This window comes from Tubulanus polymorphus, chromosome 4 (genome assembly GCF_964204645.1).
Source record: "Tubulanus polymorphus chromosome 4, tnTubPoly1.2, whole genome shotgun sequence".
Taxonomy (NCBI): domain Eukaryota; kingdom Metazoa; phylum Nemertea; class Palaeonemertea; order Tubulaniformes; family Tubulanidae; genus Tubulanus; species Tubulanus polymorphus.
In genome coordinates this window covers 20,041,948-20,114,036 of record NC_134028.1, presented here as the reverse complement: position 1 = coordinate 20,114,036, position 72,089 = coordinate 20,041,948, and the positions used below count along the sequence as shown (strand labels likewise).

At 37.8% G+C, this 72,089-nt stretch overlaps 5 protein-coding genes across 5 annotated transcripts in view; 4 read left to right on the top strand and 1 right to left on the bottom strand.

Annotated features, from left to right (window-relative positions):
* Positions 1-1,716, top strand: part of LOC141904161 (polycystin-2-like) — a 4,688-nt gene extending 2,972 nt beyond the window's left edge. Inside the window, exons 8-9 of the mRNA XM_074792697.1 lie at positions 251-517; positions 1,057-1,716. Coding sequence (XP_074648798.1) covers positions 251-517; positions 1,057-1,235 — 446 coding nt within the window. The 3' untranslated portion in view covers positions 1,236-1,716. The remainder of the gene's footprint in view (positions 1-250; positions 518-1,056) is intronic.
* Positions 1,717-19,098: 17,382 nt separating this feature from the next.
* On the bottom strand, positions 19,099-21,132 carry LOC141904196 (S-methylmethionine--homocysteine S-methyltransferase BHMT2-like). The gene is made up of 8 exons (XM_074792746.1): positions 20,957-21,132; positions 20,604-20,716; positions 20,281-20,472; positions 20,005-20,152; positions 19,693-19,881; positions 19,491-19,621; positions 19,306-19,403; positions 19,099-19,209 (listed from the first exon to the last, which is right to left on the bottom strand). The coding sequence occupies exons 1-8, from the start codon at positions 21,099-21,101 to the stop codon at positions 19,116-19,118; spliced, it is 1,110 nt and encodes a 369-aa protein (XP_074648847.1). The 5' UTR covers positions 21,102-21,132; the 3' UTR covers positions 19,099-19,115.
* A 17,677-nt stretch (positions 21,133-38,809) lies between these two features.
* LOC141904392 (uncharacterized) lies at positions 38,810-56,713 on the top strand. Its single transcript, XM_074792977.1, has 32 exons — positions 38,810-38,879; positions 39,280-40,035; positions 40,212-42,491; positions 42,766-42,964; positions 43,660-43,758; positions 44,410-44,627; positions 45,146-45,343; positions 45,641-45,771; positions 46,155-46,332; positions 46,583-46,671; positions 46,950-47,075; positions 47,424-47,541; positions 47,856-48,028; positions 48,454-48,610; positions 48,681-48,787; positions 48,894-49,079; positions 49,169-49,682; positions 49,937-50,129; positions 50,281-50,330; positions 50,419-50,537; positions 50,938-51,159; positions 51,416-51,503; positions 51,610-51,766; positions 51,947-52,079; positions 52,429-52,924; positions 53,009-53,331; positions 53,578-53,792; positions 54,230-54,422; positions 55,157-55,328; positions 55,480-55,596; positions 55,861-56,139; positions 56,520-56,713. Exons 1-32 carry the CDS (start codon positions 38,810-38,812, stop codon positions 56,711-56,713), a joined length of 8,550 nt encoding a protein of 2,849 aa, XP_074649078.1.
* A 546-nt stretch (positions 56,714-57,259) lies between these two features.
* Positions 57,260-59,687, top strand: LOC141904612 (polycystin-2-like). Its single transcript, XM_074793226.1, has 4 exons — positions 57,260-57,372; positions 57,482-57,737; positions 58,201-58,467; positions 59,304-59,687. The coding sequence occupies exons 1-4, from the start codon at positions 57,274-57,276 to the stop codon at positions 59,480-59,482; spliced, it is 801 nt and encodes a 266-aa protein (XP_074649327.1). The 5' UTR covers positions 57,260-57,273; the 3' UTR covers positions 59,483-59,687.
* A 3,664-nt stretch (positions 59,688-63,351) lies between these two features.
* Positions 63,352-65,388, top strand: LOC141904622 (uncharacterized). The gene is made up of 4 exons (XM_074793243.1): positions 63,352-63,599; positions 63,865-63,960; positions 64,154-64,275; positions 64,364-65,388. Exons 1-4 carry the CDS (start codon positions 63,482-63,484, stop codon positions 64,559-64,561), a joined length of 534 nt encoding a protein of 177 aa, XP_074649344.1. The 5' UTR covers positions 63,352-63,481; the 3' UTR covers positions 64,562-65,388.
* Positions 65,389-72,089: the final 6,701 nt, after the last annotated feature.

The window sequence follows — 72,089 nt, the reverse complement described above, 5'->3', positions numbered from 1 at the left end:
GGGAAAAGATGTTTCCGAGGTCAAACGTGTTTTCGTTTGTCGTATGTATTGGGCTTGAAACACAAAAGGGAAATACAACAGAGAAACACGGGAAACACGTGCTTCCTGTTTCTGTGTTTCACCGCATCGTGTACGTTGCGCTTAAGTGACGGGGAGGGGGGTCCATTTTGAGGTTTCAGAATCGACCATTCTCACGCCCAAATTATTTAAGTTGTATAACGTTTCAATCTATTATATACCTCCATTCTAGATAAATTCAATTTCCGACGAATGCAGGCAGTCAGTCCCGTGATGGCTCCGCTAATGTTCGTGGCATTCGTTATCATCGTAAATTTCATGATGGTTAACTTCATGGTTGCGATCATTTTGGAGGGCTACACGTACGCGATGGATTGCATAGCTGGACAAGCGAACGAGTATGAAATTGTTGATTTTATGATGCAGTCACTCAAAAAAGCCATCGGTATGACTAGAATAGAAGGGAATCCCACAGAATGCCGGTTGGAATATTTGGAAGGTAAACTAATCTATTTATTTCTTGGATACATTTATCTACATAATGCTAGCTTGATATATGGTAATCTTTATAGCATATCATCAACATTAATTGAACTATAACAATCAAACGATAAACCCAAATTTTTCACGTTCCCCGGCTGTTTGCGAAATTGGGTTTGTTATTTTGTGTTTGTAAGACAGGATTTAAGTTCTACAGTACATTTGCAGATTGGCTTTATTCGAAACTAGTTTCACAGTTCTTGAACTAATTACTAGTTAAGCTAACTAGTTACTACTCGTCTCGTTATTTATACCAAAAGTAGTATAATGACCAATTCTACAAATTTCAGTTTATAATCTAATTTTCAACGCAACTTATCCTCATGAACTGAATGTTTATACATTTCCCTGACAGATTCCTTGCATAGTATTTTCAGAACATCCTTTGAATTTGATAAACAGTTTCTGCTGTTTTTCAACCTCAAACAACATCCAAATATCCGTTGATCTTCCTCCTTACACTGAGGTATATGTGGATTTGATGTGTTCGGTTTACAGGAGCCCAAGACAGCGCGGATGAGAAGTGCCGTGAGCTTTCGAACCGAGTCGATTTGATCATCGACAGGCTGGAGAACTACATTAAAAAACAAGCCGACAGCAAAGACGTAATGGCCGAACTGGAGGAAATGAAGAAGTCGTCGGAAAAATCTAAAAAACGAAATATCATCATCAGTTAAACGCTGAAAGATTTAAGACATTTCTTAAAGTCTCGTTTGAATTACTGCACATTATGTTGATAATTATTCTATTTGCATTGCTCAAAAACGATGAAGTGAAGTTGACCTGATATATCCAATAACTCGACTGATCCTCGGCTCAGTCACTCGCTACAGGATGGTAGTGTGAAGGGATCCGTTGAGAAGGCTCCGACTCGACCGTTATACTCAGTCAGTCACTACAACGGACAGTAGTGTAAGAGGCCCGAATCATTTACAAAACATACTTTACCTTCCATTAACATTATATTTGCATTGAACTTGAGTGTTTTTTTTGCTCTAAGTGGACCGGTATAAGTCCATATCCGTTAAAAATCTGTTTTGATTATTGATCGCTCTTGAGTCGTGTAAATATTTTCATAATTTATGCAATCTACAATTCTCAATGACTAATTTTTCATTGCAATGTATTCTTAAAATTTGCTTCTTCTCGAAATAAATGCATGAAATTTAATATGTTGGAATTTGATTTTCCACGTTAGAATCGGGCTAAATCGATCAATATTCGTCCGACGATACAACAACTGAATTATATCATTGTTTTTGCCTCTTATGAATAGTTCATAAAGATTCATGTATCCACAATTGAATACCAGGTCGAATTTTAATTTACCATGGATGATGAGATAATTTAACCATTTTCAAAGAATATATCATCGAATTTTTTGTTCTATCGAGTAGGGTTTATATAAAGCAATTGAGTATTTTTATTTGTAATCGTCCAACAAACACAAGGCAAGGTTCGCCCCGGCTAACTGGTTGAGCGATATCGAGTAAGAAGGAGCCTAGTCAGTAACCTGACTGTGGTTTAGTTTCACGATCGGATATTTTCACAAGGGAGGTGGGAGTGAACTCCCACCTCCCTGTTTTCACAAACCACAGTCAGGAATGGGAAGGTCATTTTTCAATGAAATTTTTTTGGGTAATTTGCCCGGCATTTCATTGTCTCTTAAGATATCCGTCTAATTTTTGTTGTAATCAACGCACAACAGATTCGTAGTTTGTTTGATACCTATAACACCTCACCCGACGATCTTAATCCATGTGAAAATCGGCCGTAAAGTGAGAGTAAACGATTCGACGGCGGCCATTTTGAAAACGTATGGAGGGTGCTGGCACCTGTGTACTGAGGCCAGCACAATAACACAAACTAACGAAATGAAACGACGAAATTGAAAAAATTAAGAAATGAACACAAATTCAAATTTTTTCAACCAGAATTTATTTTTTCATTATCTATTATGGAAAACACGAAGATTTGAAATATAAGTTGGAAAACTAACAAAAATAAAAATTGTCGTAGCGTTTGAAAGTTTTATATAAATCCTTGTAGGTCACCTAGTCTATCATGCCACATGTATGCAATACAGAGAAATGGCGGCCAATGGCGAAATTTGTGGAGAAATTAATTAATTTCTCGAAATAATGTTGATTAATCGCTCGAAACATACATAATATTGGAGTATTTCAAAAGGTACCTGTGTTAGTTTATGATTTAAGCCATTAATTGTGGACTGAACTCAATAGAAAGTATATTTTGGAAGTGTTACTTTTTTCAAACGTGTTTTGACCCTTGTCATCCATAACGTTGGTATAAGCCCATCCGATTGTAAAAAGCTTACCACCAACGATTAGGTAACTAACTAGAAGGAGCCTATCGAAGTTGAAAAATAGCATATAAATATAACCCATTAGACATCTCTGATATTTGGGTAGAATTTCATATCACCCATTATAGGCACTCGCGTATTATGCGATTCATGTGTCAAGACTACGTGGACCGTTGTTGCATTAGTTTAGTGTTAAAATCTGATAAACATCTTGAGGATTTAATTAGTAATATCTCCAATAGCTTTGATTCATGAAGTCTTTTAGGTTAAAAACTGACCACAGTTATCACACAGAGCCCTAGCAATGAAATAAACAACATAACGCCTTATGACATCTAGTTTCTAGGGATTCTACGAGATTTTATTCGAGGTTTTTTAACTGTAATTAAATAAAATGTATATTAAGAATATACGTAACAACCTACAGACATCTCCGTGAATAGTTTATACATTGAAAACCAATCTAACAATTATGATAAGTGAAAAACTAGAATTGAATTGAGACATCCGACTAAGTACACAGGGAATTGAATGAATATGTTTTTCATCTAGTGTGAAAACGCTTCAACCGTCTACACGGGGTACTTTTCATACAAACTAATAGCTGTTTGTACCGCGTCTAGTGCGCACCATCACATATTGACAGGTTGGATGTGCCCACCATGGCAGGGTTTCGATCCGGGGCAGAGTTTCAATTCATCACTGTAAGGATTTGTTCGATACATCCTTTAGGTCAGGAGTATACCACTGATTAGGGGGTCTTAACCCCTAAATATCACCATAAGATACAAAATAGATTTCATAAATATACACTATTCCCATTTGTATTCTGCTCCGCACCGATTATGATAAGAATACATTCCCCGGAATGCTGTTTATCATTGATTGTGAGTTTTTAAGCGTTCGTGACTCCCTCCTGCACCGTAAGCGCAATTAACAATGACCAAGCAACTTTTTACCAGGCCAGATAGTCCATGGACATAAAGAGAACATAAAAATGCCATCCCCTCTCTCCACACCTGAACAGTTTGGGCTATTCGACGTGATTGATAAGCCCCTGATCACTAAAGAATAATGGGACACTGGCACTAACAGATGGCGCATAAAAACATTGGGTCATTTGTAGTGAAAATCAGTTCATTTTCAATGAAAGTTAGTTGATTTTTAGGCTTCCGTGCCCGACATTTATCAAACGAGGCATCGAATAGATATACGATTCCCTTTCTCACTCAGTGTATGTTACAGATTTCACTGAATATTAAGTTAATATTCGGAAAAACTTGCTCGAATTTTGTCTCCAGCGACTTCAGGGTCCGATCTAAGCACTTGTCCGATTGCCCGGGACAAGTATATTCTCACCAGGGCAAGAAGGTAATCTTTATCACTTGTCCGCCGTGCTAGTGCAATCTTATGTCACAAAGCTTTTTTCCACTCGATACTCGGATGATAGTGACACCAATCGTCGGACTCCCCGTGAAGGGCAAATATTTTTTGTAGGGGCCACACTGCTACGTTTTCTTCGTCAATTTATTTCCTCTGCTGAATTATTCGAAAACAAATGGAATCAATGCTTTAATTTTGAAGTCAACATAGGCACAGAACACACTCGTGTTCAGATCTCTACAGTTGTTGGTCAATAATATTTATATCTATGGAGATCTTTTCACAGTCCGTAATTTTCTTATTGAAGTTCTGCATAGTTTCTTTTGAACACTTATCTTACTTTTTTCATTCAGTTTATTTCCCTATTTGCACTCCTACAGTTAGTTTACTGACTCAACGAAATCAAATTAAATCTTGCACGACGTTTGAATGCAATATATATATATTCATTTCAACGATTAAATCTTTGTAGAAAAATGGAATTATCCTGTTGTGCAAAGAAGAAAATATTCAAGATCATCAAATTACATATAGATTTCAATTTGACGAATGGTAAAAATCTATATCTTCAAAGGTTAATTTTCAAGAATATCTTCAAGGAGTCCTATCAATTTTTTTTTTCAGTCGAACGAAAAGAAAATCGTTTTAACTTTTTCATGTATTACAGATTTTTGCCTTTTAATCAGCGGGGATATTTTATTCTAAATTTCAATAAGGAGTAGTGCAGTTTATGGAATTTTCTCTTTAAATCTAAAATTGCTTTGGTAAATTAAACTTTTATTGTTCTCGCTACAATTGATCTCAAATTGTTACCAAAAAAGATAATGATAACAAATCTGAAATTTCATTTATTTCTAAATGACCAATTTCAAAGAATAAAGAAACATATTTCAAAGAAACATATTTTGCGAAGCCCAAATGGTGTCCGGGGGAAGAGAGCGCCATAAAACAGCGCAAACCCATGTTGACAGACGACAGCAGGTCTACAAGTGACAGACGACAGACGGAACATAGCAGGATGAATCAGTTACAGATTATGTTTACGGTCGCGACAGCTTTACTGGTTCTGTTTGCTCAGGGTGAGTTTGTATTTTAGCCAGCCCCACAATATACTGTCCACTTCAAATGCAGCTTAATTCGTAAAAACTCATTTCATCTCAATTGTTTTTTTTTATTTCATCTCATATCATCTTCGTTTTCGACAACAGTTGTTTAAAGTCTGACATGCCACTCTCGTGTGTATAAAAGCCGTTATAAGGCAGAATATAATACAATGAAACAGTTCGCTATTGACGGTAAGTATTTCATCTAATTTTTTCTAAATCTCAGTTATCCTTATTTTCAGTGACAGCAACTGTAATGAGATGCTACGATTGTGAATATCATAAAGACGGTTATAAGGCAGTATATGATGCGATGAAACAATTTGCTATTGACAGTAGTAAGTTTATCTTTATTCGCATTTTTTAATCGAAATCAATATAGATGTAGACATTTTCAATGCAGTATTGTGACGCATCTTCCTAACAAGCGGAGACAAAATAACGACGCCCAACTTAAAAACAAACTTACTGGCGTCATTCGTGCCTAATCTGTTGAGCCCCCCGACAGTTAATTTGTTTCATCTGTTTCAGTTCTTTTGAAAAGAAACATCACAAACGACATCGGAAAACGGTCATATTTTACCGACGGCTGTGAAACCAGCGATGATGTTCATAGCACAACGTGTCCCCTCAGCCGCGGTTATCAGTGCGGGGTAAGTAATGATTTACAGTAATCACCCCGGTGAATTTCGTTGATACGTTCATCGGTTTCAGAATTCGTTACTGTTCGTTTCATTTCAGAAATTGCAATACGAAAGTTCAGTGTTTATTCGGGGCTGTTTCAAAAATTGTAAAAGCGAATATCCTCTACCAAACAGCACTAAGTCTGTTGAACCGAAATGCTGCACCACCGACGAATGCAATAGCGCTCCCATCTATAGTATAGATATGATAATATTCGTTATGGTTGTTTCCGGTGTTTGGTTGTTTTCTAGATAAGTGAAATTCGAGACTGAAAGTTAGGTTGCTTTTTAGGCTGACTATTTATTTTCAAACCTGGTTCATCATCACTCGATAACGTTTATAGTTGACTACCACAATAGCAATCAGAATACAGAGGGTGCAGAGTTTGCAACATTTTAAACGGATTTTTCTGAAATCAATTTTCTTCATGGATGCGATCAAACTAAGACATCGAAATAACGACGGATGTAAATGGCGCGGGTCCATTTCATAGTTAATCGTCCTTCAAAAGAGCTGTGTTTCTCAGTGAAAAGAATAGGAAATTATAGTACCCGACGAAGAGCAAAGCTATACCCGCAAAATTACAAAACACTTTCGGATAGATGTGTATTGAGAACGCTGATCTCGTGTTACCATCCAAACTTCGGATGCGACAGCGAAACAAAATGCAAGACGCAGTTTCGCTTAGAGTTACAAACAGTTACTGTCAAAGTATCGTAATCGCTTATTCTATTGTAAGGCGTAGATACCGACCAATTAGCATGTGCCGCTAATAATCACAACCAACCCAGTCAGTTTACCTCTCGTAGACTAAAAGAACCAACTGAACACAGATCTAGTTATAATGTACATGTGATAGGATTCATGAATTACTGACACACGAAATCAATCAATAGATCTTTTAGTTGCACCAAAACACTTATATATCATCAATCGGTTAATTACCAGTATTTGGTTGATGCTTTCCAATTATAATGTATTTCATATAATCGATCTGTAAATTACCAGTATTTGGTTGATGTTCTTCAAAATACAAATGTATTTCATTTGTAAAATTTTCATTTGAAATGCTGATTATATAATCTGTACTCAATAAAGTAAATGCCTGTAGCGCATAGTGAGTAAACTGTGTAACATCAGAGATCTGACTCAATTCATTAATTTTCACCACATTTCACGCCATACCTGACTGGTCACTGGTCAACATTCTTCTTGCCTTTTGGTGGAACGACGGCGAAGATGATAAAGGTGGCGCCAGGAGCTGGTCAATTATCGGCGGCTACAAGTCCGGGACACAAAAGATGGCGGCTTTTGACAAAGTTGACTCCTGGAACAGATTGGGGGAAATTCTACCTATTTTAAATGGCATTTTCAATTATCACTCTATCTACTTTGCTAGTACGCCTATTATCATATTGTAAAAATGAAATGTATATCTGCAAAATAGTTAAGCCGTTAATTTTGATTGGCCGAGGGTATGGGATTGATAACAAAAATGGTTAAAGAATAATTCTAAAACCCATAAAATCCCGAGGAAAACTATTTACATGGGATGGACAGAACTTGGAAAGTTGTTGTAGGAAGTCTATATTCGGGATTGGAAACTTCCGAGGAATCCTCAGATGATTGGATTCGAACCGTTTACGGTATGTTCCATTGCGCATGTCTATTGCACGCGACAGAACAATAATCTCCCGTTCGATATGGCTTCGATGTTTGACGTGAAAGATGAAACTAGGAAAAGATTTTCATATTTGAGTGTTTTGCGAGTTGATATCGATATTGTTTATAGGTAATTCGATTTTCAGACTTATTTCCCGTTCGCATTGCTTTGTGGGAGATTTTATAACAGTTGATTTACAGTCGGGCTCAGTTAAACCTCGTCTCAAAAGAGAAACCACTGTCACAGTATTTAATACCGGCCGGACGCCTTCAGGTTTAATTCACTCGTCTGTCAGAAATATCTCAGCGAACAAGAATGTAAAAAATGGCGTTCGTTGCCGTACAGCCAGACACAGCTGTTAGCGACAGCTGGAAGACACGCCCACACATCGGCCACACCTACAGGTATCAGCTCTCTTACTGAACATGTCAAGTTGAAAGTTATATCTTTTTTCTGGCGTTTCTAAACTGTTTAATTTGTTTTTTCTTATCCAGATGAACCGAATTACTTGTTATTGTTGGGATTGGGGTCTCATGCAGTTGTTTGAGTGGAGGACTGGGAACCAAGAGATCCCTAGATCGAAACCACATCTGGCGTTGGCTGTCGAGACACATGCATGGACTCAGCTCTGGTAACTCTGTCAGGTTGTGAGCCTTATCAACCTATAAAAAGGCCTTGGCCGTCTCTTAAGAACCACTAGGGTTACAGTGGTACTAGCTGCTGGGACGAAAAACTCTTCTTATTACATGCTAGGTAGCGTTACGGCAATATAAACTTGTCCTATGTATTGGACACCGTCTGAAACAACTGGAAGCTCGTAAGTATCACCTGCTAAGAGGTTCCCGGGTACTTGTAAGTAATATCCGCACACCCCTTTCTGGAGAACTGTAAACTGCGAATCGTCAATGAAATCAATACATCACTAAATTCATTTCTAATGCCAAAAGAATTATTTATTTGTATTTTCAAGCACTGATACAAATTTGAATCGTATAGAACAAGGAAACGCGAAACCTACAGAATTAGAACATACATCTTCTAGTATAATGCGATGCCGGTCAAATTATCCATCATTTCTAAATACTTTTTCTAGTTTTCTTTATTTTTTTTCAATGCATTTTTCAGAGATTTCAAATTGTTTCTTAGATCTTTGGCATTTTTTCTTACGTAATCGATAATCAGCGATTTGCCTTGTTTTGACTGAAATACTTTCGCCAAAACGCTAGGTAGTTGTGAACCTTTTAACTTTAGATCGTCCAAGATCTTGCTGTTGACGATAGTTTCGCAATCTAATTTGCTCAGTGGTCCCGATATGGCCTTGCCGTAATGTTCGACAGCAAGAGATGATACCTGTCGATGAAACCAAACACATAATTGAAACTGCTATTTCCCGGAAAGCCCTTTAAATACAATACTGAGATTATAAGAATATTAAGAGGTTATAGTGAGTGTAGCTGCGATGGATTAACACACGTGATAGGATTGAAAAACGCTTTTTGACTATACGGCGTTTTCTCTTTATAGACAGATATTTACCTTGCGACATGTGCTTTCATCAATGGCATCGGTTGAAACCCAGAAAACCGCCAGAAAAACCACAAAAAAACTGATCAATTTCATGTTGTCTCCGTAAAACTGTAATCAGATCATAGAAATAGAGACTGGTTTCCGGCAGTGTCAGAACTGGAGACTGGTCCCCGGCTGTTTCAGAACTACAGATATCATGAGTGATCTTACCTGTTTAATGTTTGTTTGAGATTTAACGTGATATCAAAGCGACTGACGAATGTTTCAGTTGTCGATTGAATCATGCGAGTTTTATACATATTTTGGGCTGAATAATATTTGATCAGAAGTTGCTGAACGGCTTCACATTAAACATCCCACTCAGTAGATCTAATACCAACTATTTACAGGATCGAGATTCGATTATTTCTGCTTTGTTTAATCTGTCTGCATCTGTTTTTCTACTGTATATTGCTGGAAATTTGAAGGACGATGGAGGTTTTACATTTTCAATCCACAATTCCACAAAAGAGTCAAACTTATTGATAATAAACTCATTTTAACTAAACCCATAAAAGATAAACTCATTTTAACTCTTGAGTCAAATTCAACTGAACTTAGGTACTTTGTCCAGGACAGTGTAAATGGATCCTAGAAACAAGTCTAGAAGTGTGGAACTTGGTCAAAAACTGTAGAAGTAGGTCCAGAACTGGATCTATTATGCGGCTTTCATGAATTATATTTATGGGCTTTCAGGAATATTATTGAGCTTCAGTTATTTCAGTGGTTAAACTATAGCAACAAGTAATGTACGGAAACTGGAGTTCATGGCCAGTGTCGCTATTATCAGACAACCTGCGTTTATGCTTGCGTCACACGTAAAACAATAACAGTAAGAAGATTTTAACAGAAACCCGATACTGGAGAAATGACACAACCGCAACACTGGTTAACATTAGCAACCATACCAGATCCACAACACTGTCGAAGTAGGCCTAGAAATGTGGACCTGGGTCCACAACTATGAAGTAGATCCACAACTGTGAAACTGGGCCCACAACTGCAGAAGTAGGTTTAGAAGACAGTGTGGAACTGGGTAATCATGTCGAAGAAGGTCCAGATTACTGTGGACTGTAGAAGTATGTCCAGAAGTGTGGAACTGGGTCCACATATAGAAGTGGGTCTAGAAGTGTGGAATTGGGTCCACAACTGTCGAATAGGTCCAGCACTGTATAACTGGATCGAAAACTGTAGAAGCAGGTCCAAAATCGTGTAACTGGATCCACAACTGTAGAAATAAATCGACGAGAAGTCTTTCGATTTGAAGAATGAAAGTTTTACATATTTGATGGGCGCTGTGATAACATATGGATTAGGGAGTCTAAAATTCAGTTCAAAGATTGAAAATGAACTTATTTTGACAGCGGAAACCTACTGCTCGTCAGGCCATCTGGTGGGATAGCAACTTTGTATGTACCTCAGTTATATATATTGTACCTAGGTTATATTCAAATCCACCATTAATTATTCGTATCAATTAGATGACAATAATAGGTTTAATCAAATCCCCTCCCTATAGGAAACAATACAAGTCATGTCTAGAAGTTTCTGCCACATTTTGAATTTGCCGAAAATCTGCATGATTAAAAATTGCAAAAACGGGAGGGACTGAGGCAGTCTAGGGGTACCGTCTGACTAAGCCCCGGACGGTGTTGAGACAAAATTATGTTTAAACGCTGATATTTGAGTTCACACAGTTCACTTGTCCCTAACGCTAGCACGGTATATACCCCACGAGCAAACAAGCGATCATTTAGACAAACGTCATATTGTGTTACAAGATTATTTCGTTAATCTTTTTCATTCGAACGAAATGTTTTCGTGGGAACGGCATTTTTTTCGTTCTAACGAAAAGTTCCTCGTGGGAACGACACGTTTTTCGTTCGAGCGAAATGCTTGTTTTTTGATGGTAGCCAATTTCCCCTAACCCCTTAATCTATGGACGAGGTGGTTATACAGATTATCAAGGAGATCAGCGCCATTTGTCAGTCAAAGACCGATTCCGTGACTACCTAATATCCATTAAATCCTCCAAATATATGTTACTAATCCTTTATGTATAGAAAGTAGCCGAAATATTGTATGATTCTCATTTTGTTTCAATGATTACGTTGATTATAATGGAATGTTACCTGAATCGAGCATAAGATTAACTACTTGTGGATCGATCACGCATTTGGAATTATAATCTAACACCCCAATGAAGTACCCCCCTTTAAAATCACGTGAGCACCGCCCTTTACGTTCATGTCATGTATATGACATTCCGGTCGAAAACTCCGGTCGAGAATTCCTTCTTGTAAGAATAAATAAGGATAATAATATAAAATCCCATTAAAATATTCAAAAGACACGACGTTTCGATCTCACCCTAGAGATCATCGTCAGGTGTGACGATGATCACACCTGACGATGATCTCTAGGGTGAGATCGAAACGTCGTGTCTTTTAAATATTTTAGATTTAATAAATAAATTCTGGTTTTTAAATTCTTTTAATCAGTAAATAGTGGGATTTTATATTATTATCCGTTCAACACGTTTGAGTGTGGTCATCGTTCTATCAAATAAGGATATTTTTTCATCGTGTCACCTCCGGGGGCAAGGCAGAGCATACTGTTGATATTACAACCAAACCCGAAATAAACCGCAATCTTTAAAATCACCTTCATTTCACCTTGAAAAACTGCATTATACAATCGCATTTCAACAGTTCCTGCATTTGCGCAGATTCTTTTACAGCAATATTGTTATTCAGAAAATCTAGACTATATTGCAGATCGAATTCGATCAGGCGCAAGATTGAATTCTACACTAGCTCTCAATCGAATAATTGTGTAATACAATGTGTAATCAGTTGTTATGACTTGCAACAGAATATGACGTTTGTCTAAATGATCGTGTGTTTGATCACGGGATATATACCGTACATACCGTGTAAGCGTTAGGGGACACGTGAACTGTGTAAACTAAAATACCAGTGTTAAAACATCACCTGCTAACAGGTTCGCGGGTACTTATCATCTGCCCACCGGTTTCTGGGGGAACTGTAAACTGCGAACCGTCAATGAAATCAATACATCACTACATTCATTTCTAATGCCGATTAAGAATTATTTTTTCGCATTTTCAAACATTGACACAAATTGTAATCGCATAGAACAAGGAAACGCGAAAACTATAGAATTAGAACATAAATTTTCTAGTATGATAGAATGTTGCTCGAATTATCCATCATTTCCATGGCATTTTCTGGTTTTCTAGTTTCCCAGTTGTTTCAAGGCTGTTATCAAAGATTTCAAATTTTTTCTTTGATCTTTCACATTGTTTCTTGCGAAATCGATGAAGTTACAACAGTGTAAATCATGATTATAAGAATACTAACATGTTATAAATAATTGGCACTATTTCCAGTCTTGAATATAATTGCGTAAAATATAGATGCGTAACAATATAGATCTTAAACAACAGTTATTATTTGATTCTAACGTTTCGGGTTGAATACTTAAACCCATCTTCAGAGATTTGTTTCAGATACTGAGAGGTATTTCCGTTAATTCGACTTTCCATGAGGAATATCAACTGCACGTTGGACCAAGGATGTTTGCAGACTTTAGGTTCATGAATGTAGCTGCGATGGATTAACTCTTCATATGACATACGATTGAAGAAACGCTTTGACGATACAGCGTTTCCTCTTTATAGGCAGATATTTATTTTCCTCGCTACATGTACTTTCATCAATGGCATCGGTTGAAACCCAGAAAACCGCCAGAAAAACTAACAAAAAACTGATCAATTTCATGTTGTCTCTGGAAAACTGCAATCAGATCATAGAAATAGAGACTGGTGTCCGGCAGTGTCAGAACTGGAGACTGGTCCCCGGCTGTTTCAGAACTACAGATATTACCTGTATGATGTGTTGAGATTTAACGTGCTGTTGAAGTGACTGACGAATGTCTCATTTTGTCGATTGAATTCTGCCAGTTTTATACATATTTTGGGATGAATAATATTTGATCAGAAGTTGCTGAACGATTTCACATTATATATCCCACTCAGTAGATTCAATTCCAACTATTTACAGGATAGATTCGATTATTTTTGCTTTGTTTAATCTGTCTGCCCCTGTTTTTCTACTGTATATTGCTGGGAATTTGAAGGACGATGGAGGTTTTACATTTTTCATCCTCACATGAATAAAATCTTGTAAAAGGCTTGTTTATGAACTGTATATTCAAATATTAACCAAATTGCATCCGGTTCCACAGTTCCACAATTCCACAGTAAATCTAGTAATTGAAAATGAACTCATTTCAACTCTTGACTCAAGTAAAACCAAACTTAAGAACTTTGTTCAGGGCTGTGGAACTGGTTCCTAAGTAAGCAAGTCCTGAAGTGTGAAAAACTGTAGAATAAAATATAGGTCCAAAACACGGTGTATCTGGATCAACAACTGTAGAACAACAACAACTGTGTGGAACTTGGTACACAACTGTAAAAGTAGGTACAGAACAATGGAACTGCGTCGACAACTGAAGAAAGTAGGTCCAGAATTGTGGAACTTGCTCTACAACTGTAGAAACATGTCCAAAACTGTGGAACTGGATCCAAAACCGTAGAATGGGCCCAGTACGGAACTAGGTCGACAAGTAAGGAAGGTGCATTCCTGTGGAACTCGTTCCAAAAATTAGGTCTACACCAAGACTGTGGAACCGGGACAACTGTACTAAGAAAGTTTTCAGAACTTGGTCCAAAACTGTGGAAATGGATCCAAAACTGTGGAAATGGATCTAGTTTTATGGAACTTGGCCCAGGAGTATCGAACTGAAAACTGTGAAAAACTGCGGGATTGGCTCTCTTGGAAAAGTTCGAAGTTTTGACATAAGAATCTATTCTATATCGTGTGTTTTCTGTATATGCAGTTGAAATTTACGCGATCTTGTTCAATTCAATTTGGGGAAAATCGGCGAAAAAACTAATTACGCCAAACGTTTAAACAGTCGTAAATATCAATAAAATCATTGATTGTATTGATCACGAGTTAGGTTCTATTCAAACCGACTATTGATTATTCGTAGATGATGGCTTTGATCAGATACCCTCTATAGGAATCATCCAAGTCATGTGTAAAAGTTTCTGCGACATTTTGATTTGCCCGAAAGAATCTGCATGATAAAAATTTTTAACTTGAGAAAATCTAAAGAATTTTTAACTGTATGACAGTCTAGGGGTACCGTCTGACTACGCCGCGGACGGTGTTAAGACGAAATAATCTTCTGACGCTGAAATTTGAATTTACACAGTTCACAAAATAAAGAATAATAAAAATGAAAAAAATAATAATAACTTGTCCGTAGCCCGAACAGACAGAGCATCATCAAACACACGACCATTCAAACTTATTGTATTGCAAGGCCGCACTTATTACACATGTTTTCGATTATACTATGACCCCGAGAGCTGGTGTAGAATTCGACCTTGTTCCTGATTGCGCTCGATCAGTAAAAATAGTCTATATTTTCTGAATCACAAAATTTGTATTTAAAAATGCGGAAAGGCGATTGTATAATGCAATTTTTCAAGGTGAAATGAAGTTGATTTTAAAGATTGCGGTTTATGTCGGGTTAGGTTGTGGTTTTTTTTAAACTTTTGTCCGATCGAAATGTTTTGCGACGTAGAAACTAAATAATTTTTTCGTGGAAACCAAAATGTGTGACATGGTGGAAAATATTGTAACAAACTAAACACTGTGTTTCTAACTAAACACTGTGGGTTAGGATCAGAAGAAGAGGTTTGGGGTGTCTTGCCCATTACTCGCACTCCTAATTAAGGCACAGACACTCCACCGTTGCACGGATAGCGGGAAGCTCGTAACTAGTTACAATCATGTGTGTGATTAGCGAATTAGTAGATCTTATTCAAATCCTAACATAACGCTCAAAGCGATATTAGCCCCAACTCAAGTGTTCTTACCCCCAAGCCTTCTAAAAAGCCTTCGCAAAATTACCCCTCAGACAATAACCCTTCGCAAAATGAGCCCCAAAAATAACACCTCACCTTCGAATTGCCCCAGAATAACAACCCCCAGGCAACTCATGGAGATTGCCAACCCCCTTACTCCAGTAGGCGGGGGGATTTTTATTCTTACAATGAGGAATGCTACAATTTTTGACTCGAATGATATATGTATGAACGTTAAGGGCTATGGTCATGTGATTTTCGAGGGGTATTCCTGATTGGGGTGTTAAACTTAATACTATAATTCCAAATTCGTAATCGACCCACTAGTAGTTGATGCTGGGTTCAGGTAACATTCTGTTATAACCAACTTATTAAATATGACGAAATGAGAATCATACAATTATTCTGCTACTTTCTATACATAAAGGGTTAGTAACATATATTAGGAGGATAAATGGATATTAGGTTGTCACGGAATTGGTCTTTTACTGACAAATGGCACTGATCTCTTTTATAATCTGTTTGACCCCCCTCCATGGAGTCAGGGGTCAGGCGGAATGCCTCCTATTAAAACATGTTTCGTTAGAACGAAAAAAGTGTCGTCCCCACGAAAACATTTTGTTCGAATGAAAAGAATGAAAAGATTAACGATATGATCTTGCAATACAACGTGTCGTTTAGTCTGAATGGTCGTTTGTTTGTTCATGGGATATACACTGCGTTAGCGTTAGGGACAAGTGAACTGTGTGAACTCAAATATCAACGTTATTAAAATATAATTTTGTCTCAACACCAGTTGTCTCAACAATTGGCGTAATTAGTTTTTTCACCAAATTGAGCAAGTTCTCGTCGATTTAACTGCGAATACAGAAAATGCACAATATCGAATAGCTTTTTAATTCAAAACTTCGAGCTTTTTCAGGTTGAGACCCAATTCTGCAGTCACATAGTTCCGCATTCCTTGACCAAGTTCCATAAAACTAGATCCAGTTCCACAGTATACCGCTCCACAGTTCTGGGTCCATTTTCACAGTTGTTGACCAAGTTCCATAGTTCTGCATGGAACTTGCAATTGTAGACCAAGTTACCCTGTTCTGAGACCTACGTCCATAGTTGTGGTCCCAGTTCCACAGTTGTGGACGTACCTTTACAGTTGTGAACCCAGTTCCACAGTTCTGGGCCTACTTCACTTGTGGATCCAGTCCCAGTTCTGGACCTACTCCTACAGTTTTGGATCCAGTTCCACAGTTTTGGACCTGCTTATACAGTTGAAGAACCAGTTCCACATTGTGGACCTAATTCTATAGTTGCAGAGCTAATTCCTCAGTTCGGGTCCTACATCTACAGTTATGGACCCAGTTCAAAACTTCTGGATCTACATCTACAGTTGTGGACCCAGTTCAAAACTTCTGGACCTACTTTACAGTGTGTGGACCTTGTTACACAGTCCAGGTCCTACTTCTTGAATTGTGGACACAGTTCCAAACTCATAGACCTACTTATTCAGAAAGTTGTGAATCAAGATCTAAGTGTGCTGGGCATACTTCGGCAGCTTCGGACCCAGTTCAACACTTCTGGACTTGCTTATCTAGGGTCTAATTCCACAGTCCTGGACAAAGTTCGGTTGAATTTGATTCAAGTGTTACAATGGATTCATTTTCGTCAAGTTGACTCTTCAGAAGAATTGTGGAACCGGGCGAAGTTTGGTTAATATTTGAATCTACAGTTCATATTAAGTCTTTTACAGGATTTTATTTCATTGTGTGGATGAAAAATGTACAACCTCCATCGTACTTCAAATTTCCAGCAACGACTGTAAACAAATCACACAGATTAAACATGGCAAAAATAATCGAATCGATCCTGTAAATAGTTGGAATCAAATCTATAGTACAGTGAAGTGCTAATTCCGAGGCCGTTCAGCAACTTCTGTTTAAATATCATTCAGCCCAATGTATGTACAAAACTCGCAAGATTTAATCGACAAAATGAAACATTCGTCGGTCGCTTCAACAGCACGTTAAATCTCAACACACATCATACAGGTAAGATCATTTACGCAAAATATCCATGTTCTGGCAAAGTCGGGAACCAGTCTCTTGTTCTGGCTTAGCCGGGAACCAGTCTCTATTTCAATGATCTGATTGCAGTTTTTGGAAACAACATGAAATTGATAAGTTTTTTGGTGATTTTTTTGGCGGTTTTCTGGGTTTCAACCGATGCCATTATATGAAAGTACACGTAGCAAGGTAAATATATGTCCATGATGAGGAAACGCCGTTTGTTAATCGTCGAAGCATTTCGTCAATAATGATCCAATAATCCATCGTAGCTTAACTTATGAACCTAAAGTCTACAAACCTCATTGGTCCTATGTGCAGTTGATATTCCTCATGGAAAGACGAATTAACAGAAATAACTCTCGGTATCTGAAACAAATCTCTGAATATGGGTTGAAGTATCCCACCCCAAACGTTAGAATGAAATAGTAGCTGTTGTTTTGGATCTATATTGTGGGTTTTTACGCAATTCAAGACTGGAAAAAGTCGCAATTATTTATAACCTCTTAGTATTCTTATAATAGTGATTATCAGTGTTGTATTTGAAAGGTTCACCAAAGAAAAAGCATTTTCAATTGTGTTTGTTTGATTGGCAGGCATCATCTCGTCCTTTCGAGTGTTACGACAAGGCCATATCGGGACCACTGAGCAAATTGAATTGCAAGTCTATCGTCAAACGCGATATCAAGCACCTACCAGGTCGACAAGGTGACTCTTCGCCGAGGGTCTTCAATTCTAGAAAGGGCAGCTCGCTGACTAATGATTTCGCAAGAAACAATGTGAAAGATCTAAGAAAAAATTTTAGATCTTCGAGAACAGGCTTGAAACAAATGAGAAACTAGAAAACTAGAAAATGCCACGGAAATGATGGATAATTCGAGTAACATTCTATCATACTAGAAGATCTATGTTCTAATTCTAATTCAGTTCTAGGTTTCGGGTTTCCTTGTTCTATACGATTCAAATTTGTGTCAATTATTTGTTTATAAATGCAAATAGATAATTCGAGTCGGCATTATAAATGAATGTAGTGATGTATTGATTTCATTGACGGTTCGCAGTTTGCAGTGCCCCCGGAAACCGGTGGGCAGATGAAACGAGTTCCCAGTTGTTCCAGACGGTGTCCAATGACCGGGAAAGGTTTTTTCAAGGGAAGCATTACGGGTAAGGGAGTTAGTGGGTCGATATCCTATACCAAAATTGACTAGACCAACCAATAAAAGTAAATGGGAGATTTTGAATGAAGCCTGAGGATAATTCCACCAAATCTATATCTGAATTTCCGTCACGAAGTATAGCTGTTTAATATTAACTTAGTTTGATTTCATTCTCTAAATTGCGAGGGATACCTGCCAATGATTACATACGTAAGTATTTGGACCAGGGCGACATTGAGAATCTTCAACTTTTGACAACACATGAGGACAGCTAATGGCTTAGTTCGGCATACTCAGATATTAAACCAGATCACCAAAGTGATACTGATGGGACTTGTTTCCTTGTACCTATCGTTTCGACTCTTAATCATCAGGCCTTTCCTGAATGTAATGAACTTTCTCCAAATATCCCTATCAGAGAAGGAAAAAGTTATCATCGGGAAAACTAGGCGTTCGCACGATCACTATCGTTATTTGGGAGATGAAGGCATAGGTTGTACATTAATTTAGTTATTCATCGTGTCAGTTCATACTAAGAAGAAAGATACTCACAGGATAAAGAAATTGAAAGAAAAAACAAAAATGTTACATGATTACAAATGGACCAATACTATAATCACACAATCGATACAAAAAACATAATGGGTTTGTTGTTACAAATGAATGAGTTCCTTTTTTGAGTTGTAAGCAGCGCTGTTTGGACGACCGGTTTTAGGGATTAGATTCATCCAATAATCTCTACCGTGTCTGCAATAAATAAAAGAGCATGATATATACAGAGACGCTTCCGCGCAATGTGGATACTGGTATAAAAACGTCAGGATTATCCGGCTATCAGTTTACTTTTGACGATCATGTTCATATACACTCTGTCCATATCCAGCCGCGAATGGTAAATTATGATCTTTTCCGGGTGGTCTGAATCCTCGTTCCTCGGACAACTGTAATTATAATGTGAATTATCATGCGAATGGATTTCGCAATGTGATTTTGATATCGAAATGCAATGCAACATTTCGTGTACAAACCTCTTCGGCCATTTCACGAATATGATAACTCTCGAATCCGCAACATCCTCCGATGTACCTCACTCCAAGTTCATAAGCTTTACGGGCATAGTCTCTACATTCCCAACGAGTAAGAATGCGTGGTTCCATCGCTGAAAATGAAAAAGCATCTAAATATTACTTATTTCAATATCGAGACGATCCAATTGTTATTTCAGCTCACCTAACAAGTACTCGGGTAGTTGAGAATATCCTTCAACTAGATACTCAGTTTCAGGAGAAAGGAATCCGATTGGCTGCATCATCAGAAATGGAGATAAACCAGCTTCATTCAGGGCATCTTTCATCAATTTCATCGTTTTCAGTTGCGCGTTATAATCAAACTGGCAATTTAAACCCACAATATCGGCCCCTGGGTGATTGAAAACAAACACCTACGATTATGATTTACTAAACTTTGCACGACATTGAAACATGTTTGAAAAATAACGTATATTAAGAGGGATGTATCTAGAGTGAGGGCATGATTTTACACCTCGTTTAGCCATTCTAACTGCACATTCTCCTGCACTGATTCCATCCATACACCCAACTGGGCCTATTCTCATCGTACACGCTATAGGTTTGTTGTATTTCTTCATGACATCAATCGCCCACTCAATCTCTTCGATTGAACAGAAAAACTGGATTCGAAAAATACATGTATACATTCGACACTACAGTGTTATGCAAATGTTCGATTTGTTGATAGTGAAATTCCAATGTAAAATACCAATGAATACCATCTTTGTCTTGAATAGTAGAATTTTACCTCCGCTATAAAGAAATCGACATCCTTTTCTTTGAACACTTGGCATTGCTTTTCGAATTCTGCTTGAACTGCTGCCTTCCCTTTTCCAGCTGTATATGTCGGTGTAGGCGACAAACCTCCGCAAACTAGTAGATTGTATGATGTGGCAACATTACGTGCAAGATCGCACGCCGCACGGTTTATTTCAGATGTCTAAGATAAATTATAGATATGTACATCAATACCTTAGCACTAACCATTCAGTACAATTTGTATGACTGAATAGTTGAATAGAAATACTGAATAGTTGAATAAGAGTGAGATAGATAAAGACCACAACCTACGTTATAATTTTTGGCCGACTCACTACATTGAAGCATTCCATCCGTCGCATGAAAAGTGAATGCTTGCATTACATCAGCTCCAGCTCGAGCAAATTCTTTATGTAAACCACTGACTGAAAAATGGCAAATTAATGATTTTTCTTTTATCGGCTAATCCGTTTTGACTTGAAGATAACCCAACGGTTATTTTAAAGGACGTTTTTTCTGGCAGATGCCTCGTAGTTCGTCATTGTTTTAATTCAAAATGATGCCCACAAAACTATAGATTTTGTTGCAGACAGGAAGGTGTGCTAAAATTGATCGGGTAAAGTTGGGATGTGGGTAGAAATAAGTCAGAAACATGTAAAACCTACCGGCGTCAGGATGTTCTAGAACGCATTCAGGAGTATACAGCCCAGCAGTCACATATCCTCTTTTTTCGAATGTATTCATGTAACTACCGTCGCCAATGATTATGCGTTTTGCTAATATCTCCAGTATATTCGGTTTAGCTGCCATATCTAGTATCTTGCAAATAAAGCCACCTTGAATCGTTTGACGTTTGACAAAAATTTCCAAACTGGTCTATGAATTCTACAGAAAACACATTCTACTATTAGGTCAACCATCGTTGTCCCATTGGATGGTTATAGAAATTGATTTCCTTGATATACATGTCACTCGTATATTCTGTTGTTGTTGTTCTATGAGGTTCCGTCTAGGCAACTTGAATGAGAGTTTTTATGTATATTAAATCATTTACTAGACCGTTGCCATTGGGAAAAAGATTTCCCCCAAAGGTTGCACCAGTTCACGGTGACGAATATCCGCGATATCAAAAGCAGCATGAGATGCTGCCCTTTCTGATGATATCGACGAACACTATCATGTCCATTCAATTTGACCATGTATGAAGGTGTTTAAGGTTTTTATGGGTTCATACGAAATTCCTGGATGCTTCGGGGACCTGCTGTTTGAGGGATGAAGTCACAAGGATTCTAGATTTTGACAATATGGGCAAAAGCCTTCTTGAGTTGATGATTAGATGATGTGTTTTTGTGATACAAATTGGTGCCATTGTATCTATGCTAATTTAGAACTAATTACTGGGGTAATTAATCTATATATCACTGTTAATTCGTTGCTGATTTTAATTTGTCGATCAGATCTTAATCGACTTTCAATTACAATGATTAGAACATTAAATTAGTTTACCTTCACAGAAGTCGAAAATATGTTATTAAATTATCAGATCAAATAATCGACTGACTTTATCTATCTATGTAATGCGTACGTCCTGAATTTTCTAATTTCATTCAGCCACGTTGTGTGAATGGAATTTGAATCCACTTTCAAACGTTAGTGTACAAATATCTGATATTAGATTTCAATAATTTTCTGCGAATGTAGTTCTGATCGATATCAAACACTAAGCTGAAAACATGGGTAGATGTCTGCTGTATAGCATTGGGCATGCATTTTTGCAGAGGATAATATATACTCTTAATTTATCGTAAATTGAAATAATTGACTCGAAATAATTGAATAGTATACACATCAGTAACATGCGAAATAATTCTCAGGTCAACCAAATATCAAGTTAAAGAGATTATGTTTCATCAAGTTGCCAAAGAACTAAAGACTGCATGAATTTGGTCCGACCACATAGAGGGAGTAGATAGTTTAAATATGCCTCACACACGAATGCCTATCAACACCATTAATCAATTCGTTCTGGTGCTATGTACTAGATGTGGTGAAAAATAACAAAGCGATGTTGACGTATTGTTGATAGTCCGAAGTGTTTAACGATTTTTCTTTGGTGTCGACTTAAATTCTAGCTGCGGATCAATTCAGTATACTCACTATATTCAAAAATTTCATTGCAATTTTGTGCTTATTAAAATAACTGCTGTACATTGTAAGTGTAGATGAGGCTACACTGTTTTATGTCGAAACGTCCTGCTACAATAGATTTTGCAATGGTCATTATCTTAATGAAACAGCTAAAAGTTCCTATGTTTGTGCTCAAATCTTTTTATCAATATTGTTATACAACTCATAGAATGTTGACAGATTACCTGTCATTGTGCCTATATGCAATGTAAACTTTTCGTTAAAAACTTTCGTCAAAAACATTAAATATAGCAATAAAAAGATTTTCAATAATTAGTTTCAATAAGTTATTCAATTGCCATATTCTTCAACTCTGAGGGGTGTTTGCTGTGGCTGTTCAGAAGGTTCGAGCGGTTTATTAGCCCTGAAAAAAATAATCTTTGGACTGTTTTCTTTTATTTGCTGTCTAGGCCGCAAATATTTAGTATAGTGCCCTTCTCCCCGGAAAAACAAACGCATGCTGGTAAAATCGGTTACGTCTCTTTTAAGTTACTGCGGTCGTATACCGATAGAAATTATTTTACACATTTGGTCACTGTGTTCTTTAAGTCAGAATGGAAAAAGGTATTTTTCCAAGAATGGTGATGTCACCTGGTTATACATTCTATGCATAACATTATAACCGACACTTCAACGCCCATGGACCTCTTGTTTGAATTACAATCGAAAGTTTGTAGAATTTGTCGACTGTAACCGTACTGTAAAACCTTTCATCCTGATAGTAGAGGAGCTTATGTTTTGAATTCTGGGTTGTTATGCATGGCATGTTACAGCTTGGCATCGCATGTGGGGCTATTCGGAAGACTTAAACATTTTGCCTGAAAAGAGAATGATACGAATATAAATGCCTTTTCAATCTTTTGCAAACAAAATGGCTGCCATGGCAATGACGGCGATAGTGTTTGATTGGTTCCAGTCACTATCTTAGGTAGGTCCACTTGCCACTGGTGCTAGTGTAACACGATTCATTCTTGATATGAGAAAGTTACTTTGAGAGAGGAACTCTGTTTCCATAAAAAAAAACTTTCTAAACATGGTAACTCCAGACTCTTCGTTTCCCGTGTTTAAGAGAGGATATTTTGGTATCGTACGGGTGATTTAAATTTAGGTTATATTCAAAATACACCAAATTATGTGAAGAAGATGTTATAGAAAAATTGTTTAAACCTGTGAGGCAAATCAAATATGTAACTATATTTGCCGAAAAGACACACACAAAATGAGAAAATCAAAGATTTTGCAGTCGCCATGGCAATAAATCTCAACAAATGCAGATTTTTCCGAGAAAATCTGATACCGTGTAAAGTTTACTTCAATTTCCGACAATAAGATACCACACATATATCATGTGAATTCCAAAATCTAGCCCCAATGACCATATGGTCACTTTTTTGGAATATGGACATAAAACAGTTGCCATGGCAGTGACGGTAACAATGAATATTGGGCATCGGTCATTCTCGTGTCCAGGGAAGTCTACTTAACAGCCCCACGTGCCAGGCTGTAACATGCTATGCATAACAATTTACACAAGCTCCTCTTCTTTGATTAAGAATAGGACATATCTAACATCTTTTGTAGCCACAAGGTGTTGACTCAACATTCTCACTGTCACTTGTACTAAATGATGAATGGACTAAAGGAGCATCTCAAAATTTTAATCGTTGCGTCAATTAGAATAACTTTATTAAATCTCTCTTACCCCACCCTTTGATTAGACACGTGCCGAAGTTGGAACTATTGATTTTCTAATTGAGAGGCCACAGACAAAGTTAAGTTCTCGTGGCTGTATTTTGATCGCAACTGTCATTGAAAATACAATAGGAAAATTACATATGAACCCTATTAATCTAATAGGTTTTAACAAATAGGCCTCGTAACGAGCGCATGGTTTCTCGAACTAACATCTTTTTGATTAATGTCGTACGAATCCTAGATTATTATATATATATAAAAAAAAAAAAAATATATATATATATATATATATATATATATATATATATATATATATATATATATATATATATATATATATATATATATATATATATATATATATATATATATATATATATATATATATATATATATATATATATCAGCAATGTGTCGCATGACAAGATGTGAAATGAAATGTAGATACTGGTGCGTATCAGTGGGTTTAGTGTATAGGTCAGTACCAATTTTCCAATTTGATTTGTAGCCTCTAACATCTAGATGATTAGCTTCTAAAAAGGTATATTCATGGGTAAATCTGACGTTCAGTAAATTTAGTTAAACACTCATCAAGACCCTGTTCCCACAAACCAAACTTATGTATCATCTACGAATCTCTTCCACAATTTAGGTTTATGGGTAGATTTGTCGAAGTCTTCCGATTCTAAAATATATGTGCATGAATACGTTTACCAATAGCCGTTCCCGACATTAGCACAAAATGCATGTTGTAAAAAATTTACAGATATTATTACTAAGAACTACTATCGATAGCTTCACAAATAATATGCCCATGTATCTAACAGAGATGCATGTGTAGAAACTCATTAACAGCTCTATTAACATCTTCGATAGGTATACTGGGGTATAGAGCCACAACATCAGTGAATAGTATTGTATTGCTGCTATCTACTGCAGTATTTTTCATAATAAGTAGGAAATCTAACGTGTCCTCAATGTGTATGATGGAACAAATTTTTCAATTAGAACGTCTCTCAGTCGGCGTACTACAGCCCCGAAACTACCGGTCTACCCGACACGCCTGGCATCGTGTGAAACTACGGAATCTATCATCGGTAGAAATAAGGATGAAAAAATTACCGACTGAATTGAAAACCGTTGTAGTGAGAGCGAATTGATAAAACATTACTCGCAATCTATAATCGCGTATTACAAAACCGTTTATTTCAAAAAGTCGCGGCATTGTGGCCGGGATTTCGCAAATTAGAAAAAAAGCGACGAGCGCAACGACATTTCTGAGAGCGCGGATATCGATGACATTGTTGCGGGCGACGGAATCACTTCGACGAAGAGACCGTCGAGCTGTGGTCGCACGATATAAAACAAACATTAACAGAAAATTGACAACTATCAAAAAACAAGTAGGGAATATTGACGTTATGAACATGTAAACATAATTGGTGCAATTTGTGATGAGTTTTGTGAGAAAATCAGTATATTTGAAGAGTGTATAACCACTGTACTGGGTATGAACACGGATATCTAATCTAAGACAAGGCCAGTGATAAAGTCCTGGGAATGAGCCTTGTATAATATAATGCCAGTTTGCCAACGCGCTTAAGGTAACCACACAAATCATAATTGATAGTAGTTTTCTTAATGTCCAAAATCGCACCGCTCGCAACGGAAATGAAATAACCACTAGCCGATCAACACTGAGCAAAACAACCGACCAATTCCTCGATGTCTGTAACCAGAGAAACATATATGAAAATATGAACAAAATCCAACCCCCGAATTTGAGCGCGTAAAAACGAAACATGACGTCACCCATAATCGCGTAAACGTACAACGCCCGAATCGGGTACAAAAACGCGAACGAAACGAGAAACGATAAATCAAAACAAGCTACGAATTTGCATACGTAGTCTGATTTTCGTTTCAAACGTTCGATCGTAACGATAGTGAGTACGTTCGATGCGATTCCGACCAGCGATAGCGCGCCGTATACAATCCCATAGACGTAAAACGTATCGATGTACATTTATCGTATTGGTAAAGTTTTTACGCACGACCCGTCAGATGAATTCGTAACAGACGTCATCGCTGAGTAAAGGACCCGAGGTTTATCAGCTGGAGGGAATTCGAGATATATTATATTGGCACGAGCATTAACTCTTATATATTCTATCATTGAATTACAGGTTCTAGATGAGATATTTGATACTCTATTGATAGCACAAGCTTTTTAAATTGTATATTCGATACTCTAAGATTTCGAGTTTTAAATTCATGAAACGTAACACATGTTGACTCGGTATTGAGTTATTAAGTTACCAATTAGTTCGAGGTGAATTCTAAAAAAAAAAATCTCCTGGATGCAAAATATCCCATGCTAGCAAATTGTGTCTATTCAAAACCGAAGGATTTAAATTGAAGGCAATTCCTTTTAGAATACGCCAAATGTAACCACGGTTGTGCCGATGATTTGGCTGTATTTGTGGACATTTCGGTTAGATACACCAATCACCAATATCAGACATTGGTAGAAAACAACACCATCACTTGGAATATCTTTCACCGACTTATCTTTATTACGTACTACCATTGACTGAGTCCATGGTACTACGCAATAGTGTTGTAACACGGTCATTATAAGTTGGGTCATGATAAGTTTACAATGTTAACAATACTTTCTTCTAAAACTCTTGATAACGATGTATGACTTTATTTTCTTCAAACAAGCTTGTCACAAATGTCTGATGAAACCAACACTATCCGCATTGATTGGCCACTGTTACTTGACCGACTGATACACGCCCCAAACCGTAGCGGCGCGGAGTTAAAATCTCTAACGGTACTAAATCCTAGTAAATGAGGGCAGATGCAGTCAATAATAGGTCCGATACGAATGGGAAAGCCTAGGTCGATTCCACCTGCGGGGAGGACATAATAAGGGGCCAACAACGGCATTAGACTATAGTGATAATCAGTTTAAATTCGATTTTCGGATTTTCAAATACAAACGAAAGACGAACATAAATATGTTTTTGAATCTTTCGGTAAGAAATCGATCTAGAGGGAGCAGTATCTTGACATAAACCTTTGTGGTGCATACATTTTTAGACCGTTTTTACGGTAACTGCCTCAAAGTATTTAATATATGCACCTTACAGAAGAGTACTTGACAACTGTTGATAGTGTTATATATCACTCTTGTTGAAAATCTAGAGCCTATCACAGTGCGGTACACAAAATGGCGGCTCTTTCAATCGCCAAAATTATGGTTTAGAACCCTAACGTAAGGGAAGGTTTTTTTCAATATAGATTGATGACAATAACTCCTTTCGGTCTAAAATACGACATGTTCGATTCTGAAAACGAAGGTCCGAGACATCGCAAAACCGTGTAGTAACTGTAAGCTTTCAGTAGCATCGGATATTTAGTTTTCACCTGTCACCACTTCAATGCTAAATGTGTTGCTACGTTGTCGTGTCATCGCGACAGTTCAAGTCAAGTATGGAACAGTACAAGGTTACATTATGAAAAATAGATGAAGTATGCAATTCAGCTCCGCACATTGAAGTTTCTGTGCGGACAGACCGACAAACTGACGATACCGCCAAATACAGAAATACCCATATGTACCCATACAGTTCCTTATTGTCCTTCAATTAACATGCGCATACATTTAATACCTAATCCAGGGCCTCCCGATCGCCTGTGGATGGGTTTACTAGCCATCTACCGAGAACACGTCGTTCAAATAAGATTTCACCAACTTCACAAACCGATTTCCTTAAATGGTCTATATTTTCTTCGGACACCACCCTTTACACTGGCCCTTCTAAAATGCACCTAAGTTTTATCTCAAATTCTAAAGATCTTTGGAAAATGTCTCTCAAGTATTGCAACAATCAATAAGCCACGGTTATTGTTCGAATTATGGCCTAAGTATTATGATGGCGCGATGTACAGGTTGGCCCGAACATTTCACGACAACAATTCTGAATATAGCGTTCGATCTCAATTGTCCAATATTTCATTTTGAAGAGTGCGCGTTGGTCTAAAATATTTAATGAAATATATGGAAAAAGCTCATGTTTACAGGCATTATATGTTTTATTCATATTCACGCTGCGAGTTGTCGCCTTGTTGAAACTATTGCCACGAAGTACATGCAAATAGTTTTGAATAATGCGAACACCATCGAGGATGCGGTTACATCGATTCAGCAATTCTTCGTAATAAGGCAAGTTTTAAAGAAATAATCACTTATGCATCCGTGGTTAAAAGTAGTAAATAAAAGGTAACTACGTATAATATAGATTGTTCTGCGAAGTTCGAATGATAGAAAATACTTTGAGTTACTTCTCGCAACCTGATGAGACTGATTTCCAATTAGGCCAACTTACAACTCCATTCGATCGAGTGAGTTTCGAGAAGGGGATTTGAGATGTTGATCTTGTTTTCATTTACAATCACGTACTTATGATAAATTATGACGAATAGAACGAAATTGAATTATCCTGCTCTCCACAATAATGAAAATCATTTTTTTTCATGTACAATGTATTTTCGTATTTCTCATTCCAGATTTCGGAAGAAAGCAATCATGTTTCTAATGTTAGTGGTTTTTATTTATATACCGAGAGTTCTAACGACAACCCCTGCTCCACCAACAGACGGCCCAGGTAAGATTCGGTTCGTTTTTATATAATGATCCAGAGATGATCTACACGATTAATTTTTTCGATATTTTGGTCTATCGTCGTTCAAATTATTTTCTTCGTAGCATATAATCATTAATTATTTGTCGGGCTCGGATCATCAAAGTGAGCTTTTTTTTTACTTTTTCGCTACCACAGATTATGTAACGCCTCTCACCGGAAAATTTTCTCAAATTTCATATATATATATATATATATATATATATATATATATATATATATATATATATATATATATATATATATATATATATTTGGAAAGCTTAGGTCAGGCTATCAGTTGGTTTTTTTATAACCAAATAGATGTAACAAGAAATTTTTCACCAGTAATTATTGGTCAATTTGTGGATCGATCATTGTATTTTGATCGAATGGCTTGAATTGATCACTTGTGATTGTCTGATTTCTATCAGTTTCTTGCTTAAAACTGATTACCTAATATTGAACAAATAAACATTAGTGCATGATCAACAATGGGCTTGGTAGATCATGACATGTTTTCAAAATACTGCTAAAACCTACAGAAAAAACTAATTCATAGTGCCTACTTGTTTGCCACTCAAATTGAAGTTGTCAATTTAACTATAGATATACGTCTTGTTGATATTTTCTTCCATGGGGCGGGATTCGAACCCGATGGCATCATTCAATTCTACAATTGAGGCGCTCGTCATCTATGAGTAAGTGAAACTATATTGAAGGCGACGTTCTCCACGGTTACACACCAGCAAATTGTCAAGTGAACATATTATTTGCGACGGAATAATCCGTCAAGGGTGGTCAGAAAATAGTCCTGTGTGGCTCAGTTGCTCGTAGCTTTTACTAACGCTAGAAAAGTTAAAATGTAATTTTTCATTTTAAATTATCCGACATCAACATTCAGTGTAACAGCGATTTAGTTAATACACGCGCAGCCTTTTCTCCAGGCGAACTATGCGCCTCAAAAAAATATTAATCAAAATGAACTCGATTTTGGTCAGTTTTAATGATCATTAAAACTGACCACTCTTAGAACAAAGGGTTCTACCGTAGAACCTTTAGGGGTTCTTGGGCTTGCCTCCCAGGGAGAACCCCTAAAGGTTCTTCAACGAACCTTTTTTGTAGGGTTCCTTGAAGAACCCCTGGTAAAGGTTCTTTGAAGAACCATTTCGTATAAAGGATTCTTGTTAGAACCCTTTCAATATTATCAAATGGTTCTTGACAGGGTTCTTGGGAGAACAATTTAAAGGTAATTTATTTTAAGGGTTCCTTATCCATTTTTTGACTGCTCAAGCTTTTCATGATTTGTCCATCCTCTGTTATGTTTGACTGCTCCCTTAATCCTCATGTGGATAAAAAAACTGATGATAAGAATCGCGTAAAATTAATATCATATAAAGCTTTTTATTGTAAAATCTCATGAATTGAAATATTAATGATTAATATGTTTACAATGAATGATACAAAAATAGTTTCACTAATTGGTTACATGTACAATAAGATTGAAAGATGGAGAATTATTTTCAGTGCGCTAATCGCTTGGTATCTTAAATTGGTTGGTTTTTTCCATAGTAAGTCAAAAACATAATGTTCTGAGAATATCAAAGTTTTTTAAAAGTTAGTGGGATAAGATGTAAGATGATATGCTAAACGTATAATAGGCCGACTTATGGCAGGCCAATCCGCTTATTGAGAATCTGTCCACTTTCAATTAACTCTAAGCCATCTTCTTAAATATGTTTGTTTCAACGCGCTGCCACCCTCGCAGCCTTTCAACCGCAGCGTCCGGATTATAGTCGTATATTTCCTGAAATATAAATAATATTGAGAACAATTAATGGTGTAATAAAATCGATTATGTTTTGCAATAATGCACACTCTGCAAGTAAATCTAAACACTTTCTTGTATTACATGCATAAGTTCCAAATACATTTATCAATAGAAAAGACAAACGGTTAAAGTCAACAGTGGGATTAGATTCAGAAAAATGCGAACCTTTTTAATGGTTTTCAGGTCTTTCGCATCCTCTCTCATAATCCTTGGTAATACGTGAAGCTCTGCAGTTCTCATCATATCTGAAAACCAGTGAATATGTAGATTGAAAATGATTATCTTCTATCAAAATACAGTCACACAGTAAAGGCTCATCGAGTCAAGATTTACTAACCTGTTTCTGCAATTTCGCTGCTTCGAAGGAAGGAAGCGACACGATTGCCATATGTACAGACTTCGTACATTTCTATAATTCTTTCCGCCATAGGTCCGAGATTGGAAAAACATCTTTTGCACCGCGGTCTCACAATATGGTCAACTTCCATGGAACAATTTCTAAAATACAAAAGTTTTAAATAATAATTATGGCTGATCTGATTCCGAGTCACTCCGGCTTTATGGCCTATATTTCATATATTTCAAATATCACAAATGTTATATACATTCATTGAATACAACTTACCAGAATTAATTCACATTTCCAAGCTCCAGATATTCATCTTACAAAACAACGAAAAGAACGAGTCGATATACTATATGCACTATGCACTGAGCGAAGTTTGTATGAGTCGTGGTGGCAGATAATTATACAACAGTTAGTTGCATGAACAAAGGAATAATTGCCTGATCATGTACACATGGCCCTATAGGCACGAAACTACAATAGCATGATACTTATTAGGCCCAAAGCATTACGTTACTTTGAATTTCCACTATACTCTATGTTTTTATTCAACGTACAAAGACTTCGACTGAATGTTTTGATAGAAATTGAGCCGAAAATACACACGATTCTCATTTTTGAGTTGCATTAGAACTTTGAATTTACTAGTTCTTTTTAAACTGCACAGTCCATTCAGAAACGCCTAGAGTTTAGAAGAGTTTAATTGTTTTTTTAAAGCATTAAAAAGCATTGTTCTTTTCTCTGCCGTCTCTCCATAAAACCTAGTCGATGTCTCAGACTAGCAAATCAAGTTATTCAGTCTCTACATACTATTATCAGTCGATGTCGCAGACTAGCAAATCAAGTTATTCAGTCTCTACATATTATTATCACACGCTAAAGGCGTTCACCACTGATTTTAAACATACGACTTTTTAAATCTTAAAGAACGAATTAAAATAAAGGTTCATTAATTTTAAAAATGCATCCTTGTCGCACACAGTCACCATTTTTTAAATATTGTGATGATACATAGTAAATTGTTTTCAAAGTTAACCCAATTCTAATTTCCAGTCAAAATGTTTTGTATATAACGTACACCACATAGAAAATCAGTTATATTCATCAGCTATACTAATTATTCCCTGTTGCAGGTCTACTTAATTCTTAATTGACAATTGTGACCACATTAGGGTTCTTATAAGAACCCTTATGTCTCGAAGAACCCCAATCTACATTCCATATTGTTGAAGCACCTTAAAGCCTCACCAAGAACCCCAAGGTTCTTCGAAGAACCCCCGAAGAACCATTTGTTCTAAGAGGGAGAGTCAAGTTCTAGAAATATATATTTATTCGAAAAATTGATTATGGGAGATTCAACGAATGTTCATAATTCTAATAGATTTAATAGATAAAATTTTGATCAATCGGAAGTTAATTAGTTCGTCAAATTTTAGGGCAGTGGAAATTGAGCCAGGCCGGTTACTGGCGAAATCAAGTTTAACGACTGACTGCGGTTCTTAATAGTTTGACGATAGGATATCTTCTTTCCAGTAAAAGCCAATAAGGCCTTATGTCCCGGTCTAATGTTCCGTGTTCAATATACAAAACTGCGTTCATATCATAACCAAACATGAAAAGAACCGGGAATTTGAGTTTTACGATTACGAGGTTAGCTAAAAAGTTATGTTTATCGAATACGTTAATCGTCTAGAGAAGCAAGCGTACGATTTGATTTGGAAGAATGCGAAGATTAGCCAAACCAGTGCCATCACGGAAAAATGCAATAGTGTCTGTTGACATGTTGTTCATATATCAATTTTTTTTGTATCGACGGAACCGAGCTAAATCGACAACTGAAGGGTCTGAACATTTTGAGTCCGATAGTGACAATATATTATATGCAATAGAAAAAGCTATTGACGTATATCTGACTTGGGACCTATTTTCCTTATTTCACAGGCTTTGTCGGATGCTTTGAGGAAACGGAAAACACCGCACTTACCGTAGCGAAGATCGGAGCCTCCCTTTCTCAGATGGAACCGTCAATCTGCCAACAGCAATGTTCTTTGATTGGCTACGGGTCTGTTTGTTTCTTTTTTATTCATACCCACGAATCAGAATGATATAATGCACATGATAAAACAGCGGGGTAAATAAATCATAAATATTACAGATATGCGGGCGTGACAGAAGGTAGTGTATGCCTGTGCGGACGCTTGCAACCTGGCAATGGATCGTCCCAATGCACGATGCCGTGTCTGGGAAATAGCTCCTTTTATTGCGGTGGAACTAAAAACGCTTGGTCAGTTTACACTGCGCCCGTTAGCCTGAAGACAATAGGACTAAATGTAACAGGTAGTCGCCCAGACGGTACGTATTTCAATTATTGCGAAATCAATATGAAATGAATAGAACGCGGGTCCCAAAGTAAAAGTTTAAGGATCCCTCTGCAGTTCAAAATAACTGTATAACCAATCACAATGATATTAATGTTCGAGAAACGTGAATTACGTGTAACAGTAACGGTCCTATTCTAAATAATTCAAAATTCGTTAACTTTTCTTTTATCAGGAAAATTTGACCTATTCAGTGACGCAAACGTGCACATCTACCCATCTTCACTGACATCGGTAAATTCTACGGTAAATTTTACGTTCGTATTTTCCGATCGGCCCCGACGTGTACCTCAGACAACAGGTAACGTCACAACGCAAGTCGTTGGCGCCGGGAAACAAGCGATAGGGGTCACTGTTCAGGACACGCTTAACTTCAAGCGATCTTCGAAATTGATTCAGGTACGTTTTGAAGGAAAATGACGACAACACAACGTTATATAGACACCAAACACGAATTGAAATATACGCTCAATGTCTAAACATAAGTCATCGTTCGTCATAAATGCCGTTCCAAAAAAAAACAGGAAACAACAAACCAAATAAATGTACAAAATTACACATTATCGCAAGTTAATGATAACCAGGAATTCGAACAACCGTATTGATACGATATCATCCACTTAGTTTTAACTAGAGAAAATAGTCAAGAATTTCACAAAAAAATTGAACACATAAGATTTGAGATCATTAATAGGAACATGAAATGACCACTGCGTCAGTACACCAAATGCGAGATTCAATACAAAGATCACCAGATCTCATTCATGAGATGTTAGTTACGCACTTAGACTGAGCATGGACGTATAAACTAGATTAGTACGTCTATATATATTATACGTCTATATATATTATAGACTCTTAGTTTATACGTCCATGGAATGAGCATGGACGGTAGAACTACATGAAATGTAATAAATAATACAAATATAAAAACCACACACGTATTACAACGTAGATTTTAACTTGTACAACTTTTTGCTGCATGGGTTAGAGATATAGCGTATTGAATGTTTATATTCCTTTTTAGGCCATATAATATGGTGGCTGATTCGGACCATACTATAAAATTTTCTGTACGGCTAGAGCAACGATACAAAAATTTCCATATTGGCCCTTTTTGGTTTTTTTCGCGCGAGAATTCAAAACTTTTTGAAGTCTTGCGCGAGAAAACCAAAAGTTTTGAGATCTCGTGCGAGAGAACCACAATGTTTTGAATTCTCGCACGAGAAAACCAAAAAGGGCCAATGTGAAATTTGTTAGTATGGCCCGAATCAGCCACCATAATATAAAAACACGTACAGCATAAGTTCGGAATAATAATTGTAGAAAACCATGCAAAAATTGTTTGTTTCTCATCAGTTTCATTTTCCGCACGCGTCAAAAAAGTTCGTCGGTATAAAAATGAAAAAATGCGTATCCCGCAGACAGAAATCTGGTTTCGTTTCTTTTTTAAACTCTCCCCTACTTTTTGTTTTTCTTCACGGTTGCTACCCAATTGTTACTTAGCAGGAGTAATTTGATAACGAAGTGCAGCTTTACATTACATCATGATACATGGTCGTTAACGCCTAAATTTCCCTAATTAAAAGATAAAGAATAGTCGCGTGCCCTCATCACTTATGGAATTTGGAATATGGCTTATCATTTTTCTCTTTTTTTCAAAAGCAATGTAAAAATAAATAAAATATCCTTGCACTGATATATTTGATAAGCCTATATCTTACTATTAGAGATGGGATCATAACGATCATCTTTTTAACCAAAAGATCTTTTTTTTCTATTTCGATATGTATATTGTTATCAATTGGGTAAAAAAGCTATTTCGTCATCAGGTTGAGGAAATATTGTTTAGACCGCATTTGCAATGCCCGTCTTCGGTGAACGAGTCGCAGAGATTTGAATGTACCGTTCAACTTGTTCAAGGCGTCAAAGCTAGAAAACTGGATGTTGATCTAGATGACGGCACCGTACTGAGATTCGACAATCAAGGTATCCGAAAATGACAACTCAATCGATACTGGGACCGGTTGCTCAAAGGTTGGTTAAAATAACCGGTGGATAAGTCCCTAACCATCGGTTAGTTAACCACAGGTTAAATTCAGTTCCTCAAAACCTCGGTTTGCCAATCGGTGGGTCAGGTTCCTTAACCAGTGGTTAAATCATTAATTCACTCGTTGGCCCAGTTTTCATATGCCCTGTCGCACTTTGAATGGAGTCTGTTTTGATTGATAATGACAGAAAAATTGAAAAAAAAGGAAACCAATTTTAGAGAAAAAATAATAATACTTGATTGAATACTTGATTGAAACGTAATGTTGTGGTGCGAATTCTATCTGTGCCTCTTCCAAGGTCCTCTCTTTCAAAATGCAACCTTTCTCTTCTAACTTTCTAATTCTTGAGCAACCCAATTTGACCGACGGTTAAAAGTTTGACCAACCTTTGAGCAACCGTTCCTAGGTATATGAAAATCACTCACTAACTCACTAACTAAACTCACTAACTGACAATTTGACAGAATTGCGTTGAACATACGATCAATTAAATAACGTAAAACGTCTTCAGAAAAACTTGACACATAAGTTAAGGTCTAAGTAACTACCTGACCTAATAAAGCATGTACCGAGGCGGCTAGTGCTTAAGCAAACCCATGGTCACTCAAATCCTCAAAAATGCTATAGAGTCTAGAGCAAACTAATTCTATTGTTTTATGTTCTTTCCATTATCTGATCTAAATTGCAGAGTCAACCGTGTTCTCAGTGGGAACGACCGAATGTCCGGAAAACAATTGCACAACTGCAAGCATCGAGAAAAAGCATTATCTACTTAATGATATCATTAGATATCACGGCACCATAGGACAATATGAGATAGACGTTGGAAAAATCGGGGATTTCACATTCGAGGTGAGGTTTATATCTTATTAATGCACGGCAATCCATCATCGATGAAAAACCGAAATCAAGGACCCGATATCATAATTGTCTGTTATTATGATCACTTTTCATTTCTTATCTAACCTATTCAAAATTTCTCCCAAAATTGATTAGGGAAAAAGGGCGCTGAAATCCCCTAATTAAGAAACTACTTGGTTTAGGGTTTAGGAAAAATTAAGTTTATTTGAAAAAATACTACTGTTCTTCAGTGACAAATCCTGACGAGATGTAATTTTGATGGCGCTGACATTTCAAATGTTCAAAGCTTTTGTTTTTAACGATAGATTATGTAACATGAATACATAATAACCATTCTTGAGTAATTTTAGCTTTAATGAGTGATGGATTATACTGAAATATGAGTGATTGAAAAGCGCAAATTGGAAGGAATTTTCACATCGCGTGTATATTATCGTTTAGATACAGCGGCCCAATTGCCTTCTACCTTGGAAGGTGTTTTGTCTCTATTCGTACAGTTGCATCGACCCTGTTTTAACGCAATGCTCGAAAACTGAATCAGTCTGGGCTTTGAAATGTCAGTCGCCATCGGTGTACAGTTTCCAAAAGAAAGCATGCGTCGACAGCGCCGGGAAAGTGAAGATTCAAAGCTATTTCAAGAATTACGATAAAGTACACAGATTCTTCAGGACGGTCGTTTCTATTTCGCAATCGATATCGAAGCCCGGTAGACAGACGTTTCAGATAGTGACTGGTAACACTACCGTTGAGCCGGGCGACGTCATCGTTGTTCAAAGCCCGAGTGTGACGCTGAGAAAGTTTCCGATCACTGCATATACCTCCGTACGCGGGAATAACGTGGCATCGAAACACTCAACACGCGATTACCGGATAATGGTTCAAGCTCATTTTCTTCGCGCTCTTGAAGTGCGATTCGCTCACACCTATACACCACAATCAACGAAGGATACGTTCAACGTGACCGCTTCGGTGTTCGGCGGTGAAAATTCAACGGTGACCGTCAACGTTCTTGTGCCGATTAGAAATGTGAAGATTGATTCACCTGCCGCCGGTAGGTTACACGCAGACGATATGTATCAAATAACAGTGCAACAGCATTCATCACCAGGCATACTTACTAACAGATACACACTATCCGCGCTAGATGGCTGACGGGAGAAATCCCACAATAATTCTGTCAAAAGATGAAAAATTCTTGAATAGAAGATTATATATGTCGAGAATTTTTATATATTCTGCTGTTTCATTTTGTTTCTCAGTACGCCTGATGATGGCTAAACGTTGCTCAAAATATATACCGATCCATTCAAGAATTTTTCATCTTTGACTGAATTATTGTGGGATTTCTCTCGTCTACTTACAAACAGTTCATGAACTGAGAAAACCTAATTTCTTTCTTTCATCGAAGCAAAAACAAACGAAACAGTGACATTCTCAATACCGCCTCATTACGGCAGTGACGTGAAATATGTTTGGAAATTCTCCGCGAACGGTTCAGCGACGAATGAAACTACCGAAAACCGAACTACTCGTTCGTACACAAAATCGGGCACCTACGACGTGTCTTTGAATGCCATGAATGATGTCAGTTTTGAAGGAGTTTCGGTAAGTATAAAAATGGGCACTTCCCGCCATCTTGTCCCTGCGCTCGGAAAGCAAAACAAAGATAAATTGATGCCATTTGTGGTTTGCCCACAATTGTAATCTTTTGTATATTTTTATATATTATATATTGAAGAAAAGCCGATTTGAGGGTTCAGAGACTTTCTGCCTCACGCAGAACTGACTGCTATTTGAGAGTATTTGCTACTCATTTAGAGGAGTTCTACTTCTCCCAAAAAATATCAAATTACTCTCAAAATCCGAGAACGTCTATTTTCAATTAAATCGCTATTTTTGGTATCGAGTAACCATCATTTGTTTGAAAACTTCTACGTTTAGAGATATCAGGTAACAGTCACTCACATAATCTTATATATCCCGACAAGACATTACGTCTATGTACAGTCATTTGATTGGCCAGTGGTTCGTCACACGTGCGGCAATAATATGCTACCTAATATGGGGATTTAGAAAGAAACTACTGGGGCCGGTCTTATAGAATTGTATTACCTTTAACCCGGGGGCTTACTTAATTCATTTTCGATTGAATTAGCCCCAGAATTAAAGGTAATACCGGTCTATAAAATCGGGCCCAGTGATATATCTTATTGGATATCTCTAATAAAGTATCGTCACGTGATCTTTACCTTTCAGAAACAAATCATAATTCAAGACGAGGTTCTGCAGTTGACGGTGAATGCAAGTAAACAATTCATCAAATTGGGCGACTCCGTTGAGGTAGCCTGGTACATTTCTCAAGGTATATACTATTGACTTATCTCTTGTGAAAAATCCCTGAAATCTTAATTAAGTACATCAAGGAATGAGTGCTCAATCTGTGCTCGGCAAAATATAGGTACTGATGTTGAATACGTAATGACGATGGAAGCTGATAAAACGGTTAGGATCAAACCTGGAACTAAAGAATCGCAACAAAGTCATAACGGTAGATATCATAAATTTATTAGTTAATAGGCTCTCCGACAATGAAGATATTATTAATTACAAAACGATAATGCTTGATTCGATCTCGGATCTCGGAATCAGCAAATCATCTTTGCGTTAACAGTCCGGGAGCCCAGCAGAACATTTAGCGTATAGACGAACTGGTTACCAATGACCGAAACCATTGTACATGGCAAATCTTTCAAAGATCCATTGGTAAAAACCAGAGTCTGGCATTTCATGACTCCTGTATTTACCTCATGGGACCCGCCAAACAAGGGGTAAAAACTGATTAAAACAAAATTTTCATAGGCACCCATCACTACCAGTTGCATTCGAACGTCTTACTAAAGTGATCTGGGCTCCTGGATTATGATATGTAATATCTCAATGTATCATAGGAATGGGCGGAACACTGGTTTATACATACGCAACACCTGGCAGCAGAACTGTAGTGGTAAACGCGACTAACATGGTCAGCTGGCAAGTGGCAAACTTCACCGCATATGTACAGGCACCTGTTGGAAAACTGACGATGGAATCGCCAGTATACGTGGCTGTTGATACGTCGAGAACGCTGACTTTCACGACAAAGACTGGGACAGAATTGATATTGAACGCCACTATCGACGGCGTTTCAATAGCCGATGTTTCGTTGTTGCGAACAACGCCGACCATCAAAGGAAAAATCGTTATTCCGGGCCAGAAAAACGTCCACAACTATACACTTAATTTGACCGTCTACAACGATATAAGTGTTTCAACAGCCGTTTCGATGATAGAAGTCGACGTGCCTTTCACGGACACGGAGGTCCTTTCGGTGGACCGTTCGTTCGCTCCGACGGCCGAGGATGTGAATGTTACCGTAGCGCCGGTAACAGCCACCCGGGTAACTGCACAATACGAGTTTGGAGACGGGACGCCGTCGGTAAACGACTGGTTCCAATCTAGCGACAATACGACCGTCTCTACGTTGCATCGATTTTCTAATCCGGGCAACTTTACGATCAAAGCTACGCTGAAAAATCCGCTCGGAAGCGTGTTCAGGGAATTCGCGGTTCTCGTCCAACATCCGGTGAGAGCGATCAATTTCTCGTCGAATTCGCCGCTCGTTTTGCAACGTGATAAAAAAACTGACTTGCTGATACCTCTAAAAGGTAAATGTTTCAGCCGAATTGATTTGTGTTTTTAAAAATTTTCTATCTAAATGAAGTGTATCAAAACTGCTAATTCGTGCAAACCAATTATGGAATGTTGACCGTTTTTTTCCAATTGTATCTATCTTACGAAACTTAACGAATCTGACGGTGACATTTGCACCCATCCATTTTAGGAATGGTAGGGACGAACTTCATTGCTGCTGCTGGAATCCCGTTCCCAACGGATCCTATGTTCGCAATTTGGGTAGACGATTATAATCTAACAGACAACGGACCTTTCACCCTCGACGACCGTCGAATCAACTTCACCATTAACGAGCCAGGAACTTACCTGGTGCACGTGAATATTTCCAATCTAGTTAGTTTCCTCAACTACACACATCGAGTCGAGGCGGATATAAAGATAGACAGCGTCAAATCCGCCTATTTTGGAGTTAATATCGCCAAAATCGGTAAAAACCTCAAGTTTGGAGCGACGGTTATGGGAGGATCACGGGTAAAATTGATTTTCGAATTTCAAGACGGATTGAACGAAACGGTTGACGCCGAAGTCGGCAAACTCAAGCAAGTGCAACACGCTTTTCAAACGGATGGCCAGTTTCTCGTCAACGTGACGGCGGTAAACAGCGTCAGTGTGTTATCAACGACGAACAACATCCCGATGGTTATTCAAATCCCAATCGATCACGTGGGGTTGCATTTCATTACAACAACTAACGCCCCGATCCAGGAAATACCCCAAGGCGCCACCTACAACGCAAAATTCCAAGTGAAACTGGCAGAAAATAAACCTTTCCCGACTAATTCAACGTGCGCGATTGATTTCGGTGACGGCGAAAATGTAACGGAATTGATCGGCCAAAACGCCGCGCTCGGTCGAAGGAAAAGAAGGAGTTTAAGCCCTTCATTGTGCACAGTAGCTGGTGGATGCGTTTTGATAGAAATTCCACACGTTTATAAAAACGGTAATCCATTTCAAGTTCGGGCAAACCTCACCAACGCTGTCTCGCAGAAATCTTTGAATATTACGGCCAACATATATGCAAAAATTGTGAACTTAGGCTTTAAGATCATGTATCTCGATCCCTATATACCTGGATCGGACAAGTTGCGCGGTGGCTGGATGTTAAACGGTAAACCGAATGCCTACCCGACTAGTTATGGAATCTATGGCGTTGCCACGCGCGACTGGGGCTCGCACATGCATTTAACGTGGAAATTCGGCGCAAAAACCAACGCCGTCATCTACAATAATCTAACATCGAGTGAACACGTGTTCAACACTCCGCAGACGATCGCGGTGGAGCTCTCGGCCTCAAACGTATTGAATGCTGCCACGGCACCGGTGCAAACCATCGAACTGAGATATCCCGTGGGCGATATTAATCTAATCGTGGACCCAATCGTTATCAGGAATACGAGTATATCAGCGACATTGAAACTAGGAAATAACGCCGAAGGAGCTTGCTATTATATAGATTTCAAAATTGCTACGCCTTGTCGGGAGTACATGTACGGCGACGCCGCATCCTGTCAAAGCGGCGAACACGGTTCAAAAATAGCCGCTATAGCGCCTGATTGCAAGAAATTCTTCACTGCCAATGAACGCAGTCAATATAGCAATGGTATACAGTTGCCGAAAATGAAAATGATGACGGCCGCTTTTTATTCCGTTATACTGGACGCGGTAAACGTCGTTAGTCGTCGGACTTTACCGATCCCGTTAGTAGTTACCCGCGGGCCGTGTTATCCCCCGAATGTCACTCTTCAAATCCCGGACGTATGCGCGAACATGCGATATCCTGACTGTGGGGACTATCGAAGATACCCAGGCGCCTTCGGCGTGCTACGATCGGAGAGTCTCGTCGTAAATTCCGTCCCGATTCTGAATTGTACTTCGTCGAAAATCGCCAATTACACTTGGACCATTTTCAAACAGGAAAACGGCGAGTTCGTCGAGATGACCGAAGACGAGTTGAACGGTACTGTACTATCGTCTTCTAGTTTGCGTATGATTTACTTCGCGCCTCGGTTTTTCTCGTACGGGAACTATCGGCTGGAATTGAACGTATCCATGCACGAAGAGCAGGGTATTTTCAAGGTTGTGTCTGGTGACATTTTCGTAATAAGAACGCCGTTAGTCGTCAACATCAAAGGCGGCTACGAGACAACTATGAAATGGTTCGCTAACGTGACGGTGTCCGTCGGTGATTCTACCTACGATCCCGACGATCCGGATAGAGACATGTCGAAGTTGAAATTCGATTGGTATTGCAAAAAATACTGCGAAACTTTCGCCACATATGACCAGTATTTTAACGTGATGAGTGAAGGGAGGTTGTGTAATCCAGGGGATTTGACTCCGTTATTAGATGCGGCCAGCGCCAGCCAGTCCAGTAGACCACTCACCACCGTCGGATGTGTCAAATACGCAGATGAAATACAATATCCAGGTAGGAATTGAATCTAGAACATATAAAATGTATGTACATAATGAATGAATGTGTACTGTAATTCATAATGAAAACTGCAGAAACGACGAATTTCCTTTTAAGAAATCCGTTCTCCGTTTTGGCGCCCGCACCAAAACAACAACAAAAAACGAATTCTCTCTAAAAATCCATCCTGGCCATAACATCTAGTGTGTTTGGTCCTTTCGACCCTTGAAAACCGATGGAACTGGTATCTTATCTACGAACAGTTAGAATTCCCTTTTTACAACTGCAGGTTTAATGTATGACGCAAAAGGCAAACGTATCGATACGGCCAGCTTCGTAGTTGATACCGCTAACTGGAACGAAGCTTTCAACTTAACGTTGAAACTCATGGTACTGAAATATGACCCGTTTTGGGGCGGCCTGAGAGCAGCGTATTTTGAGCAGTCAGTATCAGTGGTTAACGGTGACCCACCTGACATCAAAATGATGTAAGTGTTATCTTTGTAGTACGAATACAGTTAAGTCCCCTTCGTAGGACGTCTACCTTGTCCGCCGTAGATCCCCAAGCGTACGCGGCTAAATCTAACATTTATAGGCTTTAAACCTTTCATTACAAGGGTTTTTTTTTTAATTTTTTTTTCAATAACAAAATAATTGCTTCATCATATCAGCCTCGATTTTAAATCTAGTAACTTTCACAAGTTACGAATTCATCGTATTCATGATTTCTTTTGTTCAATTCATTATACTTTAATTTATCCTATTTGTTGTTTTGTAATTATATATCTACTAAAGTTATATTCATCTTAATTTCTAGATCTCGTGATTTGAAAAAATTTATTTCTTCCGACATTTGATTCAAATTCAATACAACTTTTTGCTTATTTTATGCAGTCCTTCCGAGGTTTTATGTGGAAAATACTCAAACAATAATTTTATTTTGAATACGATTTTCCGTTCCCTTCCGTTTTAAAACGTCCAAAATAGCTCATTTTTATTTTTTCCCTTCGTTCTCCCACTTTTTTGAAAAAAATCCATACTCCGAGTAACTAAAAACGGCCTCGATAGCACTCATGTAAACTATACGGAATCGATGACGTTTCTAAAAAAAAACTTCAAGACACATTTTCGGTAATTTCTGCAAAACCTTTGCGTAAATTTTGGTAATCGTTTTTGTTTTTAGATGTGTTACGAACTGTCAAACTAAAATGAATCCCAGCAGCCGATTTTCAATAGGAACGACCATCACAAATTTCCCGGGGCTTCGCGATTTCGGTTTCGAGTAAGTTTATACGACCCTTCTCCAATCATAGGTAATGATAATCAAATCATTCGATGTTTTCCAGATAATCCGAAGTAATAGGTAACAAACTGGATAAGGCGTGAAGATACACAACATCCGTATAAGATAAATATGCGGGAGAAATCCCATAATAAATTCAGCCAAAGGTCATAAGTTCTAGAATGGAAGTGTATATTACAGTTGTGTTGTTACAGCGCACATGATAAATGACAGTGGCCCCTACTTCGTCGGCGCCAACAAAGTAAAATGCGACGACTAAGATGGATTTTCGCGAGAACGAATGCTCAAAACACGTCTACCTATCATGACGCAGCTCTGCAGAGACTAAGGCGCAAGGTATCCGATTGGCTATTGAACAGCTGCGAGCGCACGTGAAGGTTTAGTGATAGATGGCGCCAGTGAGTGGTCCTCAGTCTCTCGTCGCGTAAATACAATTATCCACCATTCGATGGACAATTTCCCTCAATTTGAGCAACGTTTGGGCTAAAGACTATTCGCAATCATCAGTACGTCTGAACCAATTCGGAAGGAGTTTTGCTAATCGCTTTAGATATTTGGCTGAATTATTGTGGGATTTTTCACGTACATATACGTGTGGGATATATGTTGACATGAAAAATCGCATTTTAGCTGGACTTTGAGAAAAGTGAAAATCCAAGGTCACACAATCCTTTTCCAAACAATTGCGCTAAACGATTGGGCGAAATCAGTGCCCACTGGTATCACGCATGATTACATTTCTATATACCCAGCTGTAGATGGCTATTTCAACAATTTGAGAACCGATCAAGATGCGAGATACGCGCTATTAGTGCAGTCGTGGAGGACAGCAAACCCGAAAATCAAAGGTATAAAATCATCGTGTCTATCTTACTTTAATTCGGCTTGGCTGAATGGATATTTGTGGTTTTGTCTTCAGGTCAGTTTCTGGCATATAACCTATGATGAGAGGGCGCCAAAACAGCATGATCATGGTTTCCAAATGAATGACTCTGTCAATATTTAATTTCCCGAAGCGTCAAAATACTGATATTCACTACTGCACACTAGCTTCATCAGAAAACAAAATCAGTTTAAGAGAGCTACGTCTTTCTCTTAGGGCCTAAATGTTCCTTTTTTGCATCTGCTTGTGCCCTTTTGAAATGGTGTCTGTATTGAAATCTTGGACCGCTAGTATCTTCGGTCTAGAAGGCCCTAGGAAGAGATAGCAAACTAGTCGGCGGACGTTTGGTTCATGTGATTGGAAATTTATACGAGGTTTAATACGTCATTTTCAACTCCAAACATGAGAATCTTAACTGATAACTTAGTTGACCTCAGATATAACTTCAAAACGGATCCTGTTAGTTTTTCTTTGCATCGATAGGAAAGGCCAGTCTGCCGTTCGAGATAAACGATACTCCGAAGGAAGGGATTTGCGGTGTGGATCCGCCTGAAGGAACGGCAATCGGTACAGAGTTTAACGTTTTCTGTAGTAAGGATTGTAGCGATCAGGACGGTCCACTTCGGTACAAGATCGCTTACAGGGTAAAGCCTACAGATGATCCCATTTGGATTTACGACGGTGAGATATGATATTTAAAACACTTTTTCCACGAAAAAGATTCTTCTGATATAATGACAGTGGTTACTTAAGCTGATGACCGACATTGTTCAAGCAATATAAACGTCAAATAATGGCTGCGTCGTAGCAATCATCACGAAAATACATTTTTCTTTTGAATTAGAAACAATTGAAAATCAAGTATCATTTACAATCCCGACAATTATACTGACTGTTATTGTATTGTAGATCTATCATACGATTTTAAGATTGTAATTTCGGAGTGTAATTTTACTTAGGTTTTCAATTCAATTTCAGGCAACAACGCGACGATGGAAAAACCCTCAATGTTACCGACAGGTTTAGTGTCTAATGACTATCACTTAAATGTGACATTGCGTTGTTTAGACCGGCTGGGTGCCCTTACTGATATGTTCCTTTCAGTCAAAGTACGTCGTGATTTTTATGAAATAAAAAACCTGATTTGTTGGTGAAAACAGATCGTTTGTACATGACGTCATCACACGTTCATTGTACGTCATGATTGGCCATTCGTTCCATTGAAAATCCCGGAAAAGCAAAACAATTTTAAATGTATATTTGGATTTAATTGATTTTAAAACTATTTAGTAATTTAGTTAAAATAGCTATACGACGTGGCTTGGTCGTGTGTATAGCTTGTGTCTTAGTAACAATTTAAGACAGCATGTGATTGCACGGGCATGGTCTGCATTATAGCAATTCTTATATATTCCACTTCAACGTTGTTTTCTAAATCTTAAAGCCGCGCTTTCGTAAGTCCAGCAATATAAACCACCTAATACTTTTACAGGTGCTGCCACCTACGCCTAAAACTATCGCCAATACTCTGTCTAAGTGGTCAGTGGTTGAAGCGAAGATTCAGGATCAATTGGCGGCAGCTAATCTTGCAGGATTCGCTCAGTTCATTGGATTATACGGCGGCTATCTGAATAACGAAGCGGCCAGTGATGATGCACAGTTCAACGATTGTAAGCATTCTTTACACGATGGCACATAAAGCCTATTAAATATTAAACGGATCGCATTAGTTTTAGGGTGTCCTCAAATTCTAACACGACATTGACACGGTTGGATATGGAGGTTTTGAGCCATTTGTTTTTCTTCTGTTGAATCTTTAGCAGCATTCATATCGTTTATACGACTGGAATTATGAAATTCATTTTGATAATAAGGGATTGGAGATCTGTTATTCGTTTCTTGTTTATTTTACATAAACAGATTTGAATTCGCTGAACCAAACGTTTGATGCAGCGAATATACCACCGAGGAACGAATCCCTTCTTGCCAGACAAAAAGTGAGAGAAAAGGTAATCCAGTGGTAATCCATTGAGGATTTCAATACCGGTATCATCCGTAACCATATCCCGTCCTACCAAATCAAGTAAACCCTTTGTTCGGGGTTGACATTTGACCCGACATTACTGGGCTGATCTAAGCCCAATTAATGAGCACGGTTTGGACGACTGATACTAACAACTCCGACGAGGATTTGAAAATGTTCTTGGACTTGTCCCAACTGACAACTTGATAAATACCAAAAATTTGGCATCGGTCTCACTCCGATGACGCATGATTTATTTTTCAGTATCGTGAATTAGTTGTGGGCGAATATACAGCAATAACGCCTCCTACTATCGGCGTTTTGAACCAGCTAGCTTCAGCGTTAGGTGTAGTAACAGCGCGTCATGACGAGTTATCCATTAAAACGATTGTAAGTTGTAACGAAACGATTTTATCTAATTGAAACCCTTTCGGTGCTGACTAATCAATACCTTCTAGTGCGGTAGCCAGTGCGGCGTACTAACAAAGTCCATTATCGATTTATACCCCGCACTGCGGTGTAGACGCACTGAAAGGTTTCATCAAGTTTGGTTATATATATATAGTTTATTTTCAAGAGAAGTTGGTTGGCGAGTAAAAGTAATCGAAAAAAGAATCTCGCGGGTCGAAATTCAGTGAACCCCTTTAATACCCATTATGCTTGCGTCACTAAATAAGGTCTACAGAAAACAGTTCCAGTTTACTTATAAGTTTTCCATCTTCTTTTGATGTCAAATAGGAATTGCTTTACGCAATACTGACGGATTACTGTCATATGTCAATTCAACGCGCGGGTCAAGTTGAAAGTTCCGCCGAAGACATTGAGAGCGTTAGCAGGTTTTTACTGGAAGTGGTCGGTAGGTTATTTCTAAGATTGTACACTATAAACTATACTGAACATTATTCCTTTCCGATTGTATTCAACTCAAACGTAAAACTCATATCAGTTTACTACTGGCTTCAAGCGACCAGACCCTATTAACCAAATGATCATCATTTCTGATACGACGACAAAAATTAATGCTTGATTCAAATTTGAACTGCGAGTGTGGAAGCAGCTCTTGGGCCACGGGTCTGCGATCGAATTCAAGTTCTTAATTGGCTTTTGTTTCTTTTCTCTGATCTAAGGTTTCGAAGATTTATCTTAGTATAATGGGTCTATTCAATTTAGGAAATGCGGCTATTGGTGCTGGAGAGGTCAGCAAAAATGCGCAAAAAGAAATTGCCATGTATGAATCGATGTTGAATCCGAATAGTAAACAACAAAATACTCCTCCAACAAGAACTTTGTCTCCGGCTGAATTACAGAAAGAAATGCTAAAACTGGATGATGTTGTAAATACGGTATGTAATTAACTGTTTTAACGGCTGAGTCAAAAGTATTCATTGACACTGTTGAACGCCGTCGATAAGCCTTCCAACGCGGTCGTTCAAAGATTCATTTCTTACGATGATGGTAAAGCGCGAAAGTCCAACGCATCTAAAAAAACGCATGTAATTTCTGCGAAGGTTTAAATGTGAGATAAAGCCACACGTTTTGACTATCCAGTACATATAGCCTCAAAAGGCTATAATGCAAATTCGGTTACAAGACAATAGGATATACATGTACGTATGGCCAACATTTTGCTAGGGGTTAGAAGACAATATGAGGTTTATACACAAATGACTAAACAGATACCGTTATAAAAATCAATCGTTTGTTCAACTAATATTTTGCATGACGCGACTTTCGAATAGACATGTTTATGTTGTTATGATCGTTTTAGGCTAAACAGTATATTCTGGATTTGGACACATTAGTTAAATCTTGTATGGTTATGATTGTGATGCAACGAAAAGTTCCCGGCGACGAGCCAAGCGTTATGACAACGGCATCAATGAGTATGAGTCTGGAAAAGAGGTTTTCTGGAGAGCTATCCAAAAGTACGTAATATCAAAATGTTCGATTTATTACTATTTGAATCGACTAATTGAGTTTCTTTTTGCAATTTAGAACCTATCACGCCTGGCAGGAAAAACTCGAAGGATAAAATAGATTTGCCTAACCCTTCGTTGATAGTCGGAGAAGGGAATGACACGACTTACTTTGTAGAGTCAAAGGTTCGTATTAGTGGAACATCAAAAGCTCTAAGTATACAATTTCTCCTATATTTTGTCGGATATCAAAAATGTATGTTAACACGTTTTCGTGTTCTTCGTATTTAAGTGTCTTTCAATCAGTTCAAACATTTATACGTTTTCGAACAACACCGGTAACAACGCGGCAACCAAACCCAAGGAAGTGACGTCAGGACTACTGTCGTTAGATATGAGAAATGAAACCGGTGACCCGATGATCGTTGGCGGTCTGCCAGACCCGATCGTACTAGTTATCGAAAGGAAAAGAAACGGCGTAAATATCGTAGCAAAGAAACTGTTGATAATGTTAATTAGTAATATCAGATATTGCACTTTATCATGTTTTTTTTTGAATGTACTTAGATTCCAGATATAAGTGTTGTAGAATCGACGAAGCCTAATGAGGAAATGCTGATCCATACTATAACGGTACCACTTGACGCAACGCTCGGCATTAAAGTTGTATTAAGTGAAAACGCCACGGACCTCGTCAACGGCACAACAGAATCGACTACCAACAACAACACGCAGCAAGCCCCAACTACAAAGTTGTCTTCAATTTCAAATAGCACGACTTCAAATACGGTTACATCCTCGAGTTCCAGCGTTACTTCTCCGAGCGCTGCAACTTCCAGTAGTACTCCCCGAACTACTTTACCAAATTCCAAGATTTTTAAGACTCCAGACCAGACATTGGACACTACTTCATTCAATGTAACTGATGTAACCAATGTTACCACTTTCGGCGCAACAACTGCCGGTATTACCAATACCAAAACTATTGTCACTGGGACATCTGCAACTGTGACTTCACTGACAAATTCAACTCCGTCGATAAATCCAAAAATTAATGTTACTACAACAGCCCCGATGAAAGGTACTCACACTCCTTTTTATTGTCATCATCTACACAATCTACGAACGGTCGGAGTTAACTTGATTTGTAATTACGGTTGTTGTCAGCGAAAGTTTTTTTAAAGCGTTGATTTGAATTCATGGATGAAAGATTATGATATCGAAGAACATGAACTTTGTCAATGGTGCAACCGATATCATTAGACTTAAACATTTCAGGTCACGTAGTAAGCGTGTGAATACACATTTCTGAATTGTTTCTCAATTTTGTTAAAGATCCTCCTGGTGGTTTTGTTCTTTCGGAGAATATAACGAGATTCGTCGTTTTCGTCAAAGTCGGTTCACGTCCAACTGTTTCTAAACATGATTTCAACTGCACGCTGCCCTTTCATGCTGAAACTGATGTGAATGGCTCTACAGCAGCAGAAAGGGATCTGAATACATGCTTGTTCCACAACATTCTAAATGGGTAAACGATGTATTGACACCAAGTTTTGATTGTTCTGCATAAGCTTAACAGTTTTAATCCAAAATATTTCAAGTCATTCTTTGCGCGAGTAAGTTTTCGATTTAATCAGATATTTTAACCTGCATATCATACTGAACGACTTTTTTTGCAGAACCGATAAACCAGTTTATGTTGGCATCAAGGCTTTGAATGGAACTATAGGTTAGATGCCCGATTCTATGACGCAAACATGCATTTCTTGAAAATTTATTCCGAATTCTTCAAGATACCGTCTACGATTCGTTTGCAGATCCTGCCAATGCAACTGTCGATGATTACAAGGAGGCTATGTACAATGCATCATTTTTCACTGCTGATTGCTTGTACTGGAATACAAAGACCGAAGAATGGTCGAATGCTGGCTGCACGGTAAAATATCCTCTTGGAAACCCCTCTTACTTCATCTGACGTGGAATACGATTTTTGAGGAAGCTCCCTGAGGTCAAAATTCATTCTGGATCCTAGTCATAATCAATATCTAGTTTTGACTGGCCGCCCTCCTTTGTTTTGAGTAAAATCCACTTGAAGTATTCTTTCGTTCTTGACTCGAGGCGCTGGCCACCAGTCAAATTTAATAACCCTCCCATTTACCGCCGCCCCCACCTACCGCCAATGTACATCTCAATACAAATACATTGTAAAACACCCCGATATACCGCCATTCACTCTCCATATAGTCAAAATCGTTCTGAACCGATGTGGCCGGTATACCGGGGGTTGGCTGTAGTTTGAAATCTCTGGCGCTAATCGTATCTATGTTCTACCACAGGTTGGTGACCTAACTACTAGTGATAGCACGCAGTGTAAATGCACACATTTGACGACGTTCGGGTCGTCTTTTACGATTCCTCTACCGAAAATAGATTTTAGCGGCGGATTTCTCAATCCTAACGACAATCCAGTGGTGTTCGGTACGATGGTGTCTCTACTATGTTTATACTTAATTCTACTGATCTGGGCTGTTAAAGCCGACAGAAAAGATCTCGTAAGGGTAAGGTTTCAGAAATTTACAATAACAAGATATGTTCTGGACCGATAGTTGCACAGTCAAAACCCTAAAAATGTCTGTCAAAATCTCTAAAAATGTTATTTGAGTATTTGAGACAACATGGCCTTGATGGTCGTATCTAACCCTTCACTGTGTTACTGACGCATAGTTTTACATTTGTAGATGATGTTGTGTAAAAATGCTTTTTAACGAATTATCAATGGATAGTATTAACATCATTATACCTATTTTTCGATAGGCTGGTTCCACGCCGCTGCCGGATAACGATCCCCGAGATAAATACATTTATGAAATACTCGTAACTACAGGAGAAGCGAAAGAAGCCGGTATTGTGAACGAAATCCAACTCGTATTCCCTTTGAAAGTTCCTTAGATCTATCACCTGACTTACGTACGTGTTTCCTGCGTGTCCTCATGTGTTTATATTTTCAGGTACGACAGCTCAAGTATCGTTTGTATTGACCGGTGAAGATGGTGATACGGGTCCCAGAGTTTTAATGGATGAGAAAAGGAAGGTTCTTCAAAAAGGCGATGTTAATTCGTTCATTATGGTAGTGCCGAAACCGCTGGGAAACTTAGCGCATTTACGGTAATACGTTGACTAATACATTAAAACATTTCTAAATGAAATTCTATCAACATCTGAATTAGGAGAACTAATACGTATTTCTTACTGTCAAGTGTAAATCTTCGATACCATACTGTCTTATTTAGTTTCTCTTAATTTAATCTTAATGATAGAAAGTTAATTTTGAAATGTATCATTCAGTATTTGGCACGATAATGGTGGCAAGAATCCGTCTTGGTTTTTCAACCAGATGCAAGTAACCGATATTCAAACTCTGGATAGATATCTGTTCATTTGTGACAAATGGTTGGCCGTAGAACAAGAAGACGGTTTGGTGAGTGTCATTCCAATTCCTTCTTTTCCACTGGGACCTTATGTATTGTTTTGCCTAAGCATTGTAAATACTGATATAACCAAAACATGTTCTTTGCTGGAATAGTTCTCATCAAATAAGCACTGATAAGCAATAAATGATCCGAAATATACGTAGATTGCTTTTTGAAACGTGAACAGTACGGATAGAATTAGCAATGGGCCAGACCTTGCAAGTTATGGTTAATATAAACGTTTTTAATTAATGATTTACTACCTACGTAATAACGTTAAAAACTAGTAGGCCTTAATGGACCACTAGCATTAATGAACCAATCGTCTACTTGAGATATGTCGATGCGTTTTTTCAGATCGACAGAATAATTCCCCTAGCGGGAGACATCGAGATGAAAGCCTTCAACTTTCTATTCTGGTCGAAAACTCGCAAAGACCTCTCCGACGGGCATATTTGGTTATCGGTTTTTAAAAGACCTCCGAAAAGCAACTTCACCCGCGTTCAGAGATTGACGTGTTGTTTAACCCTCGTCTACGTGTCGATGATGGCCAGTTTGACCTTCTACAAGGCGATGGCGATGCGGCAAAACGTCACGCAAATTGTCATCGGGCCGATCAAGTTTACGCTCGAGCAACTGGTCGTTTCTATCCTGGCGTCGTTGATAATCGTACCGGTGAATGTGTTTATCGTGCTGCTGTTCAGGATGTCCGGTCCCTGGCCACCGAACGCCTGTGGCAAATGTTGTCGCAAAAAACGCGTGTGCGACTCGAAATACAGCGAAATGAAGTCGGACCAGGCTTCGGAGGCGATGGAAATAGAGTTGCAAAACGAAAAAGAGTATCTGGATACAGGCACGTAAATGCCTAAATCAAGCCCGTTTTGACTGGAATTTAGCTACTTATCTTACTAATCATTTGTACTTATTTACGGTTCAGGCGAGAGAAAATCCGCGACACCATCGCGACGACCTTGGAACAACTCCCAAACCAGTCAGAAAATCAGCTACACGGACGCATCGGGCTACGGGAAAATACCAGAATCACCGAAAAAAGACGACCAGAAAAAGAAGAAGAAGAAAGTGGTTTTGCCGTGGTGGTGTGTGATTGTCGGCCATACGCTTGCATTTATTGCCGTGGCAGTGAGCTTCTATTTCGCGAACATGTTCTCCAAAGACCTCGGGTTATCAGGCTCTAAGGAGTGGATTGCATCATTTGGAGTTTCTCTCATCCAGTCCATCATGCTTCAACAACCGATTAAGGTACCGTAGTACATTCACCATAGTATATTCTCACGTGGGTTCGAACTTTTTGCATTTTTTTTACTTTTGTGATGAAGTGTTATCACATCTCTATGCATTGATTGCCATTATTATGTTTACATTAATTGTATGTAATTTATTATGCTTAGATAAATAAAGATTATTATATTTCTCTTTTTTTCGTTTTTTCATTCAGTAGATGAATGATCGTTTCATTGTCATTTCACTTCCCTTGACATTTTTCAGGTTTTGTTTTTGGCCCTTCTTTACGCCCTGATCATCAAGAAACCCGACCTTGAGGAACCGGACGAGAGCGAGTACGACAACAGCGTCAAGGACAACGAGGAGTGGTTGCACGATCCTTACTGCAACTCGCCTGATATTAAAGAAAAAATCGCTCGATATAAAGCCATACCACTGCCGCCGGACGAGGAAGAACTTAAAGCTGCCAGGGATAAGAGGTACGTACGAATGAATACAATTTAGGCAATAGAGATAAATCAAAACAAATCAAGTCAGATGACAGCCTCGATAAACTGAAGACATATATACATGGTGAGGAACTAAAAGCTACCTGGAATAAGAGGGAATAGACTGTAGGCCATTCCAATCATGGAATCAAGAATCCATGTTCCAATAAAGATGACAAAGGCAGAGATACATGGTATTCACACTTAGGACCAAATGCTTTTTAGTCGGAATCGTAGTAACAGTTCATTTGTTGTTTGGTTTAAACGCTAAGCAGCCAGTTAAAACGTGGTTCATCAGCCGTAAGCGAAATTTAACTCATGGTTGGAATGACATACATAAATATTTCAGTTCTTTTCCCCGATCCTACCCGCAAAACTGCAACCTTGTTCTTTGTCGTGTTAACATGGTCAATTCTCATCTCTTTTAGGCTTAAGGAAATTGAAATGGTGAACATTATCTGGGAGATCATATTCTACACGATATATGTTGGAATTCTGATGGTTTTGTCTTATGAAAATCGAGATACGAGATCTCACTATTTCTATAAAGACATAGAGAACATCTTCTACAACGATAGATACACCAGAAACAACACCGTTGGAACTTATGCCTTATCCGCCGTGAGTTTTTTATGGTTGTGAGCAATTTGATCGTTTTTAATACCCTCTAATAAACCCTTAAACTAATGAGATGCCTCTTTGTAAAAAGATCCAGATTCCGAAATTCGAAGATATGATAAACTTGGAACTTATCAAACTTGCATACGGATTTGTGAATAGCTAACTTCCGCAACAAATTTTAAATATATTTAATTGGAATTCATTTAATCACAGATATAATACCAGAGCTCGAAACCACCCCAGAATCTAGGCCCGCGAAACTAGCATTTTCAATAAGCCGTTCCTCTGTAAAGTTCCTCCAATTTGGCAAAGCCAACCTGCACTCATTAAATCCGCCCCAACCATCAGCACCCTCGTAAGTAGTAAGCTACTTGATTGATGTACACTTTAAAATATATTTTCATTCAGAGAGACTTCCGCATGACATAAATTTATCTTCATTTTTCATCGTTTCATCCCTTTTCATTTCTTTTATTTTATTTGTTCGTTTTTATGTCGAGGTGCCTGAACATCCTTTTAAATACAACCTTTATTGCTCTACTCGGACTCCTGTCACTTCAATGTCTGTAACCTATTTTGTTTTAAGGTATTCATTTTCTACATATTGATGGTGACAAGTAAACTACTATAGTATACTATACTCTACTATGAAATACTCAGCATTTCGGGGTATCTTATTTCTTATTTTCTTATGATACGTTTTCATCGGTCACTTTCGTTGCCTGTTTCTGCAGGTGAGGAATTTCGATCAGTTTTGGGATTACGCCGAAAAATCGCTGGTGCCTGGAATGTTCGGGTACGATATGTTCCCGGGTGATGATTGGTACAAATATAAGAATTACATCGTTGATCGACAGGCGTTGAGAGTCTGCGTTCCACGTCTACGTCAGTTACGAACAAAACCTGGTAAGTTTTCCCGTTTTGGCTAAATCGCTATTGGTTCTAAAAGATACAACTCATATGTTCATCGGTAATCGAGAACAGTTGCTTTAATTTCGTTTCCAAATAAACTTTTTACGTACTTATACATTCATTTTAGTAGTAAATATCGTTTTAGTCGCATGTAACTCGAGATTAGATCGGTTATTTGGTGATGTGTGCCGGCCTAGCTATAGTATGTTTAGCCAAGAAGAAGGGAATTACAAAGCTGGATGGATTCCCGTTAATAAATCAGGTGAATACACGCCATCTGGAAAATGAGTATCTAATTCAATATGCAAATAAGATATTAATGTATGCATAGTGCGTAGTTCCAGCCTGAAAGTGAATTCCATCGCTCCTTCGAGAAATGATGGCAGATGCCGTAACCCCCCCCCCCCCCCCGTATAAAATGCCCGCATTAATGATTCGAATGAAATCAATTCTCTCGACGTCAATTTTAGATTTGGACGTTGTTTATATTTTCTTGAATTTACATGTAGAGATTTCGATATTCTAGATCCAAACGATAAACCGGATTATGGGTTCGGTTACTCGTCGGCCTGGAAACTCAAGGGTTCGCCTACGTCTGGGAAATTTGCCACGTACTCCGGTGGCGGTTACGTAGTGAATTTGGGAACGCAGCCGAAACAAGCTCTGCGCACTCTAAAAACGATTAAAGCTGGAAACTGGTTGGATAAGAATACAAGATGTATCATCATCGAGTTTTTGCTTTACAACAACAACGTTCGCTTGTATGGTGTGGCGTTTCTCCTCGTGGAATTCCTAAATAGTGGAGGTAATCACATACATAGTGAATATAAAGAGGAGCTTATGATTATTAATGCAATATGGCTGCGCCCGATCAATGGACTACATTACAGTCCTGACTATAGACAGTTGTAAATCAAGGTTATCTGTCGACAAAAACTCCAATATTGTTTTCCTATCAAATTCAAGATTCATTGATTGCATTTTTATATAAGTATATTTTATTTCATATTTGAAAGATATCGAATTTTGTCTATGTGTATGAGCCCGTAGTAGCCACCATATCACGAAGCCCGTTGAAAACGTGTTGAGATGAACAAATATCGAAAAAAACCAATTGTATTCCCAATTAAAAAATCCATATCACTTGATGCAATTGTTTGATTCAGAATCGTGCTCTCAATTCAGGGGCGTTTACAAAGTATAAAGTGACAGTAATGCGCCTGGAGAAAGGAATGACACCGACGAACTCAGTGATGTTCTTTTTCCAATTCATTTTTCTCGGGTTCTTAATCTACTTCGCGGTGCGCGCTTCGAAGAGACTGCGGAAAATCGGTCGACGTCAATATTTTAATGTAAGTATAAAATGCGTGAACATATGAAGATTAGAACGGAGACGAAATTTTTTGCATCGGATTTGACTGAATTTCTTTTTTTTCGAATAACTCACTATCTAACTATTCGTTATCTGGCTTTTGACGCCGTCAAAACCTTTACAATAATGTTTATATGATTGCGTTATACAAGGCGTTCTGTTTTGAGTCGATGTGTACTACGTCATCAATATTGGCGTTGCAAAATAACAATTAAAACTGTGAATTTTGGAATTCCTTTCTGATTAGATATGTTTCATGATTCTCATTTTATTTTTGATAAATTTCAATAAATAGTTTTTTGAAGATGCGGACTAAGTCATCAATAAATCGGTGTTAGACTGGTTGCCAGTCAATTCAATTCAATAATCGATATATTAAAATCCGAAATAACTTTCTTGATCATTGATATTGTATAATTTATAACGAATTATTTGTTGTCGACAATATTTAAGGCAATATATGCGTTATTTTAAGGCGTCAATAAACGTTCAAGTTCGTTTTCTTTACAGTCATTTTGGGATGTTTACGAGTTTGCGGTGATTCTCATGGGATTTGTGGCCATATTCATGCAAATAGTGAGATTCTTCGGGGCGTACGCGATGGCTGAAATGATGGTGGACAGGACCAAATTCATAAATCTTGACTATGTCGTTTTGTACGACGAGGTAATTTTCACAGAATAAAACTAACGAAATGAGGAAATGATAAACTATGTAACGTTTGTGATTGTTATCTGTTTGTATAATGTTAAAAGAGATCTGTCTATATTTACAGTTGTCGGTTTATTTACTCGCAATGATCGTATTCCTATCGACACTTCAAGGGCTGAAACTCCTGCGATTTAACAAAAGAATTTGCGCCCTGGCCTTGATGATGAAGTGGTTGTCCTGGCCACTAATGCGATTTATGGTCGTGTTCTTAGTTCTGTTTTTCGGATTTGTTAGTTTGTGTCACCTGAAGTTCATGGTCCGTTTAAGAGAATATTCAACGTTCATAGCTAGTATGGAGACATTATTGAACATGATGTTAAGTAAGTGTTATTACTAGGATCTCACTGAATGATGTTCTACTATAGGGATATAGGTTCAGAGGGTTCCATCCGGACGTTACGGATTTGGGTGTCACCCATTCGGTCTCTATTAAAGCCCAACGAACGCAGCACTGGGAAAACAGGTGATAGAAACGTGTTTCTGGGCGTTTCTCTCGATCACTAGCGTTTACAAGAAACGATAAACATTGTTTCGGGAAAAGATGTTTCCGAGGTCAAACGTGTTTTCGTTTGTCGTATGTATTGGGCTTGAAACACAAAAGGGAAATACAACAGAGAAACACGGGAAACACGTGCTTCCTGTTTCTGTGTTTCACCGCGTCGTGTACGTTGCGCTTAAGTGACGGGGAGGGGGGTCCATTTTGAGGTTTCCGAATCGACCATTCTCACGCCCAAATTATTTAAGTTGTATAACGTTTCAATCTAGTATATACCTCCATTCTAGATAAATTCAATTTCCGACGAATGCAGGCAGTCAGTCCCGTGATGGCTCCGCTAATGTTCGTGGCATTCGTTATCATCGTAAATTTCATGATGGTTAACTTCATGGTTGCGATCATTTTGGAGGGCTACACGTACGCGATGGATTGCATAGCTGGACAAGCGAACGAGTATGAAATTGTTGATTTTATGATGCAGTCACTCAAAAAAGCCATCGGTATGACTAGAATAGAAGGGAATCCCACAGAATGCCGGTTGGAATATTTGGAAGGTAAACTAATCTATTTATTTCTTGGATACATTTATCTACATAATGCTAGCTTGATATATGGTATAATCTTTATAGCATATCATCAACATTAATAAAACTATAACAATCAAACGATAAACCCAAATTTTTCACGTTCCGCGGCTGTTTGCGAAATTGGGTTTGTTATTTTGTGTTTGTAAGACAGGATTTAAGTTCTACAGTACATTTGCAGATTGGCTTTATTCGAGACTAGTTTCACAGTTCTTGAACTAATTTGACTAGAACCTAGATTATCGGTTGTGGGTTTTATTTATATATGGAGTCTCACCAATCAATTATTCGCTCGAGGAACTAGCTTCGAAATACCTATACTATAGGTTGTTTAATTCCTCGAGAAGCTTGGTGAAATATAAAAGAAATATTCCCCAGTTATTAAAATCAGTAAATATACGTAAAATGTAAACAAATACATGCAACATTCGTATACGTATATACCAAAAGTATTCAATTCATTCTCATTCACCTGATGAAGCTTCTATGCTAAGTAGCGAAAGCTTGTGCGTCAAATTAATAGATAACCTATATAGTTACTACTCGTCTCGTTATTTATACCAAAAGTAGTATAATGACCAATTCTACAAATTTCAGTTTATAATCTAATTTTCAACGCAACTTATCCTCATGAACTGAATGTTTATACATTTCCCTCACAGATTCCTTGCATAGTTTTTTTCAGAATATCCTTTGAATTTGATAAACAGTTTCTGCTGTTTTTCAACCTCAAACAACATCCAAATATCCGTTGATCTTCCTCCTTACACTGAGGTATATGTGGATTTGATGTGTTCGGTTTACAGGAGCCCAAGACAGCGCGGATGAGAAGTGCCGCGAGCTTTCGAACCGAGTCGATTTGATCATCGACAGGCTGGAGAACTACATTAAAAAACAAGCCGACAGCAAAGACGTAATGGCCGAACTGGAGGAAATGAAGAAGTCGTCGGAAAAATCTAAAAAACGAAATATCATCATCAGTTAAACGCTGAAAGATTTAAGACATTTCTTAAAGTCTCGTTTGAATTACTGCACATTATGTTGATAATAATTCTATTTGCATTGCTCGAAAACCATGAAGTGAAGTTGACCTGAGATATCCAATAACTCGACTGATCCTCGACTCAGTCACTCGCTACAGGATGGTAGTGTGAAGGGATCCGTTGAGAAGGCTCCGACTCGGCCGTTATACTCAGTCAGTCACTACAACGGACAGTAGTGTAAGAGGCCCGAATCATTTACAAAACATACTTTACCTTCCATTAACATTATATTTGCATTGAACTTGAGTGTTTTTTTTGCTCTAAGTGGACCGGTATGAGTCCATATCCGTTAAAAATCTGTTTTGATTATTGATCGCTCTTGAGTCGTGTAAATATTTTCATAATTTATGCAATCTACAATTCTCAATGACTAATTTTTCATTGCAATGTATTCTTAAAATTTGCTTCTTCTCGAAATAAATGCATGAAATTTAATATGTTGGAATTTGATTTTCCACGTTAGAATCGGGCTAAATCGATCAATATTCGTCCGACGATACAACAACTGAATTATATCATTGTTTTTGCCTCTTATGAATAGTTCATAAAGATTCATGTATCCACAATTGAATACCAGGTCGAATTTTAATTTACCATGGATGATGAGATAATTTAACCATTTTCAAAGAATATATCATCGAATTTTTTGTTCTATCGAGTAGGGTCTTATAAAGCAATTGAGTATTTTTATTTGTATCGTCCAACAAACACAAGGCAAGGTTCGCCCCGGCTAACTGGTTGAGCGATATCGAGTAAGAAGGAGCCTAGTCAGTAACCTGACTGTGGTTTAGTTTCACGATCGGATATTTTCACAAGGGAGGTGGGAGTGAACTCCCACCTCCCTGTTTTCACAAACCACAGTCAGGAATGGGAAGGTCATTTTTCAATGAAATTTTTTTGAGTAATTTGCCTGGCATTTCATTGTCTCTTAAGATATCCGTCTAATTTTTGTTGTAATCAACGCACAACAGATTCGTAGTTTGTTTGATACCTACAACACCTCACCTGACGATCTTAATCCATGTGAAAATCGGCCGTAAAGTGAGAGTAAACGATTCGACGGCGGCCATTTTGAAAACGTATGGAGGGTGCTGGCACCTGTGTACTGAGGCCAGCACAATAACACAAACTAACGAAATGAAACGACGAAATTGAAAAAATTAAGAAATCAACACTAATTCAAATTTTTTCAACCAGAATTTATTTTTTCATTATCTATTATGGAAAACACGAAGATTTGAAATATTAGTTGGAAAACTAACAAAAATAAAAATTGTCGTAGCGTTTGAAAGTTTTATATAAATCCTTGTAGGTCACCTAGTCTATCATGCCACATGTATGCAATACAGAGAAATGGCGGCCAATGGCGAAATTTGTGGAGAAATTAATTAATTTCTCGAAATAATGTTGATTAATCGCTCGAAACATACATAATATTGGATTATTTCAAAAGGTACCTGTGTTAGTTTATGATTTAAGCCATTAATTGTGGACTGAACTCAATAGAAAGTATATTTTGGAAGTGTTACTTTTTTCAAACGTGTTTTGGCCCTTGTCATCCCTAACGTTGGTATAAGCCCATCCGATTATAAAAAGCTTACCACCAACGATTAGGTAACTAACTAGAAGGAGCCTATCGAAGTTGAAAAATAGCATATAAATATAACCCATTAGACATCTCTGATATTTGGGTAGAATTTCATATCACCCATTATAGGCACTCGCGTATTATGCGATTCATGTGTCAAGACTACGTGGACCGTTGTTGCATTAGTTTAGTGTTAAAATCTGATAAACATCTTGAGGATTTAATTAGTAATATCTCCAATTGCTTTGATTCATGAAGTCTTTTAGGTTAAAAACTGACCACAGTTATCACACAGAGCCCTAGCAATGAAATAAACAACATAACGCCTTATGAGATCTAGTTTCTAGGGATTCCACGAGATTTTATTCGAGGTTTTTTAACTGAAATTAAATAAAATGTATATTAAGAATATACGTAACAACCTACAGACATCTCCGTGAATAGTTTATACATTGAAAACCAATCTAATAATTATGATAAGTGAAAAACTAGAATTGAATTGAGACATCCGACTAAGTACACAGGGAATTGAATGAATATGTTTTTCATCTAGTGTGAAAACGCTTCAACCGTCTATACGGGGTACTTTTCATACAAACTAATAGCTGTTTGTACCGCGTCTAGTGCGCACCATCACATATTGACAGGTTGGATGTGCCCACCATGGCAGGGTTTCGATCCGGGGCAGAGTTTCAATTCATCACTGTAAGGATTTGTTCGATACATCCTTTAGGTCAGGAGTATACCACTGATTAGGGGGTCTTAACCCCTAAATATCACCATAAGATACAAAATAGATTTCATAAATATACACTATTCCCATTTGTATTCTGCTCCGCACCGATTATGATAAGAATACATTTCCCGGAATGCTGTTTATCATTGATTGTGAGTTTTTAAGCGTTCGTGACTCCCTCCTGCACCGTAAGCGCAATTAACAATGACCAAGCAACTTTTTACCAGGCCAGATAGTCCATGGACATAAAGAGAACATAAAAATGCCATCCCCTCTCTCCACGCCTGAACAGTTTGGGCTATTCGACGTGATTGATAAGCCCCTGATCACTAAAGAATAATGGGACACTGGCACTAACAGATGGCGCATAAAAACATTGGGTCATTCGTAGTGAAAATCAGTTCATTTTCAATGAAAGTTAGTTGATTTTTAGGCTTCCGTGCCCGACATTTATCAAACGAGGCATCGAATAGATATACGATTCCTTTTCTCACTCAGTGTATGTTACAGATTTCACTGAATATTTAGTTAATAATCGGAAAAACTTGCTCGATTTTTGTCTCCAGCGACTTCAGGGTCCGATCTAAGCACTTGTCCGATTGCCCGGGACAAGTATATTCTCACCAGGGCAAGTAGGTAATCTTTATCTTTTGTCCGCCGTGCTAGTGCAATCTTATGTCACAAAGCTTTTTTCCACTCGATACTCGGATGATAGTGACACCAATCGTCGGACTGCCCGTGAAGGGCAAATATTTTTTGTAGGGGCCACACTGCTACGTATTCTTCGTCAACTTATTTCCTCTGCTGAATTATTCGAAAACAAATGGAATCAATGCTTTAATTTTGAAGTCAACATAGGCACAGAACACACTCGTGTTCAGATCTCTACAGTTGTTGGTCAATAATATTTATATCTATGGAGATCTTTTCACAGTCCGTAATTTTCTTATTGAAGTTCTGCATAGTTTCTTTTGAACACTTATCTTACTTTTTTCATTCAGTTTATTTCCCTATTTGCACTCCTACAGTTAGTTTACTGACTCAACGAAATCAAATTAAATCTTGCACGACGTTTGAATCCAATATATATATATATATTCATTTCAACGATTAAATCTTTGTAGAAAAATGGAATTATCTTATCCTGTTGTGCAAAGAAGAAAATATTCAAGATCATCAAATTACATATAGATTTCAATTTGACGAATGGTAAAAATCTATATCTTCAAAGGCTAATTTTCAAGAATATCTTCAAGGAGTCCTATCAATTTTTTTTTCAGTCGAACGAAAAGAAAATCGTTTTAACTTTTTCATGTATTACAGATTTTTGCCTTTTAATCAGCGGGGATATTTTATTCTAAATTTCAATAAGGAGTAGTGCAGTTTATGGAATTTTCTCTTTAAATCTAAAATTGCTTTGGTAAATTAAACTTTTATTGTTCTCGCTACAATTGATCTCAAATTGTTACCAAAAAAGATAATGATAACAAATCTGAAATTTCATTTATTTCTAAATGACCAATTTCAAAGAATAAAGAAACATATTTCAAAGAAACATATTTTGCGAAGCCCAAATGGTGTCCGGGGGAAGAGAGCGCCATAAAACAGCGCAAACCCATGTTGACAGACGACAGCAGGTCTACAAGTGACAGACGACAGACGGAACATAGCAGGATGAATCAGTTACAGATTATGTTTACGGTCGCGACAGCTTTACTGGTTCTGTTTGCTCAGGGTGAGTTTGTATTTTAGCCAGCCCCACAATATACTGTCCACTTCAAATGCAGCTTAATTCGTAAAAACTCATTTCATCTCAATTGTTTTTTTTATTTCATCTCATATCATCTTCGTTTTCGACAACAGTTGTTTAAAGTCTGACATGCCACTCTCGTGTGTATAAAAGCCGTTATAAGGCAGAATATAATACAATGAAACAGTTCGCTATTGACGGTAAGTATTTCATCTAATTTTTTCTAAATCTCAGTTATCCTTATTTTCAGTGACAGCAACTGTAATGAGATGCTACGATTGTGAATATCATAAAGACGGTTATAAGGCAGTATATGATGCGATGAAACAATTTGCTATTGACAGTAGTAAGTTTATCTTTATTCGCATTTTTTAATCGAAATCAATATAGATGTAGACATTTTCAATGCAGTCTTGTGACGCATCTTCCTAACAAGCGGAGACAAAATAACGACGCCCAACTTAAAAACAAACTTACTGGCGTCATTCGTGCCTAATCTGTTGAGCCCCCCGACAGTTAATTTGTTTCATCTGTTTCAGTTCTTTTGAAAAGAAACAACACAAACGACATCGGAAAACGGTCATATTTTACCGACGGCTGTGAAACCAGCGATGATGTTCATAGCACAACGTGTCCCCTCAGCCGCGGTTATCAGTGCGGGGTAAGTAATGATTTACAGTAATCACCCCGGTGAATTTCGTTGATACGTTCATCGGTTTCAGAATTCGTTACTGTTCGTTTCATTTCAGAAATTGCAATACGAAAGTTCAGTGTTTATTCGGGGCTGTTTCAAAAATTGTAAAAGCGAATATCCTCTACCAAACAGCACTAAGTCTGTTGAACCGAAATGCTGCACCACCGACGAATGCAATAGCGCTCCCATCTATAGTATAGATATGATAATATTCGTTATGGTTGTTTCCGGTGTTTGGTTGTTTTCTAGATAAGTGAAATTCGAGACTGAAAGTTAGGTTGCTTTTTAGGCTGACTATTTATTTTCAAACCTGGTTCATCATCACTCGATAACGTTTATAGTTGACTACCACAATAGCAATCAGAATACAGAGGGTGCAGAGTTTGCAACATTTTAAACGGATTTTTCTGAAATCAATTTTCTTCATGGATGCGATCAAACTAAGACATCGAAATAACGACGGATGTAAATGGCGCGGGTCCATTTCATAGTTAATCGTCCTTCAAAAGAGCTGTGTTTCTCAGTGAAAAGAATAGGAAATTATAGTACCCGACGAAGAGCAAAGCTATACCCGCAAAATTACAAAACACTTTCGGATAGATGTGTATTGAGAACGCTGATCTCGTGTTACCATCCAAATTTCGGATGCGACAGCGAAACAAAATGCAAGACGCAGTTTCGCTTAGAGTTACAAACAGTTACTGTCAAAGTATCGTAATCGCTTATTCTATTGTAAGGCGTAGATACCGACCAATTAGCATGTGCCGCTAATAATCACAACCAACCCAGTCAGTTTACCTCTCGTAGACTAAAAGAACCAACTGAACACAGATCTAGTTATAATGTACATGTGATAGGATTCATGAATTACTGACACACGAAATCAATCAATAGATCTTTTAGTTGCACCAAAACACTTATATATCATCAATCGGTTAATTACCAGTATTTGGTTGATGCTTTCCAATTATAATGTATTTCATATAATCGATCTGTAAATTACCAGTATTTGGTTGATGTTCTTCAAAATACAAATGTATTTCATTTGTAAAATTTTCATTTGAAATGCTGATTATATAATCTGTACTCAATAAAGTAAATGCCTGTAGCGCATAGTGAGTAAACTGTGTAACATCAGAGATCTGACTCAATTCATTAATTTTCACCACATTTCACGCCATACCTGACTGGTCACTGGTCAACATTCCTGACTTCTTGCCTTTTGGTGGAACGACGGCGAAGATGATAAAGGTGGCGCCAGGAGCTGGTCAATTATCGGCGGCTACAAGTCCGGGACACAAAAGATGGCGGCTTTTGACAAAGTTGACTCCTGGAACAGATTGGGGGAAATTCTACCTATTTTAAATGGCATTTTCAATTATCACTCTATCTACTTTGCTAGTACGCCTATTATTATATTGTAAAAATGAAATGTATATCTGCAAAATAGTTAAGCCGTTAATTTTGATTGGCCGAGGGTATGGGATTGATAACAAAAATGGTTAAAGAATAATTCTAAAACCCATAAAATCCCGAGGAAAACTATTTACATGGGATGGACAGAACTTGGAAAGTTGTTGTAGGAAGTCTATATTCGGGATTGGAAACTTCCGAGGAATCCTCAGATGATTGGATTCGAACCGTTTACGGTATGTTCCATTGCGCATGTCTATTGCACGCGACAGAACAATAATCTCCCGTTCGATATGGCTTCGATGTTTGACGTGAAAGATGAAACTAGGAAAAGATTTTCATATTTGAGTGTTTTGCGAGTTGATATCGATATTGTTTATAGGTAATTCGATTTTCAGACTTATTTCCCGTTCGCATTGCTTTGTGGGAGATTTTATAACAGTTGATTTACAGTCGGGCTCAGTTAAACCTCGTCTCAAAAGAGAAACCACTGTCACAGTATTTAATACCGGCCGGACGCCTTCAGGTTTAATTCACTCGTCTGTCAGAAATATCTCAGCGAACAAGAATGTAAAAAATGGCGTTCGTTGCCGTACAGCCAGACACAGCTGTTAGCGACAGCTGGAAGACACGCCCACACATCGGTCACACCTACAGGTATCAGCTCTCTTACTGAACATGTCAAGTTGAAAGTCATATCTTTTTTTCTGGCGTTTCTAAACTGCTTAATTTGTTTTTTTCTTATCCAGATGAACCGAATTACTTGTTATTGTTGGGATTGGGGTCTCATGCAGTTGTTTGAGTGGAGGACTGGGAACCAAGAGGTCCCTAGATCGAAACCACCTGGCGTTGGCTGTCGAGACACATGCATGGACTCAGCTCTGGTAACTCTGTCAGGTTGTGAGCCTTAACAACCTATAAAAAGGCCTTGGCCGTCTCTTAAGAACCACTAGGGTTACAGTGGTACTAGCTGCTGGGACGAAAAACTCTTCTTATTACATGCTAGGTGGCGTTACGGCAATATAAACTTGTCCTATGTATTGGACACCGTCTGAAACAACTGGAAGCTCGTAAGTATCACCTGCTAAGAGGTTCCCGGGTACTTGTAAGTAATATCCGCACACCCCTTTCTGGAGAACTGTAAACTGCGAATCGTCAATGAAATCAATACATCACTAAATTCATTTCTAATGCTAAAAGAATTATTTATTTGTATTTTCAAGCACTGATACAAATTTGAATCGTATAGAACAAGGAAACGCGAAACCTACAGAATTAGAACATACATCTTCTAGTATAATGCGATGCCGGTCAAATTATCCATCATTTCTAAATACTTTTTCTAGTTTTCTTTATTTTTTTTCAATGCATTTTTCAGAGATTTCAAATTGTTTCTTAGATCTTTGGCATTTTTTCTTACGTAATCGATAATCAGCGATTTGCCTTGTTTTGACTGAAATACTTTCGCCAAAACGCTAGGTAGTTGTGAACCTTTTAACTTTAGATCGTCCAAGATCTTGCTGTTGACGATAGTTTCGCAATCTAATTTGCTCAGTGGTCCCGATATGGCCTTGCCGTAATGTTCGACAGCAAGAGATGATACCTGTCGATGAAACCAAACACATAATTGAAACTGCTATTTCCCGGAAAGCCCTTTAAATACAATACTGAGATTATAAGAATATTAAGAGGTTATAGTGAGTGTAGCTGCGATGGATTAACACACGTGATAGGATTGAAAAAACGCTTTTTGACTATACAGCGTTTTCTCTTTATAGACAGATGTTTACCTTGCGACATGTGCTTTCATCAATGGCATCGGTTGAAACCCAGAAAACCGCCAGAAAAACCACCAAAAAACTGATCAATTTCATGTTGTCTCCGGAAAACTGTAATCAGATCATAGAAATAGAGACTGGTTTCCGGCAGTGTCAGAACTGGAGACTGGTCCCCGGCTGTTTCAGAACTACAGATATCATGAGTGATCTTACCTGTTTAATGTGTGTTGAGATTTAACGTGATATCAAAGCGACTGACGAATGTTTCAGTTGTCGATTGAATCATGCGAGTTTTATACATATTTTGGGCTGAATAATATTTGATCAGAAGTTGCTGAACGGCTTCACATTAAACATCCCACTCAGTAGATCTAATACCAACTATTTACAGGATCGAGATTCGATTATTTCTGCTTTGTTTAATCTGTCTGCATCTGTTTTTCTACTGTATATTGCTGGAAATTTGAAGGACGATGGAGGTTTTACATTTTCGATCCACAATTCCACAAAAGAGTCAAAATTATTGATAATAAACTCATTTTAACTAAACCCATAAAAGATAAACTCATTTTAACTCTTGAGTCAAATTCAACTGAACTTAGGTACTTTGTCCAGGACAGTGTAAATGGATCCTAGAAACAAGTCTAGAAGTGTGGAACTTGGTCAAAAACTGTAGAAGTAGGTCCAGAACTGGATCTATTATGCGGCTTTCATGAATTATATTTATGGGCTTTCAGGAATATTATTGAGCTTCAGTTATTTCAGTGGTTAAACTATAGCAACAAGTAATGTACGGAAACTGGAGTTCATGGCCAGTGTCGCTATTATCAGACAACCTGCGTTTATGCTTGCGTCACACGTATAAAAGGGGGCTCAGATCGACCTTCCGACGCGACTCAACTGATCGGCGACTGGTTTTCCGGCGACTACTGCCGATCGTCGCACGATTTTCGTCGCCGATTCTAGTCGATCTGAGTCTAGCTATACGACTGTCGTGCGACAGTTTTTCACGATCGGCGACTGAATCGCAGGAGTTGAACATGTTCTACTTCTACGACGCGACGGAACCAGTCGCCGACTCGTCGTCGTCGATGTGCGTGTTTCTGCGATGAGTTGCCGACTCCACAACTAATTTCAGCCAATCAGAGCGGCGGATCAAAAATGAACATGGCGACCTCATATATATATCAAAGGTTCAAAGGCTGCTTCAGAAACTTACATAATTTGACAAGAGTATTTTTTGGGGAATTGAAAAGGGTTATCAGTTTATAATGACTAGGTCTTGTTAAACAGAATTGTGGTAAGCACTGTGATCTTAGAATTGTATATTCTGGACATTCAAATAAAAAGTGATATTCATTTCCAATTACATTTTGGTTGCATTTTAAACAAAATCTCTGGTTTTGAGGTGTATTACTATATCTACCGGTTTCAATCGGTAGATTGTGATTACTACATCTAAACCGGCACAATGTGCGTCGCAATGAAATAGGGAGGTCATGCAAATATGGTTCGAACTTTAGTTCAGTTTTGATCATAGAATACATTAGTCCTTTTGAGCTGTTACGGCAATCGGCCCTCCATTTTTGAGTAAATTGGTCTTGAAGACGCTGTTTGATCAATTCACCAATAAGTTCAGGATTAACTCGCTCGTGATTTACCCAGTAGTTCATTAAACCACACTCTTCTAGGGTGCATTTTATATAACTTAACCACTTGGTTGTTTTTCCATGGAGCAAGTGCATATTAAAAAGCATTTTATACATTTGACCCGATAATGTCGATACATCATTCCATAAAAGCTTTGCCCAGAACTTAACCATTTTACTCTTGATGATTTTCGCAAGCGGGGTTCTACCTAATTCACCATAGACCATATAATTTGGGGTAGACCGGTTTAGATGTAGTAAATATTTACAAAAACGCTGGTGGTATTTCTCTAAAATAGCAGTTGATTCGTAACCCCATATTTCACATGCATACGTAAGGATTGGTTCGACCATAGCATCAAAAAGTTCTAAACCTACGTCTGTATCTAAAGAGTACTGTTGGACCTTTTTCAAGACAAAAAATAGAGCTTTATTTGCACTTTCCCCAATTTTCTTTCGACATTTTGCAAATGTACCAGTGTAATTAAATAATATTCCTAAGTAGACAAATTCGTCAACAACTTCGACTTCATGTTGGTGTATAAAAAAAGTTGGTTTTAATCTTGTTTTTCTTTTTTGGATTATTAGTATTTTAGTCTTTGCTGGGTTGATTTTCAATTTCCATAGGTCACAATATTCAGACAAAGAATCAAGTGCTAATTGTAGGCCTTCCATCGAGTCAGATAAAATAAGGGTATCGTCTGCATACAAAAGCACTAAAAGTCTCAACCAGAAATTTACCTCATCATTATTATCAATACATACACTTTGACAGCCTTTACTCAATAGAAAGTTTTCAAGGTCGTTTACATATAGACTAAAAAGTAGTGGGGATAGATTATCTCCCTGCTTGAGACCAATATGACTATGAGAAGTCGTTCAATTTGAAGAATGAAAGTTTTATATATTTGATGGGCGCTGTGATAACATATGGATTAGGGAGTCTAAAATTTAGTTCAAAGATTGAAAATGAACTTATTTTGACAGCGGAAACCTACTGCTCGTCAGGCCATCTGGTGGGATAGCAACTTTGTATGTACCTCAGTTATATATATTGTACCTAGGTTATATTCAAATCCACCATTAATTATTCGTATCAATTAGATGACAATGATAGGTTTAATCAAATCCCCTCTCTATAGGAAACAATACAAGTCATGTCTAGAAGTTTCTGCCACATTTTGAATTTGCCGAAAATCTGCATGATTAAAAATTGCAAAAACGGGAGGGACTGAGGCAGTCTAGGGGTACCGTCTGACTAAGCCCCGGACGGTGTTGAGACAAAATTATGTTTAAACGCTGATATTTGAGTTCACACAGTTCACTTGTCCCTAACGCTAGCACGGTTTTAGATTAGATTAGATTAGATTAGATTTAAATTTATTGCTCCAGAAAATTGTACATTTTTTGCGAGCACAGGATACATACAAAATAAACAGTTTGCAGTTATACAATAACAGTTGCTAGTCATACAATAACTAGTTATATTTACAATTGAAAAGTTATTTTGAAAAGTTCGTGTATACCAGGAACAGCGATGAGGTGAGGCTAGATAAGGCTATGTGCCTTTTTTATAAAAACTGCAAGATTCCTTAGGACGTTTGGGTTTTCTGACGTAAAAAGGTTCATAAATTTTCTTATATTAGGAAACGTTACTATTTGTTGCGGTATGTACCGACTTCTTAAACTTTCGAAAAAGTACACTCCATTATAAAATGGTATTCGTCGCCGATTTGCCCTAGGTTACATTTGGTACAAAGTCGTTCATTTCGGGGGATATTTTCATATCTTCTTGTTTCAATCGGTAGATTATGATTAGAGCAACGAAACCGTATTACATTTGTCCTGAGGTCAAATGGTAGTGCTAATGAACATACTTCCCGCCCCCAATTCGGCTTAATAATGCTATAGGTATCTAGTTTTGTTGAAGCTGCGATAGTCTGGTGCCATTTCTGTTTGAATTGATCTTGTAAACATAATTTAACAGTTTCTGATAAATACCGGATATTCGGGAAAGATTGTTCGTACCAAATGTAACCTAGACCACAGTTTTCTAAGATAGACTGAATACAAGTGATCCATTTACTGGTCTTACCATTTACATGATTTTTTATTAGGATACGATACATTTTACTAGAATGAGTGTTGCTCTCTGTGATCAGATGTCCCCAAAACTTAACCATTCTGACTTTTATTTGTATTTCAAAAGGAAAACGACCTAATTCTCCATAAACCATAGCATTTGGAGTTGCACGTTTCAATTTCAATAAGTATTTGCAGAACATTAGGTGTATTTTCTCGATTGCATCTAAGTTCGAGAAACCCCATATTTCACTACCAAAGGTAAGGATCGATCCCACCATTGCATCAAAAATTTTAAATGCAATGTCTATAGTTAGGGAGTATTGCTGTACTTTTTTAAGAACAAAAAATAGTGCTTTTTTTGCTTGGTCACAGATATCTTTTTTGCATTAAGCGAAATTTCCAGTATAATTAAAGTGTACTCCCAAATATCTAAAGTCAGATACTGTATCCAAGGCTACCCCAATGCTACTCGAGGTCATTGACAAATATGGAGAAAAGCACTGGTGACAGATTTTCCCCTTGACGTAACCCAATTTGACTATCTATGCTTTCTGATAATCGATCGTTTACCTTGACCTTAGATTTAATATGTTGATACATGTTATGAATCACTCGGAGGATATTTCCTGTAATTCCCGTTAAAATTAATTTATGCCACAGTGCTTTTCTCCATATTGTATCGAATGCTTTTTGGTAATCAATAAATATACAGTAAAGCTTCCGCTTATTACTAGTCAGAATATCTATAAGGGAATGCAATGTGAAAATATGGTCCATGATACTACGATTTTTTCGAAATCCAGCTTGATTTTCATTCAGTAATTGGTTATCCATCAAAAACTCCTCTAAACGTTTA

Bases quoted from the DNA above. Each gene is read 5' to 3' on its own strand.
- LOC141904196 (XM_074792746.1), bottom strand. From the start codon at position 21,101: ATGGCAGCTAAACCGAATATACTGGAGATATTAGCAAAACGCATAATC. The intron at 20,717-20,956 runs GTAGGTTTTACA...GCCATTTTTCAG, and splicing joins TCTAGAACATCCTGACGCCG to TCAGTGGTTTACATAAAGAA. The intron at 20,473-20,603 runs GTAGGTTGTGGT...AATTTATCTTAG, and splicing joins AGTCGGCCAAAAATTATAAC to ACATCTGAAATAAACCGTGC.
- LOC141904392 (XM_074792977.1), top strand. From the start codon at position 38,810: ATGACGATGGAAGCTGATAAAACGGTTAGGATCAAACCTGGAACTAAA. The intron at 50,130-50,280 runs GTAAACGATGTA...CTTTTTTTGCAG, and splicing joins TTCCACAACATTCTAAATGG to AACCGATAAACCAGTTTATG. The intron at 52,080-52,428 runs GTGAGTGTCATT...GCGTTTTTTCAG, and splicing joins TAGAACAAGAAGACGGTTTG to ATCGACAGAATAATTCCCCT.
- LOC141904612 (XM_074793226.1), top strand. From the start codon at position 57,274: ATGCAAATAGTGAGATTCTTCGGGGCGTACGCGATGGCTGAAATGATG. The intron at 57,738-58,200 runs GTAAGTGTTATT...CCTCCATTCTAG, and splicing joins ATTATTGAACATGATGTTAA to ATAAATTCAATTTCCGACGA. The intron at 58,468-59,303 runs GTAAACTAATCT...TTCGGTTTACAG, and splicing joins CCGGTTGGAATATTTGGAAG to GAGCCCAAGACAGCGCGGAT.
- LOC141904622 (XM_074793243.1), top strand. From the start codon at position 63,482: ATGTTGACAGACGACAGCAGGTCTACAAGTGACAGACGACAGACGGAA. The intron at 63,961-64,153 runs GTAAGTTTATCT...CATCTGTTTCAG, and splicing joins ACAATTTGCTATTGACAGTA to TTCTTTTGAAAAGAAACAAC. The intron at 64,276-64,363 runs GTAAGTAATGAT...GTTTCATTTCAG, and splicing joins GCCGCGGTTATCAGTGCGGG to AAATTGCAATACGAAAGTTC.